This window comes from Pongo abelii, chromosome 4, assembly GCF_028885655.2.
Source record: "Pongo abelii isolate AG06213 chromosome 4, NHGRI_mPonAbe1-v2.0_pri, whole genome shotgun sequence".
NCBI classification, from domain to species: domain Eukaryota; kingdom Metazoa; phylum Chordata; class Mammalia; order Primates; family Hominidae; genus Pongo; species Pongo abelii.
In genome coordinates this window covers 66,556,664-66,628,752 of record NC_071989.2, presented here as the reverse complement: position 1 = coordinate 66,628,752, position 72,089 = coordinate 66,556,664, and the positions used below count along the sequence as shown (strand labels likewise).

The 72,089-nt window shown below is 40.5% G+C and overlaps 1 protein-coding gene and 1 long non-coding RNA gene across 5 annotated transcripts; both read left to right on the top strand.

Moving 5' to 3' along the window:
- Positions 1 to 26,662: 26,662 nt before the first annotated feature.
- Positions 26,663 to 29,457, top strand: ACTBL2 (actin beta like 2). 4 transcript variants are annotated; one of them, XM_009240729.3, is made up of 2 exons: positions 26,766 to 26,894; positions 27,021 to 28,323. In XM_009240729.3, the coding sequence occupies exons 1-2, from the start codon at positions 26,766 to 26,768 to the stop codon at positions 27,894 to 27,896; spliced, it is 1,005 nt and encodes a 334-aa protein (XP_009239004.1). In that variant the 3' UTR covers positions 27,897 to 28,323. The 4 variants fall into 4 exon arrangements, with proteins under 4 accessions (XP_002815623.1, XP_009239004.1, XP_054411556.1 ...); XM_054555581.1 differs by having other exon boundaries at positions 26,766 to 26,997; positions 27,103 to 28,323; XM_054555582.1 differs by having other exon boundaries at positions 26,778 to 26,900; positions 26,985 to 28,323.
- Positions 29,458 to 36,325: 6,868 nt separating this feature from the next.
- On the top strand, positions 36,326 to 47,320 carry LOC129059277 (uncharacterized). Its single transcript, XR_008525071.1, has 3 exons — positions 36,326 to 36,598; positions 36,962 to 37,020; positions 46,868 to 47,320. It is a non-coding gene; the product is annotated as an uncharacterized LOC129059277 (long non-coding RNA).
- The last annotated feature ends 24,769 nt before the right edge of the window (positions 47,321 to 72,089 follow it).

The window sequence follows — 72,089 nt, the reverse complement described above, 5'->3', positions numbered from 1 at the left end:
CTGAACATGGTGAAGCCAGCAGGGCCCTCTCTACCTTGCAGACTCAAGACAACTTGACTTAAACTCAAGTGTCAACAAGGCATCTTTTTTCAACTTCATGAATCCTCTGACCATCCAGTTCTTTGGGTACAAATGAATGGATACAGGCAGAATATCACCCAGACTACATTTCTGGTTTTGCCCTCAACTAAGAGTGGAAGAAAATGAGGCAAATTTGAGAATATAAACCAACCCTCAGCTGACAAGCCAGCTGAATTCAGTAACATTGATGCAGGGCAGGTGAGCCCCAAAAGAAGGTTCTTGGCTTCACCCAGGAAATAATTCAAGGGTGAGCTAGTGGTGTTAGACAACAACTTTTATTGAAACGTCAGTGGGCAGCCACAGCAGAGGCACTGCTCCTTGCTTAACAGGGCTACCCCATAGCCAGTGTGCCCAGAGTAGCAGCTCAGAGGCAGTTCTGTAGTCATATTTATATCCACTTTTAATTATATGCAAATTGAGGGGTGTATTATGCAGAAATTTCTAGAAAAATATGTGGTAACTTCTGGGTTGTTGGGTTATTGCCATGAAAAGGGGAGGTAGCGTCAGGGTGTTGCCATGGCAATGGTAAACTGACAGGGCACACTGGTGGGCGTGTCTTATGGGAAGCTGCTTCCACCCTGTCCCTGTTTTAGCAAGTCCTCAGTTTGGTCCAGTGTCCAAGCTCCACCTCTGGAGTCAAGTCCCACCTCCTACCTCAATATGAATGCACCCAGACGAAACCAAGCAGAAGCCAAACTTTCCACCATTTAACAGATGAGGAGACTGAGACACAGAAATCAACTCTCTTGCCCAAGAACACACAACTAGCCACTGTGTCAGGAGTCAGGGCTTGAACTTGGATCTTTCTGCTCCCATCGTGCATGCTCTTTGCATGACAACCCACTATATCAGCATTTATTATGGCTCCCCTAGGTTTGGCCAGCCTGTGAGCACAGGCAATGAGCAAGACTCTACACTCTCCAATGTGGTCTCATAACTAAGCTTTAATTTTAGCATTAGCCCCTAAGTTTACTGAGTACCAGAGTTATTGATTTACATATAAGCAGGAGCTATCTCTGCAGTGACATAGTCCTTTGGCTGGGAAAAGAATAAAATTCTTTATCCTAACTCACAGATTCTTCAGTTTGATGGGCTGCTAACCATCAGCACCACCCAGAGCCATCACCCTAGATGGGGGGCAGAGGGGCTCAAAGGTACCCTTTGTCTGTGCTACTTCATATCATTGATGGTGCTGCATATATTTTCTTGAAACTAATGATCCAGGCCTGTAAGTTTTATTTCTGTCATTACTGGTCCTAAGATGACCCATGAAGAGTCCTGTTTGTCATCAGTATAAATTTTAGAAGAATAGAGAGCCACAGGGGAATTGTGATCAGTGTGGTCTTTCTGTCAAACTATGCATAGCTTTATTCTTTAGATTAAATGGTTATCCATTGTTCTAAGGATGGAGAACTTTCTTCGGTGTTGGGCTTTTCAAAAAAAAAAAAATTGGAATGCAGCTAGCTTCTGAGGATGGATGCATAAGTCTCAAAGAGAGTAAAGGTGATTTCCAGTGGGCAGAGAAAGGAGGAAGAACAGGGAAGATATAGGCCAAGATGTAGAGATGGGAATGCACAAAGTGCATGACTTAAAAATATGCATGAGTACACAGGAATGGTGGCAGCCATCATGAACTTCATCAGTTACTGTATCTGTTGAGAAAACATCTTTTTTCCTTTGGCAATAGATGACAAAAAGCTAGCCCAGGCCCCTCAGTACTTTGAAAGACCAGTAATTTGAGAATGGAGTGAATGTCATACACCGATTCTCACTTAAATTTCCCTACACAATGAGCACTAATGCTTATGTTATATGAAAACTCCTTGAAGCACAGAGCAGCCTCTTTCTGATTATTTTTGGATAGTTTCCATGTTACACCCAACTTCCACGTGAGGGTCTCAGTGGCTATGACTGCAGAGCCAAAGCACACGAGGCAAGAGGCTTCCCTGCCTTCATCTCCATTCACAATCATGATGGCTCATTGGAGAAATTAACATTTTTCAAGACAGGAGCAAATTATTAGAAATGGGCAAGTTCGGAAATCAAGTCAGGAGGCCTGGCTCTAGTCCTGGCCGGGCTACTCTACCTTTGGGACTTTGGGAGCAATGAAGGAGGGCAACCAACATGATGTGAATTCCTAGTCCACATCAGGCATGCACTATGTGCTTTATATACATTACCTGATTTGACCCTTCCCACAAGCATGTAAATGCTAGCTATGCTCATCTTATGGGTTAGAAAACTAAGACTCCACAAACTCACAAAAAATCAAATAGTAAGTTATGGAGCTAGAATTTACACCCAAGTTTTTAACCTTCAAGCCAATTTTCTTTTTATTACATCAAATTGCTTTTCTGTTTTAAGACTCTTTTTTCTTTCAACCCTGTTAGCTCAAAAATTCTACAATGATTCTGATTCTGAATAGAGTTATGACAGTTGAATTCTAATAGGAAAAATAATTACTCATATGCCCTATGAATTCTTACCAAAGATCAAAATTAATGACAGCATAGTCAATTTATTAAGTATTGCAATAAAATTCTAATAAAAATTTATACTTTCTTCCTAATGCCTTTGACATTTCAAGAAATATGAGGTACAAGGTGCTCCATGAATATGAGAATATCTGAATTATTGTGCAACAATTAATACAACATCAACCTACAAATCAATGAGATTTTTTAAAAATCTGCAAAAAAATATGTAAAGGGCTGCATGATCAGGTTTTCTAATAATATTATTCAATTTCTGTTTGTATGATGTATGTTCTGTTTATGTGTATGTATATATAATATAAGATAGATAGATAATTGATAGATTGATCTCCATCTATCTGGCCAAATCTAGTGATCAATCTCTACCACCGTCTTGCTTTTCCTCTCAGCAGCATTTGACAGTATTGATAACTCCTTCACTCATGATATACCATCTCCACTTGTGTGCTAGGTCTCTGCTCTTTGAACACTGACATTCAATAACTGAATCTTCTGCAATGCCCTATTGCCCTTGAGAATATGGCCTTTATCTTTGGTATCTGACTAAAACTTGCCTAAAATTCACTTGGTTTATAGTTCTTATCTACTGAATTTTTATCCTTTCAATACTAGCTATGCCCTTCACTAATTAAGGCTAGAATCACTTATCTGTCTATTTCCTATATGCTGCATCTCTGCCTTTTTACCTACACACTCTATTTTCTGAACAGTCTATATAAATCCATGTACCCACAGTGAAAACACTATTTTAGTTATACTCCTCTGAGAAGTTTAATCTGATTATGCTCTTAGAAAGAGGCTTCTCATCTCTGCCTTTTCCCAGCCCCTATCTCAGCCCTGGACACGCCCAAATTACAAGACAGACACTTTCTGCATGTGCCTTGGATCGGTCCATACCTCTTGCTGTGTAAGTAACATAATCACAGATGAAAGAGGATGAGCAAAGCTGATATGATTTCTCCCCTTGTCTGAGGCTGAAGCAAAAGGCTCCAGAGACTGTCACAGCACGGATAACAGTGTGTGCCTATGTTTCGTTGGTGCTACTATATAGAAATAGAATGATCTCTTCTATAGTCAGATTGGCTCCAGTCTGGAAATAGCCAGTGAGCAATGCTCATAGACTTTTATTAAAATTGTTAAAGACCACTCTGGACTATCTTAATAATAAACAAACCTTGGAAAGAGGTATATTAGAAATCATTTTTAAAAGATGCCTAGAAACATTTTTAATGTATTCTAAAATACAGTACAAAATTGAAAGAACAATACAGTGTTACTAGTCTAGAGTGAGGCTCTATCACGGGAAGATTTTCAAAAATGGCTGACAGTAACATTATTTTCTTGTACTTTACATAATTGCACAAAGTGATTCAGAATTGACCTCATGGGTGAAAACAGGCAACGTATGGCATTAAGATGTCATGGTGAAGTAAAATACATTATGGAAATCACTGCAAAAGCTAAGAGATCAGACTACTTTTCAGAGTCCATGGAATTTGTAATCATCCATTTGCTGCTACATTCATTTCTTTTGAAGGATGTGACCCAGACTTTTGTGAAGGCTCCTGTACATGGACTCCAATTTTTCTATTTACTTATGCTTCACTAAGGAGGAAAAAAGGAGCTTCCATAATCTTTGCAGTCCTCACAGTCGAATCTTTTTTAATCACATTCTGTTTCCATTCTCATCTGTTCTAAATGTAAATCTGCAGTTGTCCTCAGACAGTCAACTCCAGAAGGGTGCAAAGATTTCCCCTTGTTGACCTAGAATTCATTTGGAGCAGCACAATTCTCAAGCCCCTTTATTGAGTGAATGTTGGCTACAAATCGAATTTTAATTTGTATAGAGTCAAGATAGGAACTTGGATTATTAGAGAAAGGATAAGCATCGGTGAAAAATGTGTTCTCCTATATCAAATATACAATTAACGTTAAAATAAAGAAACCCATTTTTTCTAAATGAACATACAGCCTTCTTCTAAAGCAGTCAGTTTCCTAAGCAATACAAATGTATGAAAATTTTTCCTACAACTGCCACATTTTCCTCCAGAGGAATTACACACATGACCTTTGAGCTTTCCATAAGAAAAAAAATGATTGTTCCCAGGCAATCCTTAGCACATCCCTACTATGTATAAGGCATTTATCTTGAGTTCTAAAAGCAGAATGGCCTTTCCTACATAAGTAAGGAAAGGACATACAGCAGCTTTGTGACTCACAAAGTAATCCATTCACTGTCTAAAATGTACAATTTCTATTGCAAGGCGATGCACACTAAGTGAGGCACATAAGCTTTGACTCATCCAAACAACATACTTGTCAATTCTCCAGGCAGATAACTTTCACTGGCCTCACATCCACACTCTCCGCAGTCATGTGACCCATGGGTGTGGCAATGATGCTACTCTTCAGCTCATGCCTGCAGCCTGCCCTGCTCCTGACAGCACCCCAACCGCTGCTGTCCCCTACCCCAGGAGGAAAGGGCAGGGCAGGATTTTCCACACAGTACCTGAAAGGTTTCTGTAGAAACATCTGCTCATCTGGAGGCTGCCAACATAAGAACCTCATCTCCCTCCTGCTCACCTAGACACCTCTGCCCCACCCCATTCACCAGCAAAATCAATAGAAGTCCACAACTGCTAAAGCCCTCCTCATTTGTATGTCTGCTCCCTCAGAAGGCCTGTGCTATCTTTGCTTACATTTTACCTGGCTAGAAGGAGAGAGACTGAAGGGGGTGCAAGGACTTTTTAAAAAGGAGGTAGTCCTTTAGGGTCCTCTTAGAATCTTGATAAGCATGAACTGTTCTGAAACACTCTAATCTAGCACTTAAAATGTTTTCCCCCTCCCTAAACCAAAACATATTATTGGTTGAGCCTACAGAAAATTGCCAATATTCAACCATTTTTGACATACAAAAATGTCAATTTCATGTGGTTCAGCCTAATCACAGACTTGAGCCTTTGGCTCTATTCGTTCTAAAGTTCAGCTTTTCAAAGACTCAGTAGACTATTGTGACCTGAAACTTTCCTTTGTAACTTTGTTATTCTGGGAATGGAGTTCTATGTCCCTAACAACTGACCACAAACAAATTTTTGGAACATAATCCATTCATAAGTTGAGGTCTGCCTACAAAGAATGTTCTTTCCTGTGCAAGACAGGTTGATGAATTGCATTTATTAGAATTACAGGATAAAGAAACCACAAAAGGCTAACTTTGGGTCTCCAGATAGCCCTCTCAGCCTTCTGGCTCCAAAACATAATCATAATTTAACCTTGTCTGGTGGTGAGCCAGGCTGGCCCGGGAAAAATTAGTGCAATCAGACTCATGAGTCTAGGTGAAGGCCATACGTCTCAACATAGAAACACACACAAAAAAGCTGACTAATCAAAGAGCGAACTTCAGAAATGAAGGAGAGGTAAAGAAAACAAACAAACAACAAAAAAAAGAGTAGACAAATGTGGGGATGTGATTCTAAACAGTGTTCTCAACCATGCCTGCCTGCCTGTAGAAATAACTTATGGAGGTTTAAAGATACAGGTGCCTGTGCCTCCCCAGACATTCTAATTTCAGTAGGCAGAAGTGTATCTGGGCACCCAAGTTTTTCAAAGCACCCTAGGCAGTTCTAATAAGCATTCTTTTTTGAGAACTATGGTTCTAAAGATTTGTCCAAAACCAGGAAATAGATCCACGGAGTAAAAGATAGGAAACACGAATAGGATTTATAGGTCTAAAATGAGCCCTTGATCCAGGCAGTCACCCTAACAGGTGAAGCCATTGTCAGAATTCCTTGTGGTAGTTTCCTGGAGGCATAAAGGCTTCCAGGGAGTCAGAAAGGTGTGTGGCATTAGGAGAACACAGCAAATGGTCATAGGGCACCAGTCAAGGGTTCAGGTAGGATCCTAAGGAGAGGGGAAAATGAGGGGTAAAAAACAGGCACAAATTCCACCACTAAGAGAATTCTGAAGATAGGGCAGGAACCAAAAAACATCAGTCTGTACTTAGATGGACATGAGATATCACCATGAAGCTGAAAGATGAGATTCATTCAATACTGAGTCCTCAGGTCCTTCTTTTCCTTCTCCTTACATCCAGGATTATTCCTACAGCCCAGAGGATGCTGTATTATCCCAGGAGTAGGGGTAAAGAATTTAGGGGCAAAACCCCAGCAAGCCTTTGTAGTTTTTCCCTTAGAATAAGCAACTTACTTCCTTCTGTTTGCCATGCCCCAAAAAGAGGGTCTTTTTCTTTAAATTCTGCTCAAGACCTAATTTTTCAGGACACTTTCCACTCTAATGGCATAATATATGGCCCACTCTCTCTCTCAATGTACAGTCATGTACAGTTGCACAGTTTGTACACCGCACAAAGGCACATGACTGAGAGCTAGGGACTGAAGTCATGTGGCCTGGTGCAGAACTATTTCTGCCCAGAGGACCACTTTTTTCTATTTTGCACAAAGACTTATTGGGGGCTAGGAGTAGCTCTGACAGCAATGAATGATTTGCATCTATTTAAATATTTGTTGACTGAATGATTAATCTATTGACTCTAATCCTGCCAAAACCGATGGATAAATGCTATGTTTTAAATATTTAACAGGGCATTCTGCATTTACCCTGCACACTGACATTTTCTCCCTAAAAATGTTCATTTAAAAAAGGAAACTCCATCAAGTGTAGCAAGAAAAAGCTTGTACTCTTGCCCAGCCAACTTCATCCACTGATGACAGCACAGAAAAACATAAGAGCCCCTTGTTTTGCTGTCTTTGCTTCCCATGTTCTGAGCAAAATTGCACTGGAATTGTGAACAGTTAGCAAATCGTATATAAATGACCAAAAGCCAAATGACAGCTCTATGAAAAGACCCAGGCTGGCCCTGGCAAAGCCAGGCCGCTTGGGTTCTGGAACAAGAATTAAGGAATCAAGTTCCATTCCTGGCACTGTCCCCAGTGTGCTGTTAACCTTTTTTGCTGTCACCTCCTTTTCATCCACAGGGCTTTGTGACATGCACTGCAGTGCAAATGAGACACTATTTCATAAGATCTGGAAACCTCGGACAGAGGCCACAAAGCCAAGTCAATGCAGGGAGAGTTCCTCAGATGTGTCTCTCCCTGGGGCCCAGCTCTCTAAGGGATCTCTCTCTCTCTCTGGGGCTGTTGAGCTGCTTGTTGAGATGTCAGCCTTTAACTCGATGGGAATCATGAGAGAAAAAAACAGATTATAGAAAATATCTCATTTCCCAATGAGACAGAGATTCTTGACATAGCTTGACCCAGCAGTGTAGAAAAATTCAAGAGAAATGCATCAGTATCTTTAAAGAACAGACACATCCTGTACATCTGAGCTGGGCTTTCACTACTGTCCCTCCTCCAGGCTCACTCAATATTAAACCCTTTCATACCATGTGGCACCTCCTGAGATTCCATCATAACTGTTTAGGCTCAGATGAAGACAACTCAAACCATTCTATTTGGACCTCATTTTCTGCCTTCTGTCTTTCCTCGCCAGAAAAAGCATTTGCTCTATTTTGTAGATCGTATCTATTCTAAAGGTGGGAACATGGGCCCTTCATAGCTGATGGGGTTCTCTGGATATATCTCCAAGACTGACTTGGTTGGTTTCCAGAAATTACCTCCTTTCTCTAACACTTCCCAAAGAAGGAAGGATCCGTGAACTCACCTAACAAATTTGTTCAGATCTGCATCTGGTCTCACATCTGTTTCCTTTTCCACCCACTTCACTGGAATGCTCTCCAAGTATAGGGAGTGTTTGGAACAAATTAGAAGAAAGTTCCTATTTAATAGAAGGTGGAGTGTTGGTTATTACACCTGGGTCCCATCACCATCTCGGGTGCATCTAATTCCTCAGGAGTCCTGTTCTGACAGCATCCTCCAGGCCTGGTGCTCCCTTCTCAGAATTTACAATGGAAGATTGGGTAGAGGAGGGACTGGCTTTGGTTTTGTTTGTTTTGCAGAGAACCAAATCTCTCTCTTTGCTTTCAAATTGGCTTCACCTTCCTCACCAAGGAGAGGCCATTGGGCTGAGCACCTGTGATGATACTGCCCTGGCTCCTCCTCAGCTTACACCGTAACTACTGCACCCCAGATTTAAGGCTCACAAGTTGGACCGAGTGACCTCCACAATCCTTCTATAATTCTTTGAGCCTTTTTCATCGACTAAAACAATTTTCAAGTATAACCCCCTTTTGCTTTTCTCCTTCCCATCATTCATATTCAGCCAGGCTAGTTAAAATCAAAAGGAATAAAAAGTAACAAAAGTATATATGTGTGGCTATTATTAATAGGAAGCTATAATTTGAAAACCTCAATCTTCTCATTTGGAGGTAAGATGTGCAACGTCTTTACATGTTATCTTTGTCTTTTCAGTTTCATTTCTTTCTCCTCCAGAAAAAGTATCCCCCAAGCAAACAAATAAAAAAGTAGAATATATTTAAATTATAAGTAGAGAGGCCAAGGTGGGCAGATCACTTGAGGTCAGGAATTCAAGATCAGCCTGGTGAACATGGTGAAACCCCATCTCTACTAAAAATACAAAAATTAGCCGGGCATGGTGGCGGGCACCTGTATTCCCAGCTGCTTGGGAGGCTGAGGCAGGAAAATTGCTTAAACCCAGGAGGCAGAGGTTGTAGTGAGCCAAGATCGCACCACTACACTCCAGCCTGAGTGACAGAGCAGGACTCCATCTCAAAAAAAAAAGAAAAAGTGTAAGTAGATATGCTTTAATTTAACCATCCCTACAAAATTAAATGATAGTAATACAGGGGCTAATCTTTGGAGATAAGTAAAACAACCTAATTCAGTGGTTCTCAGCCAGGGCTGATTTTGCCCCCCGGGAAATATTTGGCAATATCTGGAGACATTTTTGGTTGTCATGACTGAGGTGGGGAGGGGAGAAGTACCACTGGAATCTAGTGGGTGGGTAAAAGCCAAGGATGCTGCTAAACATCTTTCAATGCACAGCTCCCTACCACAAAGAATCATGCAGCCCAAAATGTCAATCATGCCAATTCGAGAAACCCTGGTCTAGAGATACCAACAGACCTGGATATACAAAATCATTATTTTTCCATACAAGGGAGAAAGTCATTTATTCTCATTAATAAATAGTAGACTCACTAAGCCAGGCAGTCACATAAATAGCACAGTAAAGGTACTATGTAAATTTGAAAGCCAAGACTAAACAGGCAGGACTTGCAGCTTTTCCATAGATTTTTTTTTTTTTTTTACCAGTTAGGCACTAAAGAATGTTGCTGCCATCTAGGGGATAAAAAGAGAATCCCAAAAGCACCGTGTTCCTAGCTCCAAGGGCACAAGGTCCAAGCCCTGCAGGCACACTACGCACTCATTTCCCACGTTCCTCCACTGAAAAGAAAAAAAAAAATACTTTGAGTTTTGTGACAAGCAATTGTTTAAAATTAAAAATACATATATGTGACTCAGAGTCTACAGTGCCTTCAGTTAATTTGTTTTCTCCATTTCACGTGTGTGGTATGAAACTGAAAGTCCAGGTTTCTGATAAAGATAATAAATGTTTGCTGGCTGCTTTTATTCTCATATTTAGTTAGGGTAGAAAGAGGAGGGTCAATCAGTGGCCTCAGAACTCTCTGATAGGACCTCTCTTTCCACACACCCTTTTCTTTGGGTCATAGCAAGACAACAATAAGCTCTAGGCAAATTATAAATCAAGAGAACTCCTTGCCTTCTTAAAAAAAAATAGGAAACTTTAATAATTAAATCAACTCTAATTAAAGGAAAATCAAGAAGAACCAGGGTTCAGAAGACAGAGGTGTTCCACCAGCCAAACATGCTGTTATTCCTACATGCACACACACACAGAGAACCCATGAGGAATACAGAGCCAAAAGGACTTCTCTAAGAGCTTTGAGAAGAGTGTAGAGAGGGATTTTGCACTTCCTTCCTGTAGTTTTTGGAGAAGCTGGCTCTCGGGCTGCAGGAGTGTAGTGTACCAGAGTTATAGGCCCCCTTTCCATTCTTAGCGGTGGTCTTTCTCAAGCTTCTTCATGGCTGCATGGGCTGAACTTTGATTCTTTTTCATGCACCAGAGGTAGAAAGCTTCCAACTCCTTTAACACAAGGGTTCCAAAACATCTTAAAATGATGCAAAAATTTATTTTGATCTTCACAACATGCCTTTGAAATAGGTGTGAATTCTATTTCTGTGTTTTAGGCAAAGAAACTGTTGTTCAAAAAGACTAGGACATTTTATTCTGACTGGCCCATCAAGTTCTGCAGATCCCGGACCAGTTCATGATTCAGTTTGTAGTTGCATAAAATCAGATGGCTCTTCCTCCTCACTGTTTTAATGGAGCAGCCTTTCCCACTTCCCACCTCTAACCTTGCTGGGGTCCTGCAAATGCTACTATCCAGACTTTATTTTATTCCAAGGGAAAAGGTTGAGGGAACTACCATCAGAGCAATAGAAGAGAAACCCATGTTATTACTAAAACATGATTCCACAATTGGCCAAAAAGACTTATCTGATAATCCATATGACCTCTTTCATAGCCATCAGACTACAAGTCAATGGATGGATGGATGCATGGACAGACGGATGGATGGATGGATGGATGGGTGGATGGAGAGAAATAGGCAAGGCATGAAATTTCCATTAGCATTCCAGCATTTCCATGAATTTCCTATAGCCCAATTCTCCTAAACAAAGAATCTCATGCAATATTACCTGAGAAAGCACTATCTTGAACAAATGCAAGGTGTTAAGATAGACACTGTTAGTAACATTTACATGATATTAAATATTAATGTTTTGGGATACAAAAAAATTGTCTATTTACCTACTTCATGGAGTTATTGTCAGAATTGAGTGAGATACAGCAAGGGAAAGCTCTTAAAAGTTCATAAGCAGCACTCTGCATATATAACATGTCACTGTTATTGTCAAATACAGTAAGATAAATTGTCACAAAGTCATTTTCCCAAAGGTGATGTCATGTCTCCATAGACATGGATGCTTATTTCTTCAAGGATCACATATTCTGAGCCCCCACCCAATAAAAATGAACATGATTTGATAAGTAGACAGGATAATTTAAAATTGGCACTATCCACCCAATTTCAGAATATTGTATCTAGTCCAATTCATTTAATTATCTTACCTTATAGAAGGAAAGGACCTATAAAAGGTATGTACCATAAGCTCCTCTTTATCAACTTATTTCTTGCTTATGTTTTATATAATTTAGAGGAAGTGTTTGCGATATGGATGTGTGAGAAAGCAAGATACAAAATTTAACATACATAAACATCTCAACTATGTAAAAATAAGAATAGTGATTATCTCTGGATGGTAAGATTACCAAAAGATTTTTTCTGCTTTAATGAGGGTCTAATTTTTTTTTTTTTTTTTTTTGAGACGGAATCTGGCTCTGCCACCCAGGCTGGAGTGCAGTGGCAGGATCTCTGCTCACTGCAAGCTCCACCTCCCGGGTTCACGCCATTCTCCTGCTTCAGCCTCCCAAGTAGCTGAGACTACAGGCTCCCGTCACCATGCCTGGCTAATTTTTTTTTTTTTTTTTGTATTCTTAGTAGAGACGGGGTTTCAGTGTGTTAGCCAGGATGGTCTTGATCTCCTGACTTCGTGATCCGCCCACCTCGGCCTCCAAAAGTGCTGGGATTACAGGCATGAGCCACTGCACCCAGCCAATAAAAGTCTATTTTCTTCATCCAATATTAATGAATATTCATTCCTAGACTTCTAGGAATAAATATTTTTTCAATGCATTCAAGCAATCAGGTATTCTGTAAGCCTTCATCCTTCCCTTTGTAACATTTTTCTGGAGCCTCTGTGCCCCACTTCTGGGATTTGCTGCTCTCCAAGCTTGTTTCACAGCTATTGCGTCTGCATCTCCCTCCCCGTCGCCCTGGAGATTTCTTTGGCATACCTTCTGAGTTGAGGTTTTTATTTTCAGGGTCTCATGTTTTCTTCTTTCTTGATATATCCTCTGGTTTTCTTGGAGCACATGGGCTGATATTAACTAAGAAGAGGTTGGCGGGAGATAAAATGTTGAGTCTTTATGTGTCTGAAAAGGCTTTTATTATTATTCCCTCATATTAATTGTGAGATTGGCTGGGTATAAAACTCTAGTCTGGATATCATTTTCCCTCTGAATTTCCCATTTTGCTGTTGACAAGACTAATGACACTTGGGTTTTCATTTTTATGGTTGTGATTATTGGGAGTTTTTTTCCAGTTAAAGCTCTTAGGACCTTCTCTCTTTGCCAGCGTTCTAAACTCTTGCAATGATGTAAGGTGTGATGTGCGTCCTTTCACCTATTTGTGAGTTAACCAGTTCAAGCTATAGGTTTGCCTCTCAGTTCTGGGCAATTTTCTTAATTCATTTATTTTGTAATATACTTCCCTCTGCTTTTTTTTTTTTTCCTTTCTGTAACTTTTAGTAGTTGGATATTGTACCTGTTGGATTCATCCTTGAATTTTTTTAAAAAATCCTTTTTTTGTGTGTCTATCATTTTGGTATACTTTCTGGGATATTTCCTCAACTTTATCTTCCAACAATTCTATTAAAATTTTCATTTGTGCAATATTCTTTTTAAGCTCTAAGAGCTCTTTTTGTTCTCGGAATATTTCTTTTTCATAACATTCTCTTCTTATTTTGTGTATGCAATATCATCTTTTATACTCAGAGGATATTATTTATAGTTTTGCTTTTGTTAGCTTTTTCTTTGTTTCTATTCCTTACATTGTCCCTACCTCCTTTCTCTTCCTTTTGTTCCCATTGTTTCTGTTGATTGTGTCTTTCAAATTAGAAGCTTTTGTCAAATAGCTGATATCCTTGGCCTTCCCTTAACCTTTAAAAGCAAGGCAATAAAAAGCTGACTGGAAGCTCTGTGCCTTAAGGAGACAGGCTGCTCTGTAGGATGATTTGGCTGGGCTTTTGACTGAGAGATCCCTAAAGTTGATATCTGTATGCCTTTCCAATTAGGCTCATCCACCCTCTTGCCTAAGTGATAAAAGCCTGGCTGCCAGTATGTTCTTGAAGGCAGGTTGGGAAAGGAGGCTGAGGACCTCTGTATGCACTATGTAGACTTTTACTTAATTCCTCAGTGGAGTCTATTTTACAACAGATGTGGTTTTATAATACAAATTAGCTCCTACGCAGTTGGTAAATAGAAAAATTATGTCAGTATAATGCAGAATTAATTTATATGTAATACTTCCTCTGCTCAAGAAAACAGGATGTGGAGCAGAAGTATAACCTTCAGTAGAAAAGGAAAAAGTTTTTAATGGTTGCTGCTCTGGCAACAGAAACCGTTTGCCTGTGGTTTGAAAATTAAAAACAAGTACTTAAACCTGGGCTTCACCCTCAAAGAGGCTACACCCCACACCTGTGGGGCTCTTGACTCCTGGCAGGTGGTATTGTCTCTGTGGCACCTTCAGGGCAGCCACACTGACTGAGAAGGCCACTTCTACTGCATTGTGGGAGTTCCTACCAGTTCTGCTCTTGTGTATGTGTTACTAACATTCTCACTCAATTATTCCTCTGACTTCACAACAATTGTAACAGGCCCCAGCCACAAGCAGCCTGCCTCAATAGTACAAGTTAATTTCCTGAGTATCAATTATTGTCTTTACTAGTGCTTTGCATAAGTTGTGAATTTTCTACCTCAATCTTTTTTTGCCTATGGCCTTACTTTTAGTGTGCAAGTTTGAAAACTGAATTTTTCAGGAATCTCATCCTTATTGTGCCTTTAGGTTGTTTCCAAAACTGGCCACAACTCTTTCTTTCCCTGTAGCCACATTCCTTTGCAATGTGACTTTGCAGCCCTGTCCATCAAGAGATAGACCCTATCCCTCCCCAGCTCTTGAATCTGAGCTACACTTGTGACTTGCTTTGCCCAACTGAATGCATAGAAGAGACACTGTGTCAGTTCCAAGCCTAGGCCTCAAAAGTCTTTGCATGCCTTGACTAGCCCTCTTGGAACCCTGCCCAGCCACAGTGTAAGAGCCTGGGCTTTGCCTACAGGAGGAGAGCAGACCACATTCACCAGAAGTGAGTCAGCCCAGCTTTCCCAGCTAAAGCTCCAGAGATATGGGGCAGGGTTGAGGAGGAGTTCTCTGATGAATTTGCTTTTTTATCCGTATCTTCAGCCTATTTCCCTGTTTCTGACCCTAATTTGTCCCCACTTTTAGAAGTTCCTAGGTTTCCATTACTGAGTCTTTCTGGGACTTTCTGGTCTAGTAAGACCATTTTTGCTTCTGGGCCTCCCCAACTTCCGCGGAGGCTCTGTTTCCTCAGGGCAGCTGAGTTACCACTGGTTCACCTCTCTCTTGCTTTAAAAATGTTATTGCTGTTATGGTTATTGTCCTGCTCTCTTTATCATTGTTTTTAATGTCTTTTTATTTCCTTACTGCAAAGTTTAGTGGTGTTTGGAGAGAACATGTAGATAAACCCAAGTGTTTAATCTGCCAAACTTAACAAGAAGTCTCCTCACTTCATTTTGCAGATGAGGAAACAGAAGTCTATCGAAGCTAAGTGGCTTGCCCAAAGCCACCTGAGTGATCAGTAAAAAATCTGAAACCACCTAGAGCCCTGGAACCACTCCAATGTTCTTTTCTCTATTCCATGCTACCTTTGCGATTATGTCAGGAAGCCCATCTGATGGAACTAAATCCTCCCCTCACTGAATGTCTGTAGATTTCTTCTGTGCACATAAGATTCTGCAGTGCCATTGTCTGTTCTAGCCTTGACAAATACAGTGAGAAGCCAATTCAATCAGCATTCTAAAATATACAATAAAAGCATATTACTTTTCCCTGCTGATGTTTAAACCATCATCCACATAGAATTGCAAATTTTTGTATGCTCGCAGATTATATGTAAACTCTCAGGCACAAATTAGAAACTATTCCATCAGTGTTTAAAATTCTAACTACATAAACAAATGCCTGTGCTCTAAACTGAAACAAATCACAAGGTATACAAAGTAGCCTTGTTGGACAGGGCAATGACTTTCAAGCCAGTAAGAAATGGCCAGAACAGGTGCTTCAGAATATGCTAATAACCTTTCCTGACATCTAATGGCCCACAGATATCTAGTTACAGGCAACTAGTTTCTGCCAATAAGCATCACTGATTATGCAGAAGAGCCTGCTTCAGAAGTCAGGGTCACTTACGCGAAGCCTTCATATCGTCTCCCAGCCCATTCCGGGGATGTGCTCAGCTCCTCCACACAACTCCAGTGGGCATCAAGTCAGTGTGCATCATAGGAGCACACAGAACATCCCATACCTCAAACCCCAGGAGTAAAAAAGCACTACATCTAGATAGGTAAGAGACATCTCCTGTCTTGTTTCTTCACATCTAGACACTGCCCAAATCAATGAATCCCAAAAAACAATTTAGCTTCCGTAGAGAATGTTGCCACACCTGACACAATAGAATGAGCTTCTGCCTGGTTTACAGAACTCAAACCACTCAAGTCAAACACTAGGTATTTGCTTCAGTATCTTCCACCAATTGTCTACCTCACTTTAGCCATCCCAACCTTCCTTTTCTTGTGCTAACAATAGATTCCTACCCAATACATGGGGTTTGCTCAGTACCCATTAGGATACCTGCCAGGAATGTTGTGCTACCATTCTTGACCCTGCTTCACAGTAAATAGGCTCCACTGACCAGAGCTGAGCAGGCATCCTGGAGAGTCACAGAAAATGCAATGAGTGTTGCTAATATTTTGTTCAACTTTTGCTCTTACCATGCATACTGCTAAACACTTTAGAGGCATCATCTCAGGTCAATTCCAAGACAACTTTATGAGGTAAATACAATTATTATCTTCCATTTACGGAGGAAGAAACAGACTTGGGAAGCTCTGAAACACCCCACTTACAAACCTAGGAAGTGTGGGAACAAATCTAGCTTTGCCAGATTCTAGAGTTGTATTCTTAATCACTATGTTTCCATAGTTACTGCAGGACCAGCACAAGGCAGAGAATTTTAGTTTTTATGTGGCAGCAAATTTGGAGCCCAGGAGATTTTAATATTCATGACTTAAGAGTTTTATGACCATGGTCTCTAGAAAAGTTTGGGGTTGGAAGAGTTATTCACCAAAGTACTCTGGAAATTAGCTGACTATGAAGGGACTAGTGCCTGAACTAAAGCAAAGCAAATAGGGGCAGAAAGTAGCAAAGGTTATAAGAAATATCCCAAAGAATATTCAGTAGAATGTGATGTCATACTATACTTTGTTTTTCAAAAGTGAATTAAATGAGGCCGCGCACGGTGGCTCATGCCTACAATCCCAGCAGTTTGGGAGGCTGAGGTGGGCAGATTACTTGAGGCCAGGAGTTCGAGACCAGGCTGGCCAACATGGCGAAATCCCGTCTGTACTAAAAATACAAAAAATTAGCCAGGCATGGTGGCACACACCTGTAATCCTAGCTACTCGGGAGGCTGAGGCACAAGAACTGGTTGAGCCTGGGAGGCAGAGGTTGCCGTGAGCTGAGATTGTGCCACTGCACTCCAGCCTGGGCGCAGAGTGAGACTCTGTTTCAATAAATAAATAAATAAATAAGTGAATTAAATGGTTGAGTCAAATGTAATTCTCAAATTAGAAAATTAAGTGATTTTTCAAAATATTGAGAACATTTATATAAACAGAGCACTTGAGAGAAACTAATAAATTTGGTTTAGCTATGTTAAGCTAGAAATTAAATCTATAACATGTTGAAATGTTAACATAACCCAATCAATCTTCAGTTTAAAAATAAATATGGGAAGTACAATAGTCAATGAGTAAACAACTACAGTCGGAAATTCATGTTCTAGACACTGTTAGAAATAAAATGTGAAGATGATACAGAGAGTGTAGTGAAGGAGACAACCACATACATAAATAATATAAAACAAAAAGAGAAAAGAACTACAATAGCGATATAAGCTATGGGACTTTAGAGATGCATCAGATTCATTCCTCCTGGGGAAACTGGTGAGCATCTAAGATGGGCTTTCAAAGATGGATCAAATGTCGAAAGATAGAGAAGGTGGGAAGGACATTTCCGGTGGAGTAAGCAGTGTCAGCAATTCTGAGTGACAGGCTCTCTAGGAGTAGCAATTAGTTCCGAAGACTGGAGCATAAGGTTCACGAGCAGGGGAGGAGAAAGGATACTAAAATATCAGGCTGGGGAAGTAGGTCGGAGCCAGATAATAGAGGGCCTTAAAGTCTATACCAAGAAGTTTAGACTTTGTTCAACAGCTAATGGAAAGTCATCAAAAGCTTTCAAACAGGGAGCGACATGTTCTTATGTGACTCATACTCTAATCTCTTATTTCCATAAATGAATATATGAATTTCATAAAATAAATGAAACTGCCTCATATCTCTCCCCATTCACTCTGCTTTTTATGGCAATCTTGCCCTTGGGTAAATATTCCTAAATTATTTTGCATTTTTTCTATGTTCTATACAATATTTCCAATTAGCCTTTTATCTAACCTGAAACCCTTTTTTTCCTTTCTGGTTGGAACTGAAAATATCATTAATCTCAACCAGGGATATCAACAAAAGAATTCTTCCTCTTTAAGTTTAGTCCTAAAGTCTATTTATGATACTCTACTAGTTTGACCCAGATCCCATTTGTAACTGGATGTGAAAAGAAGGAGGGCTTGCCCTGAATGCTTTGAGCAAGGCTTTCCTTTGGCAAATTCTTATATTATGGCATCTTTGGGTGCCCTGCTTCAAAGAACCCAGTTTCAGAGGAAAATGATCTGAAGAAGTCAAAATGCTTCTATTTCTTTCATAGAGATAGCCCTCCTGCTAAAAAATACAAGAAATAAAATTTAGAAAAAGTCCCCAGAAGTGATAACATCATTTAAAAACCTGTTCCAGTCTCTTTCACCCCATCCTACCAGAGACAGAAACAGAAACAAATTCTAGGAGCCAGACCTCTGAGTTTTCTCTCCAAAGTGGTAACAAAACAACTAACCAGAAAACAGTTTTATTTTATTATATTCTCAGCAATTTTATTCTACTTGTTAGTTAAAATTCTTCCTTTTGTCACATAAATGCATTCCACCATATCTCATCCTCAGTAAAACAAAGAGGGACAGAACCTCCCTTCCTGCCCTGCAATCTTCTGAATTGTATTCCTTTTTAATTCCTAAAGACTGCAAGCCAAAAATAAAATTCTGAAGACTGTTCACCAAAAATAAAATTCTAGGCCCCCCAACCATCTGAAAGGACCCCTTCTTTCAGCAAGGGCATCCCAAAGCTAAACTGAAAAACTAGTTCAGGCCATTATAGGAAGGGGAGTCGGACATGCCTCATTCTACCCTCTTCCCTTTTGGAAATACCGATAGAACAGACTTAAAGTCTGATAAGAAACATTTACAATCTATTCTCTCTGAAGCCCGCTACCTGCTGGCTTCACCTGCATGAAAAAACCTCGGTCTCCACAACCCCTTATCTGAACCCAGATATTCCTAAGTGTTTGACCGTAACTTAGCTCTTTCAGCCAATTGCCAATCAGAAAATCTTTGAATCTACCCATGACCTGAAAGGCCCCGCTTCCAGTTGTCCTGCCTTTCTGGACTGAGCCAATGTACATCTTACATTTATTTGATTGATGTCTCATGTCTCCCTAATATGTATAAAGCTAAGCTGTACCCTGACCACTTTGGGCACATGTTCTCAGGATCTCCTGAGGGCTGTGTCACAGGCCTTTGGTCACTCATATTTGGCTAAGAGTAAATCTCTTCAAATATTTTACACAGTCTGACTCTTTCCATCAACAAGACTAAGTGTTACATTTGGGCATTTTTCATATGATTAAAGAAACTTGGCCACATAGTATTTTATATTCTGTTCTTGTAGATACCAATACCAATCCATCCCCAAAACAAAAAGGACCATAGAACACCGGCTTCCCACTTGTCCTTTTCTCCACATGAAATGCATGCTCCACCCTCAAATGCATGCTTACTGCACATGAATTCACTTGCCTCCATTCGTGGTCCTTCTTGGATAGGAGCCATGCTACAGGAACATGGAGGCCAAGGGGAAATGGAGAATCCACACCTCTTCTGAGGGGAGTAGCTGCTATTCAGCTTAGTTTGGGAATAAAGTCTCGGTGTTGCTTGATCTTTCCATTTTTTTTTTAATAAGAGAAGTGGGAATTCAAAAATCTACTTATTTTACAAATATTATAAACTAAAAATTCGAAAATGTTTGTAGGACGTTGTGTGGGCCAACATAGTCATGCTGAGGATCCCAGTCTGCGTACTCTGCACTAAGCTGTGATCTGGACTGAATAAGCAATCCAGAAAGAATGCCTTTCTTTCTCATCCAGGCATCATCAACTGAACATATCTTTTTCTCCATCTTAAGGGGAAGATATCCTGATATTAATATTAATAACATGGAAGAACTTGCTGTGGTTCTCTAGAAGTTTATTTGGTTTTTTTCTTTGGACTTCACGATTCCACCTGGTTTCTGCTCTGAGATGGCATTTAGATACATTAAGACCAAATGTTATACTAGTATTGTCTTTTCTGCAGTTTCTTCAGCGCTATTTTTCCTGGACTTGGTGACATGGCAACTAAAGGAAGGGAAACCATCATTAAGCAGGTTTTAAGTCCGAATATTCCGTTGTCCTTGCTTTCATCTAGGATTCCTATTTCTTTTATAAATTCTGTTCCCCTCCTCCCCTGAACTGCACCTCACAGGGCCTTCCTGCCCCTTCATTTTTGCTCTGAAAAGAGATAAAGTGCTTCTTTGATGTCAGCAAAAGTAGAATAAAAATATCCTCAGGAAGCCTTACTAATTTGAGATACCTGAAATAATTTCTTACCTGTGTCTCCTAAGATCCCCAAAAAGCCTGTTTCCCTTGGCAAAAAAAAAAAAAAAAAAGAAAAAAGAAAAAACACCCTACACTGAGTCATATCCTACCAATCAAAAAGTTTGCTCCTGGAAGTGAATTAGGCAGCTTCCAAAAGTGAAGTAGCCTTTTCATCTGCATCATCCACCTTCAGTGGACTTTTCCTGGGGCAGCACATGTCCATAGCAGCAGACGCTCTGTAGGAGAGGAGACACTGGGTGTGTTCTGCTGCTTGACAATCCATAATCCCATCTTGCCAGTTATAAGCAGGCATGGGCTTCTAGATGGTCTTCATGAAAATGTGCAGGAAATCCGGCATGATACCTAAGCTGTCACAAAGCCAGACACAAAGCTGTCACCGGAATGAAGAATAAATACTGACCATTACTTAGTAACTGCAAAGCATTTTTTCTTCTTTGTGCTTTTATGACAGACTGGATTGATTTAAATTAGCCTTTCATGACCTGTGTTCTCTGGCCCTAGTCTGTATCAGGTCACAGCTGCATTGAGTCATTTCCTCTCCAACTCTCTGTGAGATCTTCCCTTCAAAGCCTTGCAGGCCCTGGGTCACTCATGCAATGTGAATTATCTCAGCTCCCAAGTGGATTTGTCCCGACTCCAAGACATACTCTTTACGGTGGTCTGATCATCAGGGCCTTTCTTTTGACCTGATTTCCTGTTCTCCACTTTTACTTCCTTCACTTCTATAATCTGGTGGTTCCTGTCCACCTGGATTGGCTTCCCCTCTTGGCCTGCTTTAGAGACAACAGATTTGCTCAATTACCCCAGGCTCACCCCACTTCCTAAAGCGGAGCCCCCTTCTCCACTTTCTACTATTCACACCTTGGCATGTCATGGTCAGATCTAGGCGTTTGAAGACAATGCCATTTGGGGTCTGAAAGCTGACACCTGGCAGGCCGCAGTTCTCCCTTGGCTGATATCCAAAGGATGCATCTGTCTTCTTGATCTAGTTTTTGCTTTTTAATAGTCCCCTTGCCTATCCTACTATCCCCTCCTGAAATCACCCTCATATTATTTTCATATTTTAGATAATAGCAGATTTGCCTCTTTACTTGTAAATGTCTTTCTTTCTCAATTCAGGCATTAACTAGTCATTTTGTTTTCTCCATTTTGAGAGTAAGATATCCTGATATTAATATTAATAACATGGAAGGACCTGCTATGGTTCTCTAGATTTTTATTTTATTTTCTTCTCTTGATTCCAATATTCAGCCTGATTTTCACTCTGAGATGGCATTTGGATAACTTCAGATGTTGTTTCCCAACAGGGAATACAAAGACTTCACAGGGACAGTCCTTGTTGGCTGCCGCTTTTACTAGGAGCCAGCCAGGTACCCTGTGCCCTTTCTTTTAGCTCATTGTTGGGCAGAGATTGGGCTCAGGGCTTGGTCTTGGGTTCTAAATCCCGACACTACCGTGGTGGCTCTATATAGCCTTGGTCAGTTTCCTCTTCAAGCTTCAGTTTATTCCTTCTAAAATGGGGATGATAATCCTAGGTACCTCATAGGGTTGTCGTGAAGACTAAAGAAATGATATGTGTAAGGGATTTAGCGTAGAGACTGGCACATGCTACATGATCCGTAATCACTATTTTTATCGTTATCCCCTTCACCTTTCAGGATCAGAACACAACATGATGCTTATCTGTGTTAGATGATACATGGTTCCCATCAGTAACGGCTGAACTGTGAATACTGATGCTTCCGATTATACAACTGTTTCTTCCCCCGTTTGCTTAGAATCAAGGCATTTCCAAAGGTTCATCCACCACACACAGGAATCTGTTCTTCCTCTTAACAACTTTGTTTACAGGTCAATTGAAATAGCCAAAAGCTGATCTATGGCATATTTTAAAAGTTAGTTAGGAAGAACTGCCATAAAATCTGTGTTAGGCCCTTTATCCATCATGGGGGAGCGCTATTGCCCTGTGGAGTGAAAGCTGGTTTTGTTCACAGACAGTGGGCTCGCACCAGATAGGGGCTGAGAGCTGTGGTCAACTGCACCAATAAAAAGATTCTTATGCTCAGATTTTCCTTCCAAGTGCATCCTGGAACTGGTCAAGATGTACCTCACCAGAGCCACTTTTTCCTCCTTTCTGCCCATGCCTGCCTCAGGAAATAGGTGAGTCAGGTTTCACTTGAGGAAGTGTTTGTTGTATTTCTGATTTTTCATGCCATTTTTTACATAGTTCTATATATTCAAACAAACAGAAAATCACAGTAAGCTCTATCAGTAATTATTATTGTGGATTTACTATTTGTAAGAATTATTAAAGCCATATGTTGAGACTTCTCCAGAGAGAAGTAATGGTAATTATCTTTACCATTTTATCTCTCTTTTCCAGAGAGATAAAATGGCTTAAACATGGTATCTTACAAACTGCAAATAATCTCCAGAGAGATTATTTGGTATCGTAAGATACCATGTTTAAGCCATTTTATCAATATGAAATATAAACCTTAGGCGGTATTTAACCACAAAATAAATACGCTTTTTAACTTTTTATGTTAAGTGGTCAGCTATATCTAGCTATGAATGAACAGATGAGTATATAATGAAAACAAATCACACTGCTTACACATTCATGTATCTATTTCTGAAACACATTACAAATCTACACTAAGGAGCAGAGTCAGTTGAAGGAGATTCTCAGAGCATCACTACACTAGAGAGGTAGACATGTGTGCAAAATCAGCCAAGGATAGAAGGAAAGAGGGTGTGGTGCACAAGGAAGGAACCAAGTGAGGACAGAGAGGAAGGCAGCTGACCTCCACGTACTAAATTTCATCCCTAGGGTGGAGGCTGAACGAGGCCTCATTAAAATGCTCAATCTCAGCAGTTCAGTTAAACAGATGAGAGCCTAACAGGAGATGATCACTAAGACAGGGCCTCCATGACCCAAGGGTAACAGCCTCTTCTCAGATCTCATGTACTCCGGAGGGAAAGCAACACCCAATGCTGGAGTTCCTCTTCCTTCCACATGCCTGTGAAGATTCAAACTCTTGTTGTAAGCCTCTAAACTCTTGCTGATTCTGTGTAGAGACCTAGTTCCAAATACATAGTTGATTCTCTGATTTCATCCAAGTTGTTGGTGCTGCTGTAATACTGCCTCCGCTGGCTGCTGGCAGCCTCCTGCTCATCCTAGTTCCAAACACATAATTGATTCTCTGGTTTCATCCAAGCTGTGATGCTCATGCCTGCAATATTACTTCCACTGGCCAGTGACAGCCTCCTGCCCATTCTCTGAGACTCAGCCCAGAGGTCATCTCCTTTGGCCTCTCCTTCTCTTTGCCCTGACCTCAGGTTCAGGGGCCCCTCATTCCACCTCTATGTCTTCCTGAGCTCCTTCTCTCATCTCCCGTGTTGTATACTTGTTATCTGTGTATCTGGGAGTGACATTCAAGATCTTTAACAACTGGAACAGTGCTGGCAGAGCCCTATCAGAAAATAAGCCGGCTGTATCATATCAGTGCCAAACGGCCACCTGTCGGCCTGGGGTAAGGTGACTTTCACCCACAAGACAGTGAACTCTTTAAAAATAGGGCTGTGTTTTATTCATTGATATATCACCAGTGCCCAGAACATAGGAGATGTTTAATAAATGTTTGTGGATTGCTTGAAAAATCTAAGGTTGACAAAGACAAGGCGAGGAGACACAGTAGCTTCCACTGGTTGTCTTCATATTTAATGCCCATACTTAAACCTCATTCTAGTTTCGTGTATCTGCATGATAATCAAAGTAGGCAAAATGTAAAAGAAAAAGAATATTCTGGGCTTCCATGAGTGAACCTTGAAGGGCCCTAAAGGTTTAGGTAATTAATTAAACATCTGTAAATTCTGGTCAGTTACAAAGTCTGTTACCTCCAAGAACAATACCCACTACTCCCAGCTTCCAGAGCCCAGTATTTGTAAACCCACCTTCCTATGTTTTACTCAACACAAATTCTTACTACTTTTTAAAAATTTAACCAGCTCAACAGATGACATTTTTAATGGCTGTTGAATTGTGATAAGCATCTCTTGCATTATTGAGAGTTAATTAAAAGAGCATAAGCTTATTTTAAGAATACACAACTGATGAAATTTTCTCTTGGGACACCGGAATTAAAGCAGGCTGGACAGTCTTCTAGCAAAATCACACATCAGCCACACTCTCAAGGCATCATTTATGCTGTGTGGACTCAGTACCAAATATCCCTTAGTTCAAGGTGATTCTAAGGACAGCACTCTAGTAAGTGTAGGATCTAAGGCTGCACTTGGTACTATGTGGGCTCCTCCACTAACATTTCCACCAACTTGGCTTTGTTTGATATTCCAGACCAGAGCATTCATAAATGGGGACTTGTGCTAAATACAATGTGTATTTCATTTTTTCCATTTTGTAAAATGTGCATGTAGTTTGTTATGGGATTAAAAAAAATTCCCAGGAGCACCATCCTATAGCAATAAAATGTTGTTTTAATCAAAAGCTTGGTTGTACTACATAACAAGGAAGTTCATAAAACCATTCAGTGTGAAGGTTTTTAACACTGTTGAAGAAGGAATTTTGCAGTTACAGAAAAGATTAAAGGGAAGGACTGTTCTGGTGAGCCCTAAAGCAAAACCATGGACCTTGTGATGAAACATACATTCTGCCATGACTGATTGTCACCAGAAAGGTTTTGAAGGCATATTATAGCACTGGATAAAATAAATCTATATCAAGCTATAGACAAAGAAGAGGGCTGGATGCTCACAGCTTGGTGCTACACCATGACGCTCCAAGAGGCTCACTGGGCAAAGACTCAGGCTAGTTCTCCTGGCCTTGAGCTGGAGGGTGTTTTTTGTCCAGTAAATAGGGGCTGTGCTACCTCTTACAAAGCAAGCTTTATTGGGTAAATGAATGAATGAGGAACCCAAATAAAGATGATTTTGGAGAACTCAGATGTAGACATGGAAAATTTATTTGCTTTACAAGAGCTGACAAAGATAATTATATTCTATTTGCCTAACACATAGGGGAGCAGATGTAATGAGCTTTCTTAAATGCTATTTCTCTGTAACACATTGCTGATGTCCTACATTTTACCATCATACACATCTTTTCAGGTAGTCTGTATTTCTATATGAAACATGGAATCCAAACAAATTGTTGCTATGAAGTGATCAGGGTGTAATATATCTTGAAATGGAAGGAAAGCTAATATAATTCTAATTGGATAGATTTTAATAACTACATAGAGGTTTAATGTTATAATATAGTATATGTATCTTGAAGATCAAAATGTTTTAAGGATTAGTTTAAATATATAATTTTTCGAATTTGTCTTATCACTTCATTTTGTTCATTGTTGCAGAACTCAAGAGTTGTTGCAAATAAATAAATTTTTATAACCTGCATCTTAATAAATCATGCAAAATAGTTGACATTCAGTCATTATACAATTAACATGGACCCAATGAACCTGGTTCTATGAACAATGTCTAGACACAGTAAATGTTTAATGAAATTTGGTTGTTAGAAATTTATATCAGAAAAAAATATCTATAGGGGTTAACTTTAGTAATCATTCTATTGCTTTCGCTTGATCTCTGATGGATTAGAAGTCTATTAAATATCTCTACTTTTTGCTTGACACAAGTGCATTGTAATTACAGCCATCAGGCCATCCTTAGCCATTTATTATTTTCATTTACTAAAACAGTCTCTACGATGATGACATCCTGTGGGATTAGGAATCTAATGGAAACAAAAATCTTGAAAAAGTGAAGATTGCAGGGTAAGACCCCTCATCAGAACAATATCTTAAGAATGAAAAGGTAAAGCTGGCGTAGGGAAAGTGAACCCTCAAGGACGCTAAGGAGGGAGGCTTCCTCCCAGCAGTGTTGCCATACCTAGCACCAGCTTTCTTTCATCTTGCTTTTATATCCCCCACTGCATCATCATAGTTATCTAGAGACCTCACCAGGCAGGCTGATGGTCATGTGTGGGTTGCCTAATTACAGGAACCTGAGATTTGACCACTTGGCAGCCAATTTTCTCTTTATGTAGAAAGATCTAATGGTTTATATAATCATCACCATCATTAATACCTCAAAGGTGACCTCACCCAGAAATGCTAGGAACTGGTGGAGTAGGACATGGGTGGGGTCAGTGTGTTCCTTTAAATACCTGTAGTCCCGGTGCAGGCTCCCCTGTCTGAAGGGATTTCTGGAGTGTTTTAGGCCTGTTCACTTTCTCTTACTCACCGTCTATTCACTTGTCCTGTTCACTCGTCCGGAAGATCTCGGCCAGCACCATGACTGACGATGAGCTGTCTGCCTTGGTAGTGGATAATGGGTCAGGGATGTGCAAGGCAGGCTTTGGTGGTGACGATGCCCCCCGGGCTGTGTTCCCCTCCATAATAGGGCGTCCTCGACACCAGGGCGTTATGGTAGGCATGGGCCAGAAGGACTGCTACGTGGGAGATGAGGCTCAGAGCAAGAGAGGCGTCCTGACCCTGAAGTATCCTATTGAGCATGGAGTGGTCACCAACTGGGACGATATGGAAAAGATCTGGTACCACACATTCTACAATGAGCTCCGTGTGGCACCAGATGAGCATCCCATCCTCCTCACCGAGGCACCCCTGAACCCCAAGATCAACCGGGAAAAGATGACTCAGATCATGTTCGAGGCTTTCAACACACCAGCCATGTATGTGGCCATCCAGGCTGTGCTGTCCCTCTATGCCTCAGGACGGACCACAGGCATTGTGATGGATTCTGGGGATGGGGTCACTCACACCGTGCCCATCTATGAAGGTTATGCCCTGCCTCATGCCATTTTACGGCTGGATCTGGCAGGCAGAGACCTGACTGATTACCTCATGAAGATCCTGACAGAGCGAGGCTATAACTTCACCACCACCGCTGAGCGGGAGATTGTGCGAGATGTCAAAGAGAAGCTGTGCTACGTAGCCCTGGACTTTGAGCAGGAGATGATCAGGGCAGCCGCATCCTCCTCACTGGAACGGAGCTATGAACTTCCTGATGGGCAGGTGATCACCATTGGGAATGAACGCTTCCGATGCCCTGAAGCCATCTTCCAGCCTTCCTTTCTGGGCGTTGAGTCCAGTGGGATCCATGAGACAACCTTCAACTCTATCATGAAGTGCGATGTGGATATTCGCAAGGATCTCTATGCCAACACCGTGTTATCTGGAGGGAGCACCATGTACCCAGGCATTGCTGACCGGATGCAGAAGGAAATCATAACCCTGGCACCCAGCACCATGAAAATCAAGATCATAGCTCCCCCAGAGCGGAAGTATTCTGTTTGGATTGGGGGCTCCATCCTGGCCAGCCTGTCCACATTCCAGCAGATGTGGATCAGTAAGCAGGAATATGATGAGGCTGGTCCTCCTATCGTTCACAGAAAATGTTTCTGAATGGGCTTCCATATTAGTGGGCTTACATTTTCCCTTTTCCTAGGTCACAGTGATGGTACTGCTTTTATCCACTTTCAACAGAATCGAGGTAAATACATCACTCTTCCTAGTGTAAACCAGCAAACCCATCTCTCCATCCAAGTATCCTGGGCTCTTACCCAGATAACCACATCCGGATCTCCGTCAAGTGAAGGTGAATTCTAATACCATATTCTTTTTTCTTTGCCTATACTGTTCAAAGATAGGTAGGCCAGCTTAAATACATATAAGTGACAAGGAGTAAAATCTCGAGAAATGTCATTTCAGAATGGATAACTATAATTATCAAGCTTTAAAACCTAGTTCTCGCTAAAGTATTTAACAAGAACAGGCTGTATAAACTTGTTTAAAAAAAAAAAAGGTGTGTATGCATTTAGCAGCCATGTCTTACTAGTTAAGTATCTTTGTTTTGTTTACTTCTTTGTATGGAGATAATGAATTATAAAGTTCAATAATATCCATATATATATAAGCACCAGGGAAATAAAATATATTGTGAAATATACTGATGTATCTAGCTATCTGAACAGCTAATGTGAATTTCTTTACTCTCAAAAGTCATCGTTGTAATAGGTACATATTTTAATTGTTTCCCTTACTAAATAAGCATAATGAGACAGCCACCATTCCATTAATGTTTATAAATCATCTAAATTTTCAGCTCATAGTGGAGTTCTGCTGGTCAAATCATATTTTAATATCTTTCTTATTGAACCTCCTCATACCAAAACGACAGACAACGTCTAATTCTTAAAAGAGATAGATATTATAATATCATATTAATGTCATTATGGTACAATTTGACAGAGGTAATTTTATTTCTATTTCTTAGCATAATAGTACATCTTGAATAATTTCTGTAGACCAGGATTATAGATACTTCTCTTATGCAAGGATTTCACTGTGGGAAAATACAGCTGCAGCATCTTTATTAATTATACATTTTACTACCAGTATACTAACACAGTTTTATCCTTGGAAAGCTTTTAGAATAATTCTACTTTATTATGTCCAGTAACTAGCAATACTTATTTATGCAAAGTGTCTCTGAGATACTAACATCTTTGAAAATATCAATGTATCTTCCTATAATGTCTAAAATATTTTAGTTACTCCACTGGTGATTTATCAACCAATTTTAAGTACCAGTATATTTATCCCAATCTATGCAGTGATTTCTGAATATTTGGATATCCGCATTATTTGTATTTTTCAGGGTAATTTCTGAAGATTTAAAATATTTATTTGCATTGCTTATTCAGGCATTATCAGGTACTCTGGAGGGAGGAATCACTTCTCTTTTTTTCTTAGTTGGGAAATTTGTACTTATGTTATAAATCTTTAAAATGGAATCAGTAAGCATTTTTTGTTTAAGGTAATACTTTTCAAATAATTTGATTATTCCTTATTGCCTTTATCTGACAACATAATTTTTAAAATGCATGTAACCAAAATTAATCTCCAAAAACACTTTATTTTATATAACTTGCTTTCAGTACATTAAAATTCCTTCATACTTGTATACTTAGATTTCCTCTTATTTCTCCTCAACTATTCCCTTAGAATTAGAGAATGATCCAGATAGCGTCTCTTTTTATATGTGTGACCTATTCATCTGTATGTTACAATTTTGCACCTCATACATTTAATCACGTAAACATTAATGTTTATAGATTTCTCATAATCTAAATTTTAAAGCTGGGATTTACTGGATGAACTGATCTTCAGATAATTAATAGGCAGAGACAATGTCAACAATAATAATGATAATATTTTGGATTTATATGCTGCAATGCATTCCATTTGCAGAGTGAGTAGTTCTCACAAACATTTTGACCTGCATTCTGAATTACCAAAAAAAAAAATATGACTTCCCACCCACAGAATATATATGGGACAGGTAATGTGAACTTACAAGAGAGTGAGCTATAGAGCCCCACAAATTAGGTGAAAATATGAGCCCCATAATGCAAACTATGCATTATAAATCTTGAATTACTGTGGTAATTTAAGAGTTTATTATATATAAAATCTACAATTTCTAGATAACAAGTTGGTAAAATGCCAGAAACTTAAACCTAGAGTTTTGGGATGTTCGCCTCTTTATCAACATTGACTGACTTATGGATGAGTTTAATGAAGAAAAAGCCTGTTTCACAACTTTATATTTTAGAATCAAAGAATGACATCTACATAGGTAATACGATTAACATGCTATTCATGTATCATTAGCCTGGCTCATCAACCAAGTTATTTAGAGAACTTTATATAAATATAGGGTCCCTGGCCCTGAGCTCAGAGCAGTGGGTCTAGAATGAGCACTAAAAATCCAAATGCACAGCCAACTAGAGGAATTACAGCTCCACAGGATTCAAAATCCCAGCACATTACGGACTCCACGGATAGGAAAGGTCTCCAGACACTGGCTTCATCCATCTTCCTCTGAGGATGAGACATCACTGAAGCAGCCTTCTCAGATTAATTTCATACCTTTGTAAATGATTTTCATTCTCCATCTGTGATGCCTCCTGAGTAGCAATATAAGGCCAGGGCTGTATCACAATTCCCTGCACACTGTTATTTCCCAATCACAGGTAATATTTTTCTGAAAACATGACTGATCCAATGCCAGTTCCTACACTCTTCTACTCTTCTTTCCTAACATATAAATGTGCTTATTTTTCAATAGTGAGCTACAGTAATCCTGGGATACAGGTTGAACTATATCCTATCTAGATATGCACTTCACAATTCTGTAATACAGAGGGCCTAAATATGAGTATTACATTATCCAGGCAATCAAAGGATAATCCTTTGGGTGACAAGAACTTTGCCATATTTATTCACTCATTACACAATTATTAATTCAATGTCCTATGCCAGAATGTGCTTAAAGAACAAGTAGTACTAAACACAAAAACTTTTCTTAAGTGTCTCAGGCAGCATTATGATCACTAATTATTGGGGTTGGTATGGTGATTAATTCTTATTTTGAATACTTCCATTGGACTGTACTAGAAACTCATTTTAAAAACGTGAAACAAAAAAAGTTCACAATTTTAAAGGCTTATTTCAAAAGGATCCTTCAAAAGTCTAGAAAAGGATCCCCTCTTCCAAGAAAAAGTGACAACTCCTCCCTTGAATCCCTACTGTATTGTTTACATGCGTACAGCCTCATAAACACATCGCAAACGTGTCCACCATTCCCATCCCCAACATCATCAATATGTACCTGGGGGACAGAGACAGGGACAGTATTTATTCCCCCTTTGAATCCTCCAGTCTTTTCCTAGTGCCAGGTACATCATATTGATAAACATGATCTGAATTAACAAATTAGTGAGTTCATGGATTCTGATGTACCTTGTGAACCCAGTTCTGCATTGCCTATTTTTTACCAATCTATTCTCAGCTTCTGGTCTGTTAGCATCTGTTCCTGGTCTGTTAGCATCTGTTTTGTTGGTAGAATATTTCCTCTGAAGCATATTTTCTCTTTTTTCTTTCTTCCTCTCTTTTCTTTCCTTTTCTGTCCACTTCTCCCATGCGTCTCAACATGTAGAGCTGGATTTTATTTTTTCCCCATCATAATGTTATTTATTCCATAGTCAAAATTATCATTAACATCATTTTTTAACAAGACTTGGGATTTATTAAGGGCTTACGTACAGGAAAGAGAGTCCAGCAGCAGTGGGCTAGACAGGAGAACTGCCTTACATACAGAAATGGTCTAGTGGTGGGAGGCTGGAGAAGATACCCACCTTCCATACAGTCTAGTGGTGGCAGGCTGGACAACATAACCACACAGCCCAGACTAACATCATTTTAATACCACTCATTTATCTTAACTCTGATCTTCTCGTGTGGTTTCTTTATTTTAACTTTATTTTAGAGTCAGAGGGTACATGCCTCTGACACAGATTTGCTACCTGGGTATATTGCATGATGCTGAGATTTGGGGTACAAATGACCCCATCACCCAGGTACTGAGTATAGTACCCAGTAGTTTTTCAACCTTTGTATCCTTTCTCCCCTCCAGTAGGCCCCAATTTCAGTTGTTGCCTCCTTTATGTTCATGAGTACCCAATGGTTAGCTTCCACTTATAAGTGAAAACATGAAGTATTCGGTTTTCTGTTTCTACATTAATTTGCTTTGGATAACAGCCTCCAGCGGAGCTGGGTTTTAATAGTCTTTCACTTGTCCATAAAAGTTTGTTATTCTTCTGATTGGTCAAAGGATCATCAACCCCATCTTTTGGAACGTGTGCCATCTATGTGGCTGCTGAAATGTTGAAGAAAGAAAGAGAAAGATTTAGAGAGAGAGAGACAGAGAGAAATGAAAGAAAAGGGGAGAAAAAGAAAGAAAGGCTTTCACAGAGTACAGTAGTATATTCAGCTCTTTTAATCTATCTGCATTCTTGCTGATATTTTTCTCTTTTTGCTAAGCTCCAATTGCTCTAGAGTTGACAGTTTCAGATATTTGACTAACAATTCAGACATTATAATATATCAAAAAGTGTGCCTTTCTGGTAACTATTCACAGCCTCCTTCCAGAGTTTACAAAAGATTCCTTTCAAAAAATGTTTGAAGTTAGGAACTAAGCATGTGGTTTGCCCAATACTGCTTCCAGATGTTGATAAGTACAGTTGGAATGTCTTTAAAGATATATATGTATATATCAGTAGACAGACTACTCATTAAAATTAATTTATACTTTAAGACTTCCTCTTTAAATGTAAAAGGAACTGTTTGAGTTATAACTGTCACTTAAAAAAAAAACTAATCCCATAAGTAATGAATACTCTAGAGCCTCCTCAAGTTTTCCTGCTTTGTTTTTCATCCTATTCCAAATCTGATGTCCTAACCACCTTATAACTTTAAGTTCAGTTATATCTATTCAACAGATGTTCCAGTATGATATGATGACAGAAATTTTATCTAGACAACACCATAACACTGCTTTAAAAATGGAAAAATCTTATTTAATTGGCTATTTGACAATATATGTTAAAAGGCAAGTTATTCTCTCTGGAATTGGGAATGAGACATTTGTAATCATACATATACTAAATGACACTGTCTGGTTCAAAAGAAGCAGAAACACATAGCCGACCCAGCAAGAAGGATGAAAGTTTCTGCTCATGTCCCCTTTGTGGGTGTATTGCAGTAAGAATAGGTTTTTTAGCCATTTTATAAGTTGAGAGGGAACAGGCAAAGCCAGACACCAATATAATATGTTAACACGGCTCCTTCTCTCCCACCACATGTTCTCTGTGACGCACTCAAATGTCCCTGAATGTCAGCCCTTCTTGTAGTAGAGAAATATTAGGTTGGTGCAAAAGTAATTGCAATCTTTGCCATTAAAAATAATGTAGCTACTCGACATTGTTTATTTTTTTTCTATAGTTGGCTGTCAAAGAAAAAGCTGTCCTCACGAGTAAAGACAAAGTCATGTTCTTCAGTGGAAACGCTGGGATCTTCTAAGGCAGTCCACCATGTTCATAATGGAAGTTTTCCACAGAAATATAAAGTTTTTATAAATCTTGAATTACTCTGGTAATTTAAGAGCTCATTACCTGTGAAATCTATGATTTCTAGATAATGAGTTGGTAAAATGCCAGAAGAAATGTAGAACACACCCTTATTTTTTATAAAAATGGCATTTATTCAATGATGAGAATCAAAACATTATATCTTTGGCTAAATTAGTCAATTTTATCAAAATGGAAGAAATTATAAGCAGTAAAATAAAGACAAAATGTACAATTTTAAAATTTTGATGGACTCAGAGAAACAAAAGTTGATGTAGAGAAAGGAAATTTTATCAATGAAAAAGATGGTAAAATACCAATTAAAAAGAAAATTCTTGTGCTACCAAACTCTAGATCTTATTCCTTCTATCTAACTGTATTTTTGTACTCACTAACCATCCCCTCTTTATCTGCACTCCTTCCTACCACCCTTCCCAGCCGCTGGTAACCATCATTCTACTATCTCCATGAGTTCAGTGTTTTCTAGCTTCCACACATGAGTGAGAACATGCAATATAGTTAACGGTAATTTAGCGTATATCTCAAAATAACTAAAAGAGTGGAATTGGAATGTTCCTGACAAAAAGAAATGATAACTGCTTGAGGCGATAGATATCCCAATTGTCCTGATTTGATCATTATACATTAAAGGCTTGTATCAAAATATTACATGTACACCACAAAAATGTATTACTATTATGTATCCATGATAATTAAAAATGCTTTCTTAATTCTTTATTTTTACCTGATCTCAGTAGCACTTACTCATTACTTTCATATTTGAGTCACTGTAGCCAAAATCCCTAGCCAGTCTGCTTGACTGCTCCTCAAACATTGCCCCCACAAAGGAATTCTTCATAGGGTCAAGTATGTAGGATGACTATAGTAGATACTGATTGACTCATTTTTGTTTTTGTCTTGACTTTTAGCTAACCAGCAACTTAATGCCCTTTTTATTGAACAAGAATTTCCTTTAATTCCCTTTTGTGTGAACCTTGATGGGAGGCAAGCCCCTGAGTTGTACTTGTTCATTACCAGCTAGAACTTAGGCTCAGCCTATCAGATACTCTGTTCTGAGATTTTCAATACTTAGAATCTGACAAAGTGATGCAGATTTGCAAGAATTGTTGAGAAATTACTCATGCATTTTGTGACACAGGAACTCATCAGTGACGATGGCATGGTCCCGTAATAGGGTCCTAACCAGACTATTGCTTTGGCACAGCTTAAGCTAATTTTCTTTTTGGTTTCTGTCCATTTCCCAAGAATGGAATCTGTGAGCTATTCATTATTCCTTCAAAAATATTTTTTCCTGCTTAAGCTATCTAAAGGCAATTTCTGCTGCATGCAATTAAGTATGTTGACTGAAACATATTTTGGTACCAGGGAATGGAATTGTAGATAACAGACCCTTAAAGAATTGGGCAATTCTAGGATTGGTCATCTGGCTCAATTCAGGCTAATAGCAGTTAAAAAAAAAACCCACTAGCATTCATTAAGGGGAATCTTATAGCTCATGGCAAACAGGAGAGAAATTGCTCATTAAAATATCTCCTGGGATCACTTAAAACACTTTTGGGGGGCAAGGCTGTGGGGAATAAAGCTTTCACTGTCATTGAACAGTATAAAGGATATGAGTAATTTCATGTTGAAGAATGGATGGCTGCCTTCACTGACTCCAACCAGCTTAAAAGAGAGTATAACAAAGTTAAATTCCTACACATATCTCAAAGCACACACTGAGCTAAAAAAATCTTTTATCTCTTAGAGACATAGGGCTGAGTACCTAAAAAACAAACTTCGTTGGTTGAATTCATAGATTCACTAGAACTTTCATTTTAAATTTAGGGCAAAGATGGAAAAGAATGAGACCCCAAGAACTGGAGTGGCTATTTAGGAGAATTTGAGAACCTGGAGATCCCAAACATCCAGCCCTGCCCCTTTGAAGCCAAAGCAGCCTCTTTTTCCTCATTTGATGAAAGCTTTATCATTTGGTTACACGCCTAAAACAGCCTTACCTAAGGGAAGGTCCTGAAAATGAACAGCTAATTTTAACAGTTAGGGTCCTTGTAAGTAAAATACAGAATACTCAGAGGGTTTTAACTGAAGAAAATTTAATTAAAGAATGTTTACAGAGATCTAGACAGGATTAAGGAATCAATAAGGTATGATGAGACAGCCAGAGCTAACAACAGCAAGAATCCATTATCATCACTAAGCTTGAAGGATTAAGAAAAAGGAGAGGTGAGATCATAGCCCAGCAAGAATGTCAGGGAAGAGGATCTATGGCCATAAAGGAATACAGTCCCAGCCAGGACCCTGGCAAAAGAAAAACAAAGAAGAGAAAATAAAATCCCTTACCTCTGCCCTCCTTCACTCCCCAACAATTTCACTGGGGTCTCCCATTGGTCTAAACCCAGTAAGAAGCCAGAGATCAAGGGAAGCCAGGTGATGTAGTTCTTAGAGTCAGCATACAAAAGGACAGAGCAAAACAGGGTCTTTATTTGCAGTCATGCTAACAATGGATAGGTCTGGAAAAATACAAGATGTATCTTGTAAGCTAAATCTGGTGGTAATTCAAAATGCGGCTATTATTCTAGACATAGATTTTATTTGCTACTTATTGGAGCAAATAAGTAAATTCCCTGTAGCTATTAACATAGTTAATAGTTTTTCTCTGGGATAAAAAAATAACTTTTTAGAAATTTGCTTTTACCTGGTAGGGACATAGGTAACTTTACCATCTTGCTGCAGTTCTAAGACAATTGCCCAATTCTGTAGTACAATTCAGTGTTCAATGACTGTCTCATAATGCCAGAGGACATCATAGTGGTTTACATCATACTTTGGAATCTACAGAGCAGAATGTATTATGTAACTTTAGCAAATCTTACTAAGAGTGCAAGGGATAAATCTCACAAAAATACAAAACAAGGGTTTTACTTCAGGAAACTTTTTTTTTTTTGAGGGAAGAGGATGGAAATTAGGATATATTTTTAGACTATATGCTCCAAATAACAAAATGCTATCACCTTTGAGTGACAATTTCTCCAATGGATTTACACTACATTGAAAGCCATTCTGGGACTTGACCCTTACAACCCAGCAAATACAAAATTTCTCAACAATTCTGTGGTAGGTGGAGTTACTCAATAGAGTTGGGAAGCATCCCCTAGGGCAGGAGTTCAGCAGCATCCCTTAGGGCAGGGGTCCCCAAACCATGGGCCACAGTACTACTCTGTGGCCTGTTAGGAACCAGGCTGCACTGCAGGAGGTGAGCGGTGGGCTAGAGAAGCTTTATCTGTATTTACAGCCGCTCCCCATCGCTCATATTTCCACCTGAGCTCCAGCTCCTGTCAGATCAGAGGTGGCATTAGATTTGTAGGAGGGCAAACCCTATTGTGAACTGCGCCTGTAAGGGATCTAGGTTGCATGCTCCTTAGCTCCTTATGAGAATCTAGTTCCTGATGATCTGTCACTGACTCCCATCACCCCCAGATGGGACCATTTAGTTGCAGAAAAATGAGCTCAGGACTCCCACTGATTTTACATTAATGGTAAGTTGTATAATTATTTCATTATATATTATAATGTAATAATAATAGAAATAAAGTGCACAATAAATGTAATGTGATTGGGTCATCCCGAAACCACTCCCCCACCCCCCAGTCTGTGGAAAAATTGTCTTCCACAAAATCGTGGTGCCAAAGCATTTGGGGAGTACTGCCCTACAGTTTTAAAGCGACACATTACCCATTTCGACAAACAACTATACTTCTCTTGAGAATGAGTTCTTAAGCCAGGTGCAGCGTCTCACACCTGTAATCCCAGCACTTTGGGAGGTGGAGGCGGGTGGATCACAAGGTCAGGAGTTTGAGACCAGCCTGACCAAAATGGTGAAACCCCGTCTCTACTAAAAATGCAAAAATTAGCCGGGCATGGTGGCACGCACCTGTAATCTCAGCTACTCAGGAGGCTGAGGCAGGAGAATCGCTTGAACGAGGCGGAGGTTGCAGTGAGCCAAGATTGTAACACTGCACTCCAGCTTGGGGAACAGAGCGAGACTCTGTCCTAAAAACAAAAGAAAATAAACAAACAATCAAACAAAAAAGAGTTCTTGAGTTGCTATTGAGTATAGGTAGAGATTGAATATATCATCTTAACATGTTACTTGCAACCTGAACTACTTATTATAAACTGGTTAACCTAGCCGTAAAAACTACCATGCCAGCAGCACTCCATAATCAGGTCGTACTATATTCAGGCTGAGACTGAGTAAATTCTGAAGGTATAAATAAGTTGCACAGATTGCTCACATCCAACCCACATAAGTCCCCATTTTTTACTGGTAGGTCACAGTGGTAGTGTATGTTTCCAGGAATTAATGTTAACTTAGAACCAGTATCCAACAATCTCTGAAACATAAGCCTGTAGTATACAGTTACCTTTGTAAATGGTGCAGGGTATTCATATTTAAATTCACACATGCAACTTCATGAGGAGTTGCCTATAATCAGTCGTCTAAGGAGTGAAAAAAAAAGCAAGCCAGACTTACAGAGAGCTGCCAGCAACCAGAAACAGGTTCTGCAATGTTCAAACCCAGCAACAGGAATAGGCCAGGAGAGCAGAGAAGGGGGTCATCCTAGCAGGCAGATCTGCAATCAGTGCAGGGTTTTTTTCCACTTTAACTTTGAGGTAAGAATTTACATTAATTTCAGAGCAGTGGCTAACAAATAAAGGAAATAAAATTGAGAATGATTGACAAAGAAACTTAAGGGGGAGACATGAAGGAGAATTCAGAAAGGGAAGTATTCGTGTCTCATGTGAATGCATTCTCAACAGCCCTTACTGTGGAGGAGACTTAATAATCACATGGACCTACTGCTGGATTGTCAGTCTTCTTTCTCAGATGTTCAAGTGCCTGAGCAGTGAGTTCATAAATAAAAAAGCCACAATAGAACAGTGCAGAATATGCAGAGGACCTACACCACAGGCTCACACTGCCCAAGGCTACTCTGGCTGCTTCCACAGCTGAGTGCCAGCTTTGCAAACATAAGCAACCAGCCCTAAGCCCTGAAAAAGTGACATACTCCAGAGCAGCCAGCCAGAGCCCTGATGGCATGTTGATTACATTGCACCTTTTCCCTTATGGATGAAGCACTGGAATTAAAAGCAGATTTGGATTTGCCTTCTCTGCCAATCTTGATTGGTACTATTGCTTCCTAGCAAGAGCTCACATTATAGTAAAAAATGCAGGTCAGTGGGTTGGGAATTAAAGAGCTTCAGTATGTAGTCTGGTACCATATCACCCAGAAGTAACTGGCCTTATAGAAGAGTGGAATGATGTACTGAAGAATCAGCCACAATGCCAATTAGGAGACAACTCTTGAAAGGTTGGGGTGCTGTCCTCCAGGATGCAGTACATGCACTGATCCAGTGAACAAGAAATGGTATTTTCCCATGACTGGGATACATGGACCTTGCAATGGAAAAATAGAAGTTGGGGTAATACCCCTCATTATTACAGCTAATGACTCCCTTGCAATTATATTTATCATCCCCATAGCTCTGCACTCTGATAGTTTAAAGCAGAAGTTGGCAACATTTTTCTGCAAAGTGCTGAATAGTAACTATTTCAGGCATTGCAGGGCATGCAGTCTCTGTCACAATCACTCTGCCACTACAGCTTGGAAACAGCCATAGGCAATATGTAAATAAATAAATGTGACTATGTTCCAGTAAAACATTTATTTACAAACACAGGTGACAGGCCTATGGGCCATCATTTCCTAAATCTTGGTCAGAGGAGGAATACTTCTACAAGTGAACATGAAGGTTATTTCATTTCATCAAAAACTAAATCCATCCCCTGGCCATTTTTAGCTCCCCTACCAGTGGACAAACTGGCATAAAAGGAAATTACTATTGGCATAAATAACTGATCCTGACAATAAAGAAGAAGTAAGTTTGCTGCTTCATTATGGAGACAAGAATGAATATGGATAAGGCCTAGAAAATCTTCTAGAGTACCACTTACATAACTATGTTCAGAGATAAAATTAACCAAAGATACTATAATTTCATATAGACAGAGCACAAAGACTCAAGTTCTTTGGTGGTGAAGGATCATCCCACCAGGTAAAGTAAGATCAACAGTTGAGTTGCCCCCCGAAGGTTTCCTTTGGGAAGAAAAAGTAATGAGTTCCAAATTCAAAATGTTGTTTCAGGGTCCAGAAAGACATTGGTTGGTATACACCTGGCACAGCAAGAAGGTAGAGATAGAGGCTATAGTCCTCTTTTCTGCAACTCAAAAAGACATCTAGATAGAATAGTCTACTATGTAAAACAGCTGGGACTGGCAGACCAGAGGGAGAGAAGAAGACACCCCAAGTCAACCAGAAAGCAAACACAGCACTTATGTGGTGGAGTAAATCAACACATTCAAAATCACAGCATAAAGGTGCTGAGGTGGGGAGGGAGGCAGTATGTTTATCTTCATGACCATTGTTTCATTAATTGTGATTAATATGATCTGTGCTGAGAAGATTAAGAATACTAAAGAATAGTAAGCAATGTGTTTGTTCTTACCGGGTTGCTCTGGATGAGAATACAAGACATAAGTACGTTAAAAAATATAAATTAAAATGAAGACAACTGTACAAGTGATATTAGGAAGTACATAAAATTTCTAGTGATAAATTCCATGATTCAATGACCTCTGAGAAAGAATAACCAGCTTTGCTGGTGACTGCTGGAGCAGGGGCTGGTGCTCTTGTGTACACATGCTTTATATTCATAAAGCCATTCAGGGTCTCAGGAAGGTGTTCTAATCAAGGTGGTTCTTTTTTTTAGAGATGGGTTATGTTGACCAGGCTGGTCTCCAACTCCTGGCCTCAACTGATCTATTTCAGCCTCCCAAAGTGCTGGGAATACAGGCATGAGGCACTGCACCCGGCCTAATTAAGGTGGTTGTAACAGCTCCTGGAACACTAATGTGTGGTTATTTTTAGAGGACTGAGAAGCCTATTCCAAACAATTTTGCAGGGGGGATTAGGGCTGTGATAAATTGTAATGGACCCAAGAGAGGGCCAGTGTTATGACTTCTGGACCAGTAGTATCACAGAAGACTTCTATACAGAGATGAGTTACAATTTGAAGGGAATGTTGCAGTCCTCTTCATTCTGTGTATAGCAGCTACATTTTTTTTTTAAATGGTAAAAACAAGGCATTATCCAGATGAGAACCAGAGGCAGTTTAGAATCAGTAGACTACGTGGAAGCAGCAAAGCATAAAGAATATGGATTGCTGATGAAGCTGGATCAGGGAAGATCAAAATTGAAGTTCTTTCTTTTCAGACCCTAAATGTCTGAGGGGAGCAGTTAACACTACGCTAAGAGAAAGAAATTGTCACTAGCAAAAAGAAAGAGAAAGCAGCAGCCCACGAATTAATGTGATCCACAGCAGGGTAGCCTTGCACTTAGTGGTACACTCAAGAGAGAGATCAGGCTATGTGTGGGTAGCATGCAGCCAACTGTGTATTATCTTTCAGGTAACTTGAGTGTTAAGGAGTGGCAGGAGGTCTTGCTCATTACAGTAAGAACCTACAGCCTCATCAAACGATTAATACTAGGTAAGTTGTTCAATGGGGCACATTTCCCAGGCTTTTAGATTGAAGACCTGTACCTGGAGAAGAATGACTGTGGCCTGAGAGTAATATGCTTCACGTGGATTTCCCTAGGCATGTGGAATAGAATTTCAGTTAAAAGTGAACATTTGCTTGGAACTTTTAAAGTTTCAACCACTCACATTGGTGGAATCTGTTCTTTTTGAAAATGTGAGAAATGTTTGCCATTTGAAATTTTTATTTCCAGACCCAAAAATATTAAGGTTTACAGCTTTAGAAAAGGAACACATGCTTTAAAATGTGATGAAATATCAAGCCATTCCAGGGAATATGCTTAAGTAACCTTATATGAATCCAACAAGACTTAAAGGTATAGATAACTTGGAGAAGTCAACCTCTTCCAAAGGAAAATCTGCAGCATTTCCACCAATTCTTTTAATATAAACCCATTACACATTGCCATAAATAGTATAATAAAATATAACATATGTAGCTATATTTGATTTATTCCAGGAAATAAAGAAAAACGGTATAAAGAAACACTCTTTACAGTATTTCTAGAGAGACTAATAGGACTACCTATTTAAAAATCCAAATCTAATAAAACTAAGAAATAATGAACTCTTCATTGCTAGGCTTCAATTTAAAGACAAAAGAGACTGAGCACTTCAAATTGAGAAGAGAAACTAATTCCATGGAAATTATATAAAGTTGGTTGACACTATATAATACTCTTGAGTTTTAGATAAAAGTGCTCAAGTTGGGTCAACATTATCTTTTTTAATTCTTCAAATACAGACAGTTCCAGGAAAAAATGATCTAGTCTTTGCTCCTGGATTTATTATGGAACTTTCACTTCTTATATTTGCCAAATGATTTGGATAATCTCATCACAATACTTTCTTGGAAATTACAGACAGGGACACATTGTGTCGCTCAGTCAATATATGTGAGTCAGTATATACATCTGTCCAATCTACCAAGACATTCCATGTCCTTGGCTGGAATAATAAAATGACAACTAGAAAAAAGAATAATGAAATTGACTTCTGGTGGTTTCTCTAGTCCCCCACATGGGGTGTGCATACAAATATGATGCCCTGCAAAGAGTCCAGGATGAATTAGACCACAGGACTGATGAGTGCTGTGACACGAGGAACGCGTCTTGAGCATCTGTGAGGTTACAGACTTAACTGTTTCTTCACAAATTAGATTTTATTACTTGTTTATATAAAAGTTACTCCCTGAGTAAAATTTTCTTTTATTTTTTCAATTCTCTTTTGAATCGCCTTGCATTTTCCAACCAGTTAATGTGGTAAGTGGTTATGGGAGAGGAAATTTTTAAAAAATGAACCGAGCTATTGCTCCTTTCTTCTTTCTAAACTGTTCCCAGGATATCAATACTTCCACAACCTGGGTCCCAGAAACAGCATTGTCCACCGGTGGACTTGTCACTTTCCGACCTCCTTCCCCATCTCTGTTCCCTCTTCTTGGACATCCCTTCCCACCTCAGATATCACCTTCAGTCGGTCACTGCATTTTCCACAATCACCATCAGTTCCAAAGCAATCATCCACTCCCATCAACTCAACCTTCATTTACTATCTTTTCCAATTCCTCCGCTTTAAAAAGAAAATATTTTGGAGCTGCTAAAAATTCCAGCTTTTATGTTAAAATATCTAACTGACAAAGATTGTATGTATTCAATGTACACAACATGATGACTTGATATACTTCCATTTGAACTCGAAGCAGTAGACAATTGGTTTATTACAGTCCTGACTACTAGGCTACCCATGGAAACCTGTTTGGTTTTATCTTAAAAGTTAGAATTTCAAAATATTACTTAAATAACCAAAATGTTTCCCAGGCTTAAACCAGCTTTATGATTGCTTTGAAAAACTGGTCCTGCTTTGTGTTTATAGATGGAGCTGCTGAGACTTGAGTGTGTAGCATGTACTCTCCAGATCTGGTCTATTCTCACTAGTCATTACCAATTCTTTTATCTTAAAAGAGGCCAATTGTCACATTATGGAGAAGGTCATGGTATTTCAAAAGAAGTGTAAGCTCATTTAAGAAATGCAGCTAGTAAAATTGCTTCTTTTTTTATAGCAATCAGATGGGTTATGCATATTCTTATGCATACAGATATTTAGCAGCTATTGAACACCTAATGATAACAGAGAGACATAGCCAACAATGTACATGCAATTCAACTGTTGCAGTCAGTACCTGATGCAAGAGGTAACTGGGTCCTCGGCAGGGTAAAGTAGGAGCAATGACCCACTTGTTAGCTGACTGCACAGAGGCTGCCTCTGTGTGTTTCTGGGGTTAACAGTCTTCAGTTTCATGAAGCTCCTGAGTTCCTTAATTCTTTTATTCCAAATCCCCAAATCCTAGGGTTGAAGTGATAATTTGCACAGTGAGGTGTATTCATATCATAAAGGAATTTCATTTTGAAATCCTTATGGCCAAGCCTTCCTTCTTGCAGAAAAAGTATCTTGGATTCTCTCCGCAGGTGAGCATCCCATAGGAAAGTTAATAATAAGAAAGCCTGTAGCACAGCTGCAACATACATGAAATGCTTTGTGGAGACTTGACTCAAGGCTCAGCAGGGCATGAAGCGATTCAAGGCAGAGAGTTGTGTGTAGTCAACTAATCAGTTTTCCCAGTTAAGGCAAGTCCCTCAGAAGCCACCAGCCTGGCCTGTCACCTGGGCCTCTGGCACAGATGCCTATCTGCCTGGCTTACTGGCACCTCCACAGGACAGAGGCTCTCTTCTCCACTAAAACATTACAGAGCACATTTGGACTTCTCAAAATCTAAGTCCAAAAACTGAGGCTACAGTGTGTGTTGCTGGGAATTGGGAAATTATATGAGCTCATCAGAAAAATAAAGATGGTACTGGTACTGGTACCAAAACAGAGATATAGACCAATGGAACAGAACAGAGCCCTCAGAAATAATGCCACATATCTACAACTATCTGATCTTTGACAAACCTGACAAAAACAAGAAATGGGGAAAAGATTCCCTATTTAATAAATGGTGCTGGGACAACTGGCTAGCCATATGTAGAAAGCTGAAACTGGATCCCTTCCTTACACCTTATACAAAAATTAATTCAAGATGGATTAAAGACTTAAATGTTAGACCTAAAACCATAAAAACCCTAGAAGAAAACCTAGGCAATACCATTCAGGACATAGGCATGGGCAAGGACTTCATGTCTAAAACACCAAAAGCAATGGCAACAAAAGCCAAAATTGACAAATGGGATCTAATTAAACTCAAGAGCTTCTGCACAGCAAAAGAAACTACCATCAGAGTCAACAGGCAACCTACAGAATGGGAGAAAATTTTTGCAATCTACTCATCTGACAAAGGGCTAATATCCAGAATCTACAATGAACTCAGACAAATTTACAAGAAAAAAACAACCCCATCAACAAGTGGGCGAAGGATATGAACAGACACTTCTCAAAAGAAGACATTTATGCAGCCAAAAGACACATGAAAAAATGCTCATCATCACTGGCCATCAGAGAAATGCAAATCAAAACCACAATGAGATACCATCTCACACCAGTTACAATGGCAATCATTAAAAAGTCAGGGAACAACAGGTGCTGGAGAGGATGTGGAGAAACAGGAACACTTTTACACTGTTGGTGGGACTGCAAACTAATTCAACCATTGTGGAAGTCAGTGTGGCGATTCCTCAGGGATCTAGAACTGGAAATACCGTTTGACCCAGCCATCCCATTACTGGGTATATACCCAAAGGATTATAAATCATGCTGCTATAAAGACACATGTACACATATGTTTATTGTGGCACTATTCACAATAGCAAAGACTTGGAACCAACCCAAATGTCCATCAATGATAGACTGGATTAAGAAAATGTGGCACATATACACCATGGAATACTATGCAGCCATAAAAAATGATGAGTTCATGTCCTTTGTAGGGACATGGATGAAGCTGGAAACCATCATTCTCAGCAAACTATCGCAAGAAAAAAAAACCAAACACCGCATGTTCTCACTCATAGGTGGGAACTGAACAATGAGAACACATGGACACAGGAAGGGGAACATCACACACCAGGGCCTGTTGTGGGGTGGGGGGAAGGGGGAAGGATAGCATTAGGAGATATACCTAATGTAAATGACGAGTTAATGGGTGTAGCACACCAACATGGCACATGTATACATATGTAACAAACCTGCACGTTGTGCACATGTACCCTAGAACTTAAAGTATAATTTTAAAAAAAAAAGAAAAATAAAGAAAAGCATCCCAAGAACAGTGGAATTGAGGCTATGATTTCTTTTTTCTTTTTTGTTTGAATTAATAATTTCTAAAATATATTTTATCTTTACACTAAGATTGTATTTTTTTAACTTTCATTTTGGATTCAGAATTATACGTGCAGGTTTGTTATATAGGTAAACTCATGTCACGGGGATTCGGTGTACAGATTATTTTGTCACCCAGGTACTAAGCATAGCACAGTACATGATAGTTACTTTTCCTGATGCTCTCCCTCCTCCTACTCTCCTCCCTCAAGCAGGCCCCAGTGTCTGTTGTTCCCCTCTTTATGCCCATTGGTTCTCATCATTTAGCTCCCACTTATAAGTGAGAACATGTGTATTTGGTTTTCTGTTCCCACATTAGTTTGCCAAGTAGGCAAGAGGTAATTGAGACGTATGGCAAGGAGACCCCATGAGTTTCCTATTGCTCTTGCAATTACCACCATTTAGTGACTTAAAGCAACACAAGTATATTAGCTTACAGTTCTGGAGGTCAGGAATCTCAAAAGCGCTCTACTGAGCCAAAAATCAAGGTGTCCACAAGGCTGTTTCTTCAGGAGGCTCTAGGTGAATCTGTTTCCTTGCCTTTTCTGCCTTCTAAAGGCCACCTGCATCCCTGGGCTCATGGCTCTCTTCTCCCCTCAAAGCCAGCAGTTACATCACTCCAACCTTTGCTTCAGCCCTCACATCTCCTCCCCTGACTCTCCCACTTCCTCTCTCACTTGTAAGAAGCTTGTGATTACATTGAACCCACCTGAATAATCCCTTTTCAACACCCTTAACTTAATCACACCTGAAAAATCCATTTTGCCATGTAAGGTAACATATTCACAGGTTAGGATAATTGATATTTGGACCTCTTTTCTGAGGGAGTAGCATTATTCTGCCTCCCATGGGGGTGTTGTTTATTTCATTTGGAATCTCATGGATAAGCCTCAGATACTGTGAGAACCACATACAGACAGAAACACAAGCCTGAATAGTAGGACACATTATTGGTCACACCTGGGTGAGACATGGTGGACTCTTGGCTCATATGGCCTAGATTGAATTCCCCACCCCAGCTGCTATTCACTGTGTGATTTTGACCATGTAAATTTGCCTCCTCAGAACTCACTTTTCTTATCTGCAAATTAAGTCTAATAACAGAGCCTATTTTATAGGATTGCCGGGCTGATTCAATGAAATAATGTGTATGTGGTATTATGCATAGTAAGCATTAAATATTATTATAATAGAATAGAATCATTATATATTATTTATTAATGATGGTTGTAGTAAGCATTAAATAAATATTATTAATAAATAACATATATATGTATACATATAAATAAATACATGTGATACATATAAATAAATGTGTATTATTTATTAAAGATGGTCATAAATATGCCCCAAGTAAACAGGAACCAGAAACCAGAGAGAAAAAATAAAATACGCATCCCTAATATCTTTCTGCAGCTGCCACAGGTGATCGGGAGGAGATGGAGAGAGAAGAGAAGTGTGCTGGCTCAGAGGCTGGCTTGGGGTTGCTGACCTCCGTAAAGGATCAAATCTGAGGCAAACAATACCCCTCTCACAACCAGGCCAAAGAGCCTCTGGGCAGGACATCGTGCTTTAAAAGAACACCCAACTACAAACACCAAAGCACAAAATTTTGTTTCCCTTTTTTTTCAGCCTCATAGGAAAGTTTTTTGAAAGTGTGATCATTGATTGAGTGCATGAAAACTAAAGAAAGAGGAATGGGCCAATGAGCGCCCCCAGGCCAGATGGAGCTAGGGACTGTCAGCTCTGTGGCATGGCTGTGCTGGTTCGAAGGAAAGGAGGAATGAGAACCATGGCCTCTGCCGTTGCATTTGCCTAATGTTGGAAAAAAAAAAAAAGCAAATCATGTAGTATATGTGTCTGGACAGACTTACATTGCCAAATACCTGCATACCCTTTCTCTGTTTTATCTTCTGCTCCAGTGGTATCATCTTGGGAGGTGCTTAGAATTACTTGAAATCACAGATTTTTTTTTAATGAGGTATTTTGGAAGGAAATGCACCCTTCCCAACTCTCAGGGAGCTTGACTTGGTCTGTGGTTCCCTTTCTGAGTTTGGACACCTCCAGAGGCCAACCAGGAGTTCTGGGCACTGATCACCTTCCCCCACCCCAGCAGGGCCAGACTACTGCTCAGCTCATGTGAGCGGCCTGGTCCCCAGCGAAACACTCTCCTTTAGCTTCTAGGGCACCAGAAGCTGGACCAATAGACTATAGGAATCTTAAGCAGGAAGCTGGCCAGGCTTTGGACACAGTTTCGTTTATAGTTTAAATATTTAGACATATAGTATGTGCACCTCCAGTTATACTCTTGTCTTGGGAGCTGTAAATGTTAGGGGCAGATCCATAAGCAGTATTTCCTCCTGCCATCATTAAAGGGATGTTCGTGAACCAGATAGGTGGAATATATTAGTCTTCCTCTAAGCTCACAGAGACGTAGACCTACCCACAGAGATTTAAAGAACAGGAGAAGTGGGCAGAGAGAACCCTGCTGGAGAAGAAATATCTTCCAAGTAAATAAAGGTGTCTTCAGGCCTAGAAATATAAAATATAGTTTCTCTGCAAATCAATTCCATGAATTCTATCTGAAGGTAAACAAAGACATATTCAGAGTTGAAACCACATCCCCTATGGTAAAGGAAATTGGAATTACATTAACAGAGAGAATGTCCATTAAAAAACTCTTCAAATCAAGTCTTCTTTTATGTCACATAGTCTTTATCAGAAAAAGGATGTAGGGGTCCAGATCCTTTCAGAAGGTATTTCAGCACAAGCATGTCTGATAAAGCCCTGGGACACCCAGCAGCCAGACTTCCTTGGGAATTCTCATCTGCTGCTCTCTCAAATCCCTGCCAATTCCTGTGCCTTGAGATCCAACCTTCTGCAGGGAGGCTGACCACCCACGGTTCATTGTCCTGAACAATCAACTCCAACATTTCTAGTGTAAGAGTTCCATTTAAGAAAAGCTGCTGCACTGGTACAATAAAACGTCTCTCTAAGGAAATACCCTTAAAAGTGAAAACAACCGAGGGAAGCAAAGCTGAGCTGAAAGAACCATGTCAATAGGAAAATCCCAAATGCTCAGCCAGGAAAATGAATGAACACATGTGATAGAAGGGGTCGGGAGGGAAGCCAGTGCAGAGGATACCCTAAGTAGGTCAGTGTTCAGATTACAGCCATCTGCCTGGCAGCTGCAAGCAAGGGAACAGTACATGAGCTGAATACCCCTCTTCAACCATGCTGAGGACCCAGGGACACACCTTTCTCTCCTTCCCTTTCTCTTCCTCTCCTTTCTCCTAAAGCTCAACTCCCTCTCCTCCTTCTTTCTCCATCCCCACCTTTATTCCCAAACTTACTAAGCAAAAGTTCTGACATCTCTGCTATTGCCAAATGTCTAATGATGCATATGGCATATCACAGAAAAGGAATATATTACAGGAACAAGGAAATAAAAAGAAAGCCAAAGTCCAAAGCTTTAACAACAACAAAAAATCTATCTGTGCACACAGGAACTGGTTTTAGAGCAAGCAATGCACAACATTCCATGCTTTTCCCTCAAAGCCCCCGGGCTCATCTGAAAGGTCAGGGAGAAAACGGATGGAGTAGTATAAAGTCCTTTTCTTTCCTAAACAATGTAATCTTTGTAAACTTAATGTTAGGTTTTCTGAAATGCCCTGTAAAACCCTGTGTCTCTCAGCTCTCAATTTCGAGAGTGCAATTAAGCTCCCGTGTGCAGACTTGCTTTGTTTCACCCATGGGCACGTGTTTAGAATGAAAGAGATGGTCTCATCCATCACCCAGGTCTTCTTCAACAGGACATAAATGGGGCCACAGAGGGGAGGGAGGCAGGAGGTTATTTGCTACCAACCACTTTCCTTCACCAGTGTCTTGTCTTTCTCCTCTGAGACCTCCCTGAGGCTACAAGGCCTTCCTCTCCACCTCAAACTCCTACATCTACTGCCCTGAATTATAATTTCAAAGTTTCACAGTTTTCTCAGGACAGTTTCTATTTCCCTGGCTAGACTGAAAGCTTGTTCAGAATTTACCATTTCATATCAGTCTCACCACATCCCCATTCCCGTAGATCCCCTAGTGCAGAGCTGGTTCCTGATCCGGTAGATTCTGAGTTGGTGTTTACTGCCTGATGCGGTGCTGAGAGCTTGCTCCCTGCTGGGAAATGATGGATTTTCATGTATGGAGACTGGTATGAGTAGAAGTGAATGTTATGAAGCAGCCCCTTGTACTGAAAAAGCACAGACTTCAGAGAATGACCAACCGGAATCCGAATCCTAACTCTGCCACTCCTTGTAACTTAGGAAGTTACTTTACCTTTCTTTACTTTCTTCTCTGTCTGGAAAGTAGGAAAATAACACCAACCTCTCAGCATAGATACATGAGGAGTACAGTAGATAATATGTTTATTGGCAAAATAATTGGATGGCAGAAAAAAAAAATCATCACTGCCCTCCTGGAGAGATTTTAGTATTTTTAAAGGAGTAATATATTAAGAAAATCAGGAGTTGGAGTGAGAGCTCAAAAAGCATTCTCAAGCCATAAAAAGTATTTGGTATATAGGCTTCAATGGAGAGTGAATGTTTGAAATCTGATAAGCAGAGGCTTTTTATTTATTTACTTATTTATTTATTTTGGAGGAGAAGGAGGAGGAAGAGGTTTAGTTTACACAGATTTGGAGTAGCACCAAAACAAAGTTGAACAGAGCAACTGAGCTTCACATTACATCCCAGAATTTCTTCATGAAAATCAAACTTACAGTTGACATGTTTATGTAACATACAGCAAGTCATTTTGTAATATTTTTTCCCTAAAATATTGTTCCAAATGAATGTCATCTCATAACTAAGAGTATCCAATAACTAAACACTTTGTGATTCAGAGTAGGTTCTTAGTACGTGACATTTTTCTTTCCTTCTTCTCTTCCGTTTCCTCTGTAGGTATAGGAGGAGAATGAACAATATTAACCTCCTAGGCATGGAGGAGCTGCAGAAGGAAAGGAAGATTTGGAGCCAAAAATAGCCTCAAATTTTTGAAGTAATGACTAGTGCTAAAATATGCCCCTTCCCAGGCAAGAACTGTTAATTCAATCACTGCTGTTAGCTGCAACACCACATTCCTGTTATTCTGCCACTGTGCCTTCCATTCCATTCCACAAACATTGTTTAGTACCTCTTCTAACCTGGGTGCCACAGGAACCCCCAAAATGAAGAAAACATTTCCTTGCCTTAAAGGAGGTCACTAGTCAGATGGACATGGCATGTACAAAAATAACAGGGGGCCAGGCAAGGTGGCTCACGCCTATAATCCCAGCATTTTGGGAGGCTGAGGCAAGTGGATTGCTTGAGGTCAGGAGTTCAAGACCAGCCTGGCCAACATGATGAAACCCCGTCTCTACTAAAAATACATAAAATCAGCCGGGCATGGTGGTGCATGCCTGTAGTCCTAGCTACTCAGGAGGCTGAGGCAGGAGAATCGCTTGAACCTGGGAGGCAGAGGTTGCAGTAAGCTGAGATTGTGCCACTGCACTGCAGCCTGGGTGACAGAGCAAGACTCCACCTCAAGAATAAATAAATAAATTAAATAAATAAATAAACAAACAAACAAAATAACAGAGAAGTCAACTGAATGTGCTAAGTCCCTGAAGAAAGCACAAATGAGCAATAGATATTCAGAGAAAGTACACAAGGCACCAATTTGGTGGAATCTGGAGGGCTCTCTAGAAGAGGTAACATTCAATATGGGTACAACTGGGTACAACTGTGATATGTAGATTTGGGAGTAGAGAGGACACTCCCACACATCGTGGTGTGATTTTACCACCCACCCTCACAGCAACCGCCGCCACACCCTCTGCCAGCCAGGGTCTGGGCAAGGCCTCAGTGTTTTCTTGGATTCTAATGCACCTCCCACTCAGAGCCTTCAGTTCTGGCTCTCTTTTCTTTATCACATACAGATTAGAAGCTATAACATAAGCCATACACCTCAAAACACCCAAGACACTCCCAGGTTCTAGCACTTCTTTGGGATCATTCAGCTCTCCCATCTGTAGTTTCCCGTGCCTCCCTTCTTTTTCTCCCTACTAACATGTCCCATTCTTTTCTCTACATTTGTGCTTTCAAAGCAGAATGCCACATAGGATAGCAAGAACAGGAACTCTGGAGTCAGAAAGGCCCAGGTTAGAACCCTGATCTGTCACATATCAGCTATGAAATATTTAACCTTCTAGAACTTCCAGTTTCTCATTCATAAAATGGGCCTAATAATTTTACTGTACAGGTCTGCTGCCCTACAGAATTAGGATTAAATAAAACAGCACATCTGAGAGTACCTAGAATGTGCTGTCTCATAGAAGACACCATGCTATCAGCTCCTTCCTTCTTCTTATCTATTAAAAGTAATGGCAAAAGCCACGATTACTTTTGCACCAACCTAATACAATGCTTGTTTCACTAATAACATGTATTCAAATTTGCCCCTGACCCTCCAGAAAATTTATCACCCACCAGGAGAGAATGGGTGGCTTTGCCCATGGAGACTGACTCTTACCAAAGCAGCTCCTTTCTCTTTCTGTATTTTGCAGGATAATTTTAGTCCTCTCACTGCAAGAACATTTTGTTCCTAACCAGTTTGCTTATGCTCTCTAACTGTTTATATTTGTACAATCACTGATGTGTTTCTTTTTTCTATTTATTTATTCACTAAAGTGAATCTAGCTTAAGTGTCTGCCACATGTGCCTAGAGGGCTGAAACCAGCCCTGTTTCACTTGGTTTGCACAGCACTTGGGCCGGGGCAATGAAAAGAAAAGCACTCAATCAATACTGTCTAATGTTGGTGGACTTAGAGTGAACTTTAATACTTTTCAAAAGCTTTTATTCTTCACAATTTCTAGCCCTGGCAGATCTTCACAAAGTGGATCAGAATTATTTTCTCTTAATCAAATTGAGAAACCAGGCACAGAAAGGTGAGAAGGCTCATCCAAAGCTGCATGGTCTGAAGGTAAAAGATCCTAGCAGCTGGAGTGTCTGCCTGCTGTCCCATAAAGCAGAGAAACAGGGGCAGCACAGTGAGTGACCCGAAGAAACGCTGAACCTGGTTCAATCTGGTCTCCACTTCTTAAAACTGTTATGAACATGGACAAGTGAGTCAACTTCTCCAAGCCTCTGTTGTATCATCTTTAGATTTATATTGTGATACCTACACTTGGTAGGGGCATGCTTGGAATTAAAGGAGATAACAAACTAATGTTTCTGGAAGAATTTTTGCTAAATAGTATGCTCTCTGCTAGAACAAATACTAGTTCTCTTTCTTTCTCTTTCCTTCTTGACCTTGCGAGAAATTCTAGGGACCAAGAGACATTGCCACTTAGAAGGAAATAGATCAAAATTTGAAGATGGTCTTATTTGGAAACCCTTGATAGCCCATAACCAGAACAGAGGCTATAAAATGCTTAGAGGAAACCTAGAGCTATGAATTATAACCAAAATAGTTGTTCCTTTTTCTGGGCTTTGACCACTGCTCATGATTTACCCCTAAAATCACTTTTCTTCCCATTTCTGGATCCCTCATGAATGATAGGCTTGGAAAGACAGCAGACCCCAGCAAAAAAAGAAAAAATTGGAGGGCCAATACTTCTTCAATAGGAAGAATCACTTAAAGACTGGTCGTGTCTGTGCATTTTATCCCCATCAGCTGCCTCCAACATTCTCATGCAGTGAAATCTACGAGCGCCAGGCCAGCACTGGCCAGGTCAGGAGAGATTCCTCCAATCAACTCTAGCCATTCCATCTAACCATAAATGACTCCATCTCTGCAAAAAGGGACAACTGACACAGTGAACTCAGCTTCTAAATGGACAATACTCACAAGCACAGCACACCAATTATTGCAGTTGGCACATCTCGAGGCTCTACAATTTAATTTGACAGGAAACTGCCAACTACAATTTAACTTAACAGGAAACTGCCAAATGCAAGGTTATCATGGCTGTCCCGTGCCCAAGACAGCAGCCAGCAGCATGCTGCAGCCTGACTCCTTCGATAGAAGTATATCATTTCCTGCCTTTCTCCACCAGTGACTACTAACAAAAGAGCAGTAGGTTTCATAGGTAACCCATTACATCAAAAGCATCTGTGTCCAAATTAGATGCTTCCAAGCACTGTGTTCTCAACTTATGCCCCAGTGCTGGTTTTCTCTGGCAGAGCTAGTGAAGTGAATAAACATAGAGGCATTTCTCAGGCTCAAGAATGGGTATCAGTGACACATGTTACCTATTGCACACATTAAAGACCTTGTAAATCAGACTTGCCTCCTCCGAAAAACAACAAAAAGAGTGTTTAGCTAGTCACAGGGAAAAGATAATGGAGTTCACATCACAGAATGAGAGGTCTTTGGGTAACGTATCTTGGAGAACTGCCAACCCTAATTCAAAGTTTTGCTTATTTTGACCAGGAATGAGGGTTAGCAATTGTCAGGTCATCCATTGTACCCTACATGGAATCCAAAGAAAATAAAGCAAAAATTCAGGAGAACACATTTTTTTTAAATCTGGTTTTCTGTGAAAAATAAACAACAGCTTATCACAATAGGAGTGAGTGTTTCTAGAGATTTTGATTATTTTGAATCCATGGTCTGAAGTCTTTGCATTCCACAGGAAAGCTCCTACAGATTGTGAAATGTTCTAATTTGGTGTGACAGAACCCTGTATGGGAAGACCTATCAAGGAGTATTATCTGGCTTCTTGGCTTACGTTAAATACGTAGATCATTCTTTCCTTTCTCCAATTCTCCTCATTCCTCGGGTTAATCTCTTCAGACTGCCTCAAAGCCATCCAGCCCTTTACCAGAACTTCTCCAGAAGAGATTTGTCTTAGCTGGGCTCCCTCAAATCTCCAATGGTGCTGGGTGCTCTAACCATTTTCCCACCCCCATAATGTTCACAGACTAAATAAAATATAGATCCCTTCCCCTCAGATGCATGCCCAGCCCTAGGAAAAATGATGCTTCAAACACTCCTCCTCCTGGGCCAGCCCACTGCTATCACCCAAGTCCAAGGCCTCTTCATCTCTCACCTACTCTCCTAAAGTAGCTTTCCATTTGGAATCCCCACATTTCATTTCTCCTATCCAATATATCCTCTATTCACTTTATATTAAGCTTCTTAAACTCAGCTCTCACTATATCATTGAACTGCACAGAACCCTTCCTGGACTCAATCCCTGCTGAGTTGAAGTATGCATTCCCAACCTTCTGCACCCACCAACAGACCCAAATCACAGCCAATGGGTTGCCAGCACCACCATGTCATAATGAGTACAGTCACTATGGAGAACAGTATGGAGGTTCCTCAAAAAGACTAAAAATAGAACTACCAAAGGATTCAGCAATCCCATTGCTAGGTTTATATATGAAAGAAAATAAAGCAGTATATGGAAGAGATATCTGCTCCTCTATGTTTATTGCAGCCCTATCCACAATGGCCAAGATATGGAATCAACCTAAGTGTCCATCAACAGATGAATGGATTTTTTAAATGTGGTATATATACGCAATGGAGTATTATTCAGTCATAACAAGAGTGAACTCATGTCATTTGCAACAACATAAATGGAACTGAAGGTCATTATCTTATGAAATAAGCCAGGTGCAAAAAGACAAATATTGCACGTTCTCACACATATGTGGGAGCTAAAAAAGACTGAATGGGAATAGAGAGTAGAACGATGGTTACGAGAGGCTGCAAAGGATAGTAGGGAGTGGGTGGAAAGAGAGGTTAGTTAATGGGTACAAAAATACAATTAAATAGAAGGAATAAGATCTAGTGTCCAGTAGCACAATAGGATGACTATAGCTAACAATAATATATTGTATATTTCAGCTGGGCACAGTGGATCACACCTGTAATCCCAGCACTTTGGGAGGCTGAGGCCAGTGGATCAGCTGAGGTCGGGAGTTCAAGACCAGCATGACCAACATGGAGAAACCCTGTCTCTACTAAAAATACAAAATTAGCCGGGCATTGAGGTGCATGCCTGTAATCCCAGCTACTCAGTAGGCTGAGGTAGGAGAATCGCTTGAACCTGGGAGGCGGAGGTTGCGCTAAGCCAAGATCATGCCATTGCACTCCAGCCTGGGCAACAAGAGCGAAAGTCCATCTCAAAAAAAAAAAAAAAATATATATATATATATATATATATATAGAGAGAGAGAGAGAGAGAGAGAGAGAGAGTACATTTCAAAATAACTAAAAAAGTAGAATTGGAATGTTTCTAACACAAAGAAATGATAAATATTTGAGGCAATGAGTACCCCAATTATCCTGACTTGATAATTAAACATTGTATGCTTGTATCAAAATTTCACATGTACCCATAAATATACACAGCTGTTATGTATCCATAATAATTAAAATTTTTAAAAAAATTAAAGAAGTGGAGACATGGATTATCTGAATTCTGGGTCAAAGTAAAGTGAGATGGGGCCCAACAGTTATACAGTGTGTGCAAGTTATACGCCTTTCACATCCGTTGTTGTACTTGGTCTTCACAGTAGTGCTCTGAGGAGGTGATACTGCTTTCCTTGTAACAGATAAAAAACCTAGACTTGAAGAGTTAAGTGGCCTGTTTGGTGGTACCAATAACATGGAGGAGCCAGGATGAATTCGGGGCTTTCATTCCTAGTCCAGTGCTGCTTCTCCCCAGCCACCCACAGAGAGAACAGGGGCCCCTGGTAAGGGAAGCTTCATGGAAACCTTGAGAACTGAAGCTGCCCTTGGGCTTGAACAGACCTTCAGAGGCTTGGAGACAGAATGGCAGTCTCTTCAGAGAGAAAAGCTGTAACCCAATCCTTTCCTCCTCCAAGAACAATAAGTGTGCCTGTCTCTCCAGGACAAGCAGCCATTCAAGGAGAAAGAGACAGAAGAAACCCAGCCAAAGAAAACCTACTGTGCCTGGGGAAGGAATATGAAGAGAGAAGTTTTTCCCTTTTGTAGGAAATCAGCCTTGGTGGGTACCTACCTCTTCCAAAGAATAGACTAGACAAGCCAGAAAGGGTCTAAAATGCAACTGAGAAAAGAATTTTTTTAAAGAACAGCAATAAAATTGAGAAGGTGGGTTTTATCAGTTAAAAAAAACTTAATTGGCTCTTCATTCAAGCTAAAGATTTCTTTTCCATGTTCACTAAAATAGAATATGGCAAAGATAATAAATATAAAGAATGAAATTATTTATCTGGAGTCTACAAGCTTCCTCCAAACGAAACTCAGTGTGGTGAGGTATAAAGGGCCCTTTATATAAACTCTTGCAGTTCAAGCTTTTCCAAGAAAATTATTTCCCAAACAACTTGGGTCGCGGCCTGGTTGACACTCTCTGCCATCACAAAGACAAGACAGGTCCCAGAAGTGTCAGATGAAGGAAGGAAAAAAAAAAATGGCTTTTTAACCTCAGGGTGGGAACAACAGTCGAGGGCAACTCAGTTTCTTACATGGCAACTCCCCTCTAGAAAGGCCAAGGGCATGTGAACGCCACACATTTCTGGCCAAAATTTGCAATTCAAGACAAGAGCAGGCATCTTCCCCTGCACAGCTTCTACCACGTCTGTGGGATTATCGCTGGATGCACACTCACACCCAGAAAATCCCACACTAGAATCTCTCCTCCTGACCCAGTTGCCTGAAGAAATGGGTTCTAGAGTGGAAGTTCCATAAGAATTTTGTTCACTGCTAAGTGCTTAGAAAAGTTCCTGGCAGGCTGTAGGTGCACAAAAAATAAATACTGAATGAATGGGTGAATAAGGATATCAGTAAACTCACTGCATGCCCCTAATAATCCCTTCCCATTTCCCAATAATCCAAGTACTAGGTAGAACCAATTTAGAATCCCATACACATAGTGGTTGAGAGGAACTTCAAAAGTTGATTTAATTCATAAAATGCAGCCTGTCCAAAATTCTTAAGGCTACCAACTCAACCTGGAAGAATCTAATGTTCAAGCACTGTTGAACTAAACTGCCTGGTCAGTGAGTATTTCCACTGTCCTAAGAGTATTATTTGATTTTTAATACAGCAAAGTTGATAGAATCTGCTTCCATCAAAGCATTCTAAGTAGCGTTGATTGTTCATACTCCTAGAGCAGCCCAGCAATGGAATTGATGTTTGTTTGTTTTGCTTTGTTTTTTTTGAGACAGAGTCTCGCTCTGTCACCCAGGCTGGAATGCAGTGGCGTGATCTCGGCTCACTGCAAGCTCCTCCTCCCAGGTTCACACCATTCTCCTGCCTCAGCCTCCCGAGTAGCTGGGACGACAGGCGCCCACCACCATGCCTGGCTAATTTTTTGTATTTTTAGTAGAGACGGGGTTTCACCGTGTTAGCCAGGATGGTCTTGATCTCCTGACCTCGTGATCCGCCCACCTCAGCATCCCAAAGTGCTGGGATTACAGGCGTGAGCCACCGCGCCTGGCCTGATGTTTTAAAATATATATATATATATATCCTCTTTGAATGCACCTGTTTCTGTCTTCATTCTCCCAGTCACTGATGCTTAGAATCTTGATGCCCTCATTAATGCCTGCTTATCCTTTTCACAAATACAATCAACTCAGCCTGGCAAGTCTTTCCTGTGTGTCACTCTCATCACTTCCCAAAGAGCTGTCATTTCAGCAGTCACACCAAGTTCCGGTATCCCATCCTGGACTATGGGATACTCACCACGTGATCTGACAGCTTTCCAGACTCTCCCCTTTCACCCGCCTAACACTTCCCTGATAGATTTATTCAAAAAAAGAAAATCAGAGCCCTACTACTTGTCAAGCTGATCTCCTGACTAGTCGCATACAGGGAAGATGATATTAGTGCTCTCATTTTACAGATAAGGAAGCAAGGCTCAAAGAAAGAGAATGAAATGAACAACTTGGATATTCTATCACATACCATGCATTGTAATTGGAAAATCCTGTTCTGGTCTTCATGGACTATGTGTTGTACCCCAAAGATACCAGACAGATTTCTACACATGCCAGATACATTTCTGCCTAAGCTACTCTTCCTGCCAAGAATGTCTCCTCACTCCCTCCTTACTCCTTCCTCCAAGTCATATTTATGTGGCTAAAATGGAAAAAGCTTAGGACTTGAAGTTATAGACAAGCTGTATGGTCTTGGAAAAGCTACTTAGCTGTGCTGAGCATCAGTTTCCTTGGCTGTAAAACTGAAATTGTAAAAATAGTGATAATAATAATGATAATACATCACAGATTAGTTGTGGGAATTTAATGAAGGCTTGTAAATTCCAATTATAATGCACGGCATGTGGTAGAATACTCAAGTTGTCCATCTTATTCGCTTTCATTGAGCCTCTGGTTTCTTATCCATAAAATGAGAGCACTGATAACATCTTCCCTGAAGGACTTTTGTGATGTTGAAGTGGATGCAATTGCTTGGATATTGGTAACACTTTGGTGGTTTTTATCACCTTTTCCTCCCAGCTTGACTCACAGGAGCCAATGGGAAGTCTTCCCCTAAGCACCTTAGGGTACAGCAATGCTCTATCACCTTGACATTGACTGTCTGGACTCCTCAAGAATGTAGCATAGAGTATGTTGAGATGTTTTGGTTGTTACGCTGAGGTTTGTTTTGGCTTTCTCATTGATTCTCATCTTTCTCATGTGTCCACTCAAATTGACTGCAAGCTCCTGACGACAGGAACTACATCTCATGCAGCAGCTTCCTATCCCATAGAGCCTCGCACACAGCAGGGAGTCAACAGTTACTTGCGGTGGCTGCTGTGGCCAGGGGTGGGACTGGCAAAGGGGGTGAGAACTACACGGGTGCCAGCTCCAGCTAAGAGGGCTTCTATCTGAGAGGCTCCACGACCCGGTTGAGGCTGCTTCTTCTCACCGAAGACCTGGGAACCATGCGCCAGATATTGCTGAGAAATGGAATCATCAAGTAACATTGGCAGGAATAAGGGAAGGATCCAACTACTACCCTGCTCCCCTTCAGCACATTCCAGTTGTTTACAACAAATCATTTCTTCTTCCCTGGAGAAGGACAGTGCAGAAGGAGAGGTAGGCCTACACCACAGAGCTGCTTCTTGTTCCTGAGGAACACATCTGTCTCCCTGGGGGCCTCTCGGGCCTCAAAGTTAAATGAGGCCTTTCACACAACCCCACTTGGAGTTCCTGTGAGCTAAAATAGTCACACACTCAGGGTGATAACTGTGCAGTTCCCAAAGAGCTGTCATTTCAGCAGTCACACGGAGTTGAACTACCTCCCTCGTACTATCTTTATGTCTGCTCAGTATAATTTTTTTCTCCCACTCAACAGGCCAGGATTTTCCTGTCTGAGAGCAGTGGCCTCTTTCTCAAACACCCTGTGATTTAAATTGAGCAACACTCCCCAACCTCCCGTTTCTTCATAACTAGCTCTTCCCTGACATTGATGAGAACCAGTGAGGGTTAGAGCAGTAAACTCTCATGTCCATGGCTGTCTGTCTCTGCCCATCACTCATTTCCACTCCCTCCTTGCAGAGCCAAGCCACACAGGGAAATCAGAGCTTCTGCATAGCAGAATTACTCCTAGAGCATAAACTCCAACATGTGTACACTGTAAGCCAATTAAGTCATTCTCAGCATTTTCTCCTGTCTCAAATAAATAAGGATTATGGAAGTCCTGCCAAGCAGGGTTCCTGTATGGAGAAGTTTTATCTCCTAATGGGCCAGGACTACAAAGCATATAGCAGAAGCTCCAGAAGGCAAGAAACCCAAGACCTATTCTCATAAATAAGTGTAAAGGGGCAAACTCGGGCCAGGCTCAGTTGCCTCTTCCTCCTCATCTTTATCATCTAACCTCATCTTTTGAAAACAAATAACAACATCTTTTTTGCCTGACAAAAGGGTGCCAACACAGGTGATCTCTCAAGATGCCCTCCAGTTCTGGGGTCTGAGATGCCACGGCATGGGGATGGTGGGAGGACACGTTGCAGAAGCTCTAGAGCAGTGGTTCTCAGCTGGAGGCTGCTGGTGGTGGGGATAGGGTGCCACCAGCACATAGTGGGTAGAGGCCAGCGATGCTACTGAACATCCTGCAATGCCCAGGACAGCCCCCCTCAATAAAGAATTGTCCAGCCCAGAATGTCAATAGGGCTGAGTTTGAGAAGCTCTAGTCTAAATTAATCCAACAAGGATTTGGGGGAAAAGATAAAATGAGTGCAGAAATCCCAACACTCCTTCACCCTGAAATGAGCTGAAATTATTTCTGAAGGAATCTCAATCTGGAGGTAAAAAGAGGGACAAAGGCCAAGCGTGGTGGCTCACACCTGTAATCCCAACACTTTGGGAGGCCGAGGCAGGCAGTCACCTGAGGTCAGGAGTTTGAGACCAGCCTAGCCAACATGGTGAAACCCCATCTCTACTAAAAATACAAAAATTAGCCGGGTGTGGTGGCATGCACCTGCAATCTCAGCAACTTGGGAGGCTGAGGCAGGAGAATCGCTTGAACCTGGGAGGCAGAGGTTGCAGTGAGCCAACATCATGCCACTGCACTCCAGCCTGGGTGACAGAGCGAAACTGTGTCAAAAAAAAAAAAAAAAAAAAAAAAAAAGAGGAATAAAAATTTTGTAGCTCAAACCAGAGAAAGGCATCATTTGTATACTTAAAAGTTAAGGGATTTCTGCTAAAGGGCCAGTGGATCCAGACTGAAAGAAAAGGCTGACTGCTGAATCACAACTCTCCTTCCCTAGGAAATGGTACAACCCTACTTCTTGTAAGCAAAGGAAAACCTGTCAGAATACCTTACCACTCCTAATGTGGAGGGCTGGGAGCCAGAAATGAGGGCAGGCTGAGAGGCAACCAGCACAATCCCATCCAGTGTTCATCTGGCACCTGCTGATGGACAGCCTCCCGAATTTAGCTGAATTACAAGACCCAAGAGCAAACACAGCCACACTAAACCAAGAGCCTGGAGGTAGGAATCCTAAGTCCCTGGATGAGGATCCTTCTCAGTGCAGTGGGACTCAATCTCTCTACTCTCCCTACCCTGGGATCTTCTTCCACACACACCAGCCCATTGCTCCAGGACAGAGGTGAGTCTCAGCCAGCCATGCCCCTCAGTGACCTCAGGTTTTGGACATCTGGCAACTGGTGTAGCAACTGAAATGAAGATTCTTCGCTGTGACTCCTGAGAATGCTGGGTTCTTCTCCAGGATCTCCCGGCCCACCAGACCTCTCAAAGCATCATCTAAAAGTGCAACCCCTGAACCTGACATTTGGGAGGAAGAATCTAATTGCCAGCAGGTGGCCACAAGAGGACTCAAACAAATACGTCTGTACTTTCTTTAGTTGCTACCACAGTGGGATATTTCTCTTCTTACTCAAGAGTGAATACACAGAAAACAAAATTTAAAAATTAGGGACTGTGAAGGTGCCCTGAAGTGTGGAAGAAAGAGGTAAATAAAAAACAAAAGAAGTAGAAAAGAGCCCATTTAAAAAAAAGATTTACTGTTGCAAAAAAAAAACCTTAATATTTACTATCTTTCTTAACAAAATTAATACAAACCTTGATTAATAAAAGAAGAAAGCGTTAAACATAAGAAACATAAGAATAAGTCAAAAAAAAGCCTGCAGTGTTCAGGAAATTATGTAATAAAAAATGTTATAGCAGAATTTAAGTCAATCTTTAAAAGAACAGAATTGAGAATGTGGAAAATTAAGTCATGTAGAGGATAAACACAAAAATTTCTCCCAGAAGCATAGGAAAATGACAAACAGAAAAAAAAATACATTGAAAGGAAAAATTATTTGTATAGATAACAAAAGTGACCTAATGCATGGGTGATTAGTGCTTTTTTTTTATAAGAGACCAGGACAAATGGATTCAGAGTAATATTGTAAGAATAATGTGAAAGAAGAAAATCTCCAGAAACTGAACGAGGACTACCTTTACCAATGAAGTATGGTGGTAAGTGACATCCATGGCTAGGTCATAAGAATGTCATGTGCTTCTGCCTTGTTCTGTTGGGTTGTTGTCTTAGAACCTGGCCACCATGCTGTGAGAAAGCCAGGCAGTCATGTGGAGAGGCCACATGTGGGTGTTCTGGCTGAGCTCTAACTAATTTCCCAAGCAGCAGCCACACATGTGAATGAGTGAGCCTGCAGATGACTCCACTTTAGGTGTCCTCGAATGACACTTTGTGGAGAAAAATGAGCTGCTCCCCCCAAGCCCTGGCCAAATTGTGAGTTCATGAGCAAACTGAATGATTATTGTTATTTTAAGCCCCTGTGTTTGGGGATTTTATTATACAACAATAGATAACTTGAACACCAACCAAAAAGCTTCTCAACTAAAAGGAAGTAAAACATGTTAAGCAGTGGCTCCGGCACAGTGATTTGCTATTGCTGCCTTGGAGCTGAGATATGAGTAGTGTGGGGTTGGGGCAGCAGAGGGTTCAGATTTATAGTCTTCCCCTATAGCATCATAGAAGAGGCAGCCACTGACCTGTTCTGGTGTTCTGGGCCCATCCCCACAGCATTTTTCCAAAATGCCCACTGTGGTTTTCTAAGAGATTCCCTGGCAATTGCCTAGGGGTTGAAATATTTTTTGGATAAGTTTTCTACACACACACACACACACACGAACACACACACACACACAGCACAGCAAAGTTATTTATGAGACCAACAGGTCATCTTTTAATGTTTATAGCTCAACTTGGAGGGTTCTCTTCCAATGGATTCAGGAGCCACTTAGATGGGATAAACAAGGAGAGTTGCCCTGCAATATTTTTGAACCAACATGAGCTGCAGCAAATTACAATTCCCAAAGGTGTTGTGGGAGGAGAAAGTCAATGCCTAGCACTTGGGGACCTAAATTATCTTGTGGCTGGTGCCCTATTCTTTGTGGTTCTCAAAGTCCTGCTTCAGTTGTTTCCTGTGAACAGTTGACGCACACTTGCCTGGGGCTACCTCTACCCTTAGAACCTGAGGCAGCCTCCTGGGAGCTGATAAGAAACACTTCTAGGCAGCTCCATCACCCACCCCATTGGGGCTGACTCATCCGTAACTTACTCCTCGGGGAAATTGAGAACATCTGTTTAAGATACACAACACTGGCCATGTGACAGACTGGATGGAATGGGGGGTGAGGTGGATAAAAGGAAACCACTGAACCTTTTAAAAACAAAAACAAAGGGCTTAATATGCAATGACCAAGTATACTAAATGTATTCCTGCTCACTAAGTAGCTGAGCTGAGCCCACTGAAAACACAGGTGTCCCCTTTATCTCAGACAGTAAGCTTCAGCAGAGCTTAAAAATGAAGTAGAAGAAACACAAGGACCAGCCCAGTGTGGCTTCTCCTACAAAGCAGGCCAGGATAGAGGAAGCCATCGCAAGCCTTTCTGAATGCACACCCAGGATCATCCCTCCATCTGCCCCTGCTTCCCTTCCAGCAAACCCCAGGACAATGCCCTCTCCCTGTCACTACCACTCCCCACATTTGCCCTCACCTGCCTAACTGGGGCAGTCTCCCTCACCTTGCCTCCTTGACTGACAGTAAGGACAAACGCAGAATCCCATTTTAATTTAAGAATTTTATAACAAATTCTGTAAGGAAACTGACAAAGGACCTCAAAAATAGGCAACATAGGGAAGTGACAGATGTCCAGAAATCTTACAGAGTTCACCTTGGGGTGAGTAGGCACCTCAGGCAGGGCGAGGTAGGAAGAGGTTGGCCGGGTCCTTGCTGTGGGCTCACAGAGGAACAAGCACAAAGAAGACCTTCCTCTCACCATCTTCCCTTCCCTCCTTGGTCTTGGTCATGCTGAGCTTTCAGAATGCTTCTTTTAGGCCAGGCACAGTGGCGCACACCTGTAATCTCAGCACTTTGGGAGGCTGAGGCAGGCAGATCACCTGAGGTCAGGAGTTCAAGACCAGTCTGACCATCATGGAGAAACCTCATCTCTACTAAAAATACAAAATTAGCCGGGTGTGATGGCACATGACTGTAATCCAGCTACATGAGAGACTGAAACAGGAGAATCGCTTGACCCAGTAGGCAGAGGTTGCGGTGAGCCAAGATCGGGCCATTGCACTCCAGCCTGGGCAACAAGAGTGAAACTTCATTTCAAAAAAAAAAAAACAGAATGCTTCTTCTGACATCCTCATTGTGGTCTTCATCCTCATGAAACACACTACCTTTTCAAAAAAAAAAAAAACTATGTAAAAAGTTATATTTTTGGAGAATGTTCCCCCAGGAAACAATTGCTCCCCTAATCCCTCCCCGCCATGCAATGGAAACATGCATGTCAGGTTGGCATACTGTGAAAATCCTGAGGACTTAAAGTCTGTAAGATCCAGAACTCACCAGGCTTGAGAATTTCTCTGCCCTTTTTAAATTTTATTTCCTTCTCTTACAGCCTTCCCTTACAGCCTTCCCTTATGTGCTTTTTTTTTCTTTCCTGGCTCCAGTCTAGAAAATTATATTTTTCTTCCTAAGATATCAACATGTCTTTTCGAGCCTCCATTCTATACTTAACTTTTAGTCCTTCATGCCCCAGTATTCTTCACCCAGAATCCTATCAGCCACCTGCTCCCATTTCCTACATAACAAAGATGGTATTCCCACCCCACCAGGGATTCCTGGGCTCCCAGCCCATCAGGCGTGCCATTACAGGGAGCCTCCACTCATAACCATGTGATCACAGGGAGGTCTCAGGATTAGCTAAGGACTCTGAATTAGCCAAGAATACTCATGCCCCATAACACTGATGTAAATCTGAAACCTCAGAAATATGGTAAAATCTTTCAAGATTAGCTATGGTTTTAGAGGTTTTGTGTCCAATGAGTGGATTTGTCTGCCTGATGTAGAAAAAGGAATGGTAATAGCTAACACTTAATAGCTCTCTATATAACATGCACTGTTCTAACCATTTTAGATACATTGACTCATTTCAGGATAATACCCATTCTATGAGGTGTTGCTATCTCAATTTTATAGAGGAGGAAATTGGGGCTCAAAGAGGTCAAGCAATTTGCACGTAAATCTCTCAGCAGGAAATGCTAGAACCAGGATTCAAATTTGGACAGTCTGGCTCCAGAGTTTGGCCTCCTAACCATCATGTCATACTGGCTGCAAGACCTAGGGTAAAAGGGTCTTGGGAAAACTCAACAGATTACCCTTTATGGTAGAAAGAGCAATGATAATAAAGTTAAAAATCAGTGGTAACCCAGAATAGCTGAGTGATGTGGAACAAAATACTTAACTCTCTTCACTTCAGGTTTTTTATTTATAAAATAGGGAAAACTAAACTAACTCACAGGATAAATGTGAGGATGAAATAAGAGCAAATAAGTATAAAAGAAAGGCATATTAGTTAGGAATTGTATTCCATTGCTTAATAACAGATGCTGGAAATGAGAGATGTTTCAACAAGATAAAAATTTCTTTAGCTCACACATATTTTTAAACTGTCCAGAGGTAGGCAGTTCTAGGCAGCTATAGCTCTATAGTGTCATTAGGGATCCAGATACCTATCTTTCTCTACAATTCTGATTAATAGCACATGGCTACACCCTCAAAGTTGCCTTATGATCCAAAATGGCTACAGCAACTCCAACCATTATGTCTGCTTTCCAGGAGAAATAGGGAGAAGGAATTAAGGAATAGAAAAAGTCTGCATTAGCTGATGGCCTCCCCTTTACAGCACTTTCCCAGAACCTTACCCAACAACTGTATATGTTTTATTAGTTAGAACTACATCACATGACCACATCTAGCAGCAAAGGAAGCGGGGAAATATGGCCTCATTACCGAGCACATAGCCATCAGAATGAAATCAGGGTCTGGTACTAAATGAAAAGGGTATATGGATATTGGTTAGGCAACAAGCAGTCTCTGGCCATAGAAGGAAACTAAATTTCATTGAGCATCAACTCCCCGCCAGACACTTCACATAGATTTTCTCATTTGACCCTTGTAACAATCCAGAAAGATTTAAATGTTATTATTACATTTATAGAGAAAGAAATGGGATTGAAGAGAATAAGCAACACCGTTCTTCATACAGGGAAACAGATTTAAACCAAATCTAACTTCAAAACTTGAGCTCTATCCATAACATCATTCAGCCTCCAAAGTTTCCTCTAAGGAAAAGTACTTCGTAAAAGTTCACGCATCATGTGCCATGTATACCTTTAAGACATCTGTTGTATTAATACTTAAAATTATGTCTCAGTTACTTCCCCGGAGAAAGCAAGGGACTCGCCTCAATTATTTTGTAAAAATAGCAGAAATAAAACTGTGTATCATTTCAGTTGGTAGAAGAGGAACAGTCACTGAACATATATATATCCTGGTTAATGATGTGTCCATGTTTTGAAAGCATCTCCTGGCCTTTCTCTCCAACAGTCAGGATAAACAGTCAGTAAAGGCGGTTCTGCAGAAGGCCGACTGTCACCCTGTGTAATATCTATCCCTCGCATTTCAGCCCCTTTTCCTGCAGCCACAGATTGTTTATATTAAAAAGAAAAGATGATCTTTATGTTTTCTCTCTCCTTGACTCATTTTGAAAGGAGGTATGGCAGAGAACATAGAGGAATTGCATCCAAATCCTACAGCTACATTTGCATCCTGGGTCCATTCCAGAAATCTGAGTGTTAAGAGAGTGTGGAGGTGCAAAGCAAGGAAGGAAACAGAAATACTTGAACTCCCATAAACAGGCTCTTCAGCACTGTGTTTATTCTCCTTCCTCCAATTCATTTTCCCACCCTAAGGAGAAGACAATCCTGATTTGCAAAAACTAGGAATAAATTGTTGTCTTTGCACTTTTTTTCTACAATGTGACCCTGAGTGCATATAGACACACACCTGGATTATAACAGGCCTTGCTTTGCAGGGCCCGTTGAATGGCAGATACAGAGGCTGAGCATTCGGGCACCCAACATATTATGACTTCTACAGCCTTTTCAAGTGACCCAGAATACTTGCTCCCCCCAGCCCCCACCAGCAACATTTCTTTTGGAAGACCAAGTCATTTATGCCACTTCCAAGATACCACAAATTACCTATGAGTATTCTTTCCTGAGAGCTGGTTTTGATTTGATAGAAAAGAGAAAATTGAAACAGCACAATGGGGACAACACAAGGGTGGGAAAAGACAGCCTGGTGGCTTCAAGATGAACTTTCTTACCTTACAAGTTTTTCTAATGGATTAATGTAGCAAAAAAAATTTTATACACTTCACACAGCTTCTCTGAAGGGAAGAGACTTTTGATGGCTTAAGAAAATGGCACAAAAAAGACTGAGGGAGGTGAGGTATTTTCAAAGTACAGAATGCATGAGGGTGGTGGGGGGTAAAGGTGGCAGATGAGACATGAGAGAATAGGCATCTGACAAATGAGAAGAAGAAAATTTTGGGAGTCAAGAAGGAGATTTGAAAGGAGGCCGAAGGCTCCCCATCCACCTGCTACACAGCATCTCCTAGACCTGGCACTAAATCACAGCTTTTCCAAAGGGTGAATTTGTACTAGGGGATACCTGGACTCCTAGCAGTGAGATGAGGGCAAAATTTAACACAAGGAAATACAGGAGGGAGTCATTTCAGGTCGGTAACATACAGGAAATAGATTGGTTGGACTAGTTCCACCTACATTGGAGGCTCATCAGTGGGGTTTGTGTGTTTTCTACAGAAGGTGAGAGCCAGCCCTGGAAGATGATGGGAAGTCAGAGTGGAAAGACCTAACAACAGTGTTCTACAAATGTATCAAAGCTACAAAGGGACAGTATTCTCAATGTACTTTTGATATATTTCAGTGCTGTCCTAAGACCCATGTAAGAGGGATCCTGCCTTAGATACCCATCTGTGCGTATGACCAGTTTCTATCAGTCAAGGAGCTTGCACAGCCAAGGTGAACTCACATCCCCCTTCGATACCACTCTCTGGGTCCTGAAGACTCTGGAGTTTCTTGCCCAAACATCCCAAGCCTGCTTCCAGGTCTTATGTGGGCTTCCTCCCAGATCTGACCTCTTAAGAATAAACTGCACAGCTGGTGTGTGCCACTTAACCCCAAGAGGCAGCTGTTTGGAGGAGGAGTGGTTAGAACTGGAATGTGGGCACACAAGGCCCATTCAGGTATTGATTGGAGTAGATTCCGAGAAGGGAAATTAATGGGTCAGGTCAGAGATGCGTTCTCCCACACTACACCATTGTAGTACTCCATAGAGATTTTGAGAAGTCACAATTTTAATCAGACTTTCCAGTTTATTACAAAGATATGTTTATAGTTTATTTAACATCTTTCAGCCTGACTTACAAATTTCAATATTTAGACATAGGGTACATAGGCTTCCATTTGAACTCTTCCCCTAGACCTCTCAAGTTTGAAGATGGGTCCACTGTGTTTCACTAAAATCTATCCACTCCACGATGAGGAGATCACTAGACCCAAAGGCAGGATATAGGGGGCTCTGTCTAGGTTCTGTCACTAGCAATCAGTGTGCCTGGGGGAGCCATGTGAACTCCCTGGCTTCAGAGTCCCCTTAAGGCTATTGGGCTAGAAGTTTCAGTAAGTTCCGCAGTGAACAAGGAAATCTAGGGCATAATTCACCAACAGGGACATGGAGCAGGGAAGGGTTTTGCCAACTTTAAGGTACAACCAGAATGAATGCAGAAAGAATTCCAATATCCTGCTTTTGTGCTGTACCTTTTCCATTGAGAGAACCGTTTTGAACCAAGGTCTGAATCATAAGAAGGAAATACTCCCACAGACCTACAGCTATGGAAATTCTTGCACTCCTCGACCCACATGATCACATTTTTCTGTGATTAGTACGACGTTTCTCAGATAGGTTTTGTTTGCATTATAGAAATGTTTCCAAAATCAATAAGAAGTATTATACCTTATCTCTCTCCAGATGGGAAAAACAATAAAGAATGTTGTAAACCGTGCCTGGGAGACTGAGAAGTGCATACATTCATGTCAAATACAAAGTGACCACAGCCCAGGACACAGCATTCATCAGACCTCACTGTAGAAGCCAGTTCTTTCAGAGGAACCAGCCCAGAGAAACCACATTACAGAAAGATAAGACTAAGAAATGATTTTGTTTTCCTTGCCACATGTTCTACTCCAAATAGGAAAGAACATCAGCAAGCTAAGATCCCATTAAAATTTATGGGAGTCTATGGTTTCCATGGGAGAACAAGCTTGATTTTATTTGAGTTATACTATATATCTCTCAGCTTTAAGTTGGAAGAAGTACATAGAACAGAATATGGCAGAGAAGCCACAGCCCAAAGTGTAGACATAAATTATATCAAATGAGGATAAAAGATAACTACTCAGGTGGCAACAACATGTAGGGTGGTGTTATAGTCAGTAGAAATCAAAGACACATAACTCATTGCAATAGGCATGGTCCAGACTATAATGATGGCATTAGGAATAAAAGGATGAAATGTAATGTGAGAGGGGAAAAGTCAGAGTTGTATTTGGGAAAAGAAAAAGGATGAACTCAAAATAATTATAAACAATCACCTTGAGTGAGTGGAAGAACGATGCCACCAACAGAAATGAAGAAGTCTGAGAGGGACCAGGAGAAATCTATTTAGACATAAGTTTGAGGTGGCAACTGGGCATCAAAGTGGAGCTGTCCAATAGACATCTGCAAATTTGAGGCTGAAACTGAGAAAAGAGAACACAGTTTGAGTTGTGGATTGGGAGTCATTCAAAACTGATGTCAGAGATGAAGCCACAAAAGCAACTACATGCTAAAAGGAAAAAGTTAATAGAGCCTAAAGAACTATGGGTTAAGAACACTGTTATGGAGTGGCAAAAATAAAATGGAGCCAGAAGAAACTAAAAAAAAAGAGAAAGAGAGAGAAAAAAATGGTACCTGGAGAGCTAGGAAGAAGAAGAGAACCAGATCAGGACAGTTATGGAGAAGAAAATTTCAAGAACAAGAGTGCAGCCAGATTTAGGTTAAGGAGAAAGAAACCTGAGAAAGTATATGGGCATCATTTAGAGGGAAAGTCAGAGCTAATACCAGGAAGACACACTGAGAATAAGAGCAGAGAAATTATCAATAGCAAGCATGCACTACTCTTTTGAGAAGTTTGGCAAGTGTCAAAAAAAGGGATAATAGCAAAGGACAAGCAGCAGGGGATACATGAGTATGATTTTAAGGAGAAAGGAACACCAACCAAGTACCTAGCATACAGAGGTGGTGGGTCACTGAGGCCATTCTTACTCCAGGAATGCTTGAATGAGTGGGTTACACCACAGTAACTGGGCAAGTGCCAAATGACCCCCATCGTAGTCCAGTCCTGCTTCTCTGCTATCAGAGCTGATTAGACTTCAGTGTCTGGAATGTGCCTGGATTTTCTCAGAGAAAGGAGCAATAGAAACACAAGACATTATGATAAGCCACACATGCATATGAAACAAAAGTTGGCCAGAGCGATTCCAAAGGTAAAGGTTGATCTTTATGGGAAATGACTCAAATGTCCCCATGGACCTATTAAAATAGGGATTTCACAGACTTGAGTACAATAGGCTATCAATATGGATTTGAGACACAGGAAACTTAATTGTGACCGCAGCTCCGCCATTTTCTTTGGGTGACTCAGGACAAGCTCCTCAACTTCTGAGTTCTAATTTTCTTAACAGAAAAAAGAAATAATACCTCCCTGACCTATCATACAGTGTGTTGGGAGATAAAGATACTTCAGAAATTAGAGGTCTCCACAAATGGGTATTTTTCTTCTTTTGTGGTACTATTGAAACAAATTAAATTGTATCCTTAATGGTTTCACAAACTTGAAACATATGTTGTAAGCCTTCTGTATCATCAAAAAGTTCCATCAAAGTTGTGTTAAAGTCTACCAGCTGAAACATTTAAGGTGGGTCGGGGGAAGCATTTACCTAGAAGCAAGCTGATGGGTTGCAAGTCTCTCTACCCTTAAGACTGGTGATGCAAAGTTTTTTGTAAGTATTTCTCTCAAAGTCTTACTTTCAGGGACTTCAGTGAAAGTAAAGGAAATCAGAGTTCTTCTCACTGATTGGGGACTTTAAAATGTTTTGTGTTTTGTTTCAAACTGTTGGAAAAAGTGATTTTTCATTTCATATTTTTTGTGGCTAGTGAATTGACCATCAAGGGACTAATTCAATCCAGCTGTTGTGTTTTATGCGTTCATTTGAATTTCCCAACTGAATTGTAGGTTCTTAATTCAGGTTTTTTCCATTTAAATGTTGGCCTTATAATACATTTCCATAGAAAACAATCTGGTCGCTTTATGGGAGCATTTGGTGGCCAAACATAGAAAAATAAATAACTTTTTAAGTTCAAAGAATTGGTAGTTTTTGTTTCTGCAAAAGAGAGAGAAAGAGAAAGATGGAAAAATTAGATAGGGTTCAGGTAGGACTAAATACATAGATGTGAAGACTAAAAGTATGAACTGATTCTTAAAATTTTAAGTAGAGAATAGTTAAGATTGTAAAGAAATAATGAGTTTTCTTCAAATATAAGAAGGGCCTCATTTCTAATAGAATACCAGTGATATTTTTATTCAGTTAAAGACCAATTATATGTCTCAGTGCTTTGGCAGTGTCAAGAACAGAGAAGGTTTTCAATATATGCCAAATGA

Excerpts from the sequence above, each read along its gene's own strand:
- ACTBL2 (XM_002815577.4), top strand. The coding sequence starts at position 26,766 with ATGACTGACGATGAGCTGTCTGCCTTGGTAGTGGATAATGGGTCAGGG.